This window comes from Oryctolagus cuniculus, chromosome 7 (genome assembly GCF_964237555.1).
Source record: "Oryctolagus cuniculus chromosome 7, mOryCun1.1, whole genome shotgun sequence".
Classification (NCBI taxonomy): Eukaryota; Metazoa; Chordata; class Mammalia; order Lagomorpha; family Leporidae; genus Oryctolagus; species Oryctolagus cuniculus.
In genome coordinates this window covers 29,777,491-29,838,833 of record NC_091438.1, presented here as the reverse complement: position 1 = coordinate 29,838,833, position 61,343 = coordinate 29,777,491, and the positions used below count along the sequence as shown (strand labels likewise).

The following is a 61,343-nucleotide window of genomic DNA, read 5'->3' as shown; positions in this document are numbered from 1 at the left end:
AAATGATGAACCTGACCCTGTTGCTAAAAACTTTGTTAGCATTTAATTCCTATATATTCATTTATAAATATGCCACACTCGATTAATAGTTCCCTTATTTTTTTCTTGTTTTTTAATTTTTATTTATTTATTTTTATTTTTTGACAGGCAGAGTGGACAGTGAGAGAGAGAGACAGAGAAAAAGGTCTTCCTTTGCCGTTGGTTCACCCTCCAGTGACCGCCGCGGGCTGCGCGCTGCGGCCAGCGCACCGTGCTGATCCCTTGGCAGGAGCCAAGTACTTCTGGTCTCCCATGGGGTGCAGGGCCCAAGCACTTGGGCCATCCTCCGCTGCACTCCCTGGCCACAGCAGAGAGCTGGCCTGGAAGAGGGGAAACCAGGACAGAATCCGGCGCCCCGACCGGGACTAGAACCTGGTGTGCCAGTGCCGCAAGGCGGAGGATTAGCTTAGTGAGCCACGGCGCAGGCCAGTAGTTCCCTTATTGATAGAAACCTGTATTGTTTTCATTTTTTCTCTATATTAATACTCAGATGCACTTTGTCCACATATGTTTTTGTATTTTCCCCTTACATTAGGTTTTGCAAAAAAAAAAAAAAAAAATTGCAAGAGTAGGCCAAAGAATAAGAATGCTTTAATGATCATACAATGTATTGCTAAATTTTTCCAGGAAAATTATACCGATTTAACTTTCACTAGCGATATAAGAAAGGACCAGTTATATTGCACTCCTGGCAAGACTGAATGTTATTGTTAATTATTATTTTAGATATTTGCTAAAACCCTGTTCTAGAACCTTACACTTCAGTTCTGCACTGGATTATAACTATTCTGTAACCTCCTGTGCATAAAGAATCAGTCTATGTTACTCACCCTCCCGTGAACAGGGTCCGTTTTATCCATTCATGGGGATCCCTGCACATCTGCAGATCCTCTGGGTCTTGTGATCCTCTACAATGACATCATCTTTCCAATAGTCGGCAGCCTGTGTCTGGCTGTCTCCATTTGTTACTTCTGCCTGGCTAGTTATCTCTTAATATGTTTGTGAATGCCCAGTGTTCATATAATCTCTGTGGCTTAAAGCTTTAACATAGTACAGCACATCCAAGCTGTTACACACACAGCACCTTTGATCCCATGATGTCATTTAACATCACAGCAGACCTTCTCAGCCATATAGCACAGCTGTGATTTGTTCTTCATTGACATTCACCTCCCAATCCCTACCTTTCCTTTTAGCTCTCTTCTTGTCTCCCCAAACCAGCACCTTTTGCAGTTACAAGCAAGGATCAAATAGAAAGTCGAAGGTAATACCAAGGAGATCTGAGCCCTCTCTCCCTGGCACCAGCTGATCAGCCTTCAGCCCATGTTCCCCAGCCGCTTCTGTGCAGGACTCAATGTGTCCTTCCGCTTGCCTGCTTAATCCTCTCCACGCCCTGAGTCGGAAGCTCCAGCTGGTTTTGAGTCAGTCTAGTGTAGGATCACCACTTGTTTTGATTCTACCTGTGAGACCCACGTTCGGTGCCGACTCTGTCTCAGAGCTCTCAGGGTGACTTGAGGCCCTCTTGTGTGCTCCAGTGGCATCATCTGCTCATCCCTGTTACTATTCATATTCCACTTGATTACCTGATCCAGGGCAGCCATCCCCACTGGAGACGTGAGCTCTAGGAGGCCAGGCGCTGCTCTTTCATCTACACATCGCTGGCAGTGTGTAGTCCACCTACTCCGCACACAGAGGCCACAGTGATCTTTAAAAAAAAAAAAAACATAAATCACTCTTTCCCTTTAATCTACTAATTTTTAAGCAGTTGGTGTTCTGCTTTGCTGCAGTGGCTACCAATGTATTTGCTTTTGTTTTTATTTAGTGATTTTCTACCTGTTTTCATATTATATCTGTATCATTGTGAACGCATAAGACTTTTTAAATATTTTCAATGAGTCAATCAATTGTAGCCACTATTTTTTTTTTTTATGCTCAAATTACCTTGCATCAGTAGAAGTTCCTTCAAATCAGCTCCTGGGGAACCATTCTGACACAGCCCTATCAGCTTGCATAGATTCTTTGGTTACTGGAACCACAAGGTTTACCAGGCTCACCTGGCTTATTCCAGCTTCACACTTCGAATCAGCCCATTCTCAAGTCTTGGTCCCTCCCAGTGTTCATGTTGCCTGTATGTCATGGATCTTCCTTGACACTGGTCTGGTACTGTTTCTAGGACTTTAGACTGGACAAAAGCAAGGGATGTACATCTGTTTTTACTGTTTTGTATGATTACATTTCAGAAAACAAAACTCCAAGTTGACAACGTACCGCTTTTCTTCAGAGGAGAATTTTAGTAGATAAGAATTAATACAATTAATAAATAAAATTATTAAAATTAGAAGCATTAATGAAATAATTAATTCAGGCAATGAATGTCAACAGAAGCTAAAATCATTCAGAAAAAGGATGATGGGGACATTTACCATAGTTTACGCCATCAGATCCCACTGATCAATTTTAATGTCTCAAAATGAGACAATCAGACATCATGTGCTTCATGATGTAATGTAACAAGACACCTCACTTATGAAATATTCTTGCCAAAAAACATTGAACTTGTATTTAGTCAAGATTTATATCTAACTTAGTTTGCACAGAAGTAGGAAAACAAACAGATAAATCCAGAATTTGGGACAATTTATAAGACAAAAAGTCAAGGACCAGGAAAAAAGAGGAGAGAGATATCTGTCCTAAATTAAAAGAAGCTTAAAGTGTGTCACAATCAAATGTAATGATTATACCTCATCTGAATCCTAATTCAAATAAATCAATTGTAAAATCCTTTTCTTTCTTTCTTTTTTTTTTTTTTGATAATGGTAGAAATGTTAAGAAAGACCGAGCTTAGATGTCACCAATGAGCTTTTGCTCATTTTTGTTAAAAATAATATATATGAACCTTTTAATACTTATACAGACATTGTATGTGTGTGCATCTGTGTCCATGTGTGTGTGTGTGTGTATAAACAATTGTGGTTAAGACGACATGACGGTAGGGATTTGTTTTAAAATAAGCAGGGAGTGATAAAGAAAGAAAAAACACACAAGGAAAGCAGGAGCAGGCATAAACTATCAGTTTGCTCCCCAAATGTGCACATGCCAGGGTCTGGGGCTGAGGCAGGGAGCTGGAACTCAATCCAGGTCTCCCACATGGGTGGTAAGGACCCAATTACTTGAGCCATCACCTGTTACCTCCCAAGGTCTGCACCAGCAGGAAGCTGAAGTCAGGATCCTGGGTTGGAGTCAGATCCCTAGGTATACTGATATGGGATGCAGACATATTAACTGCTAGACTAAACTCCTGATCCCAATATTTTTACTTCTAAAAGTTTTTAAAAAAATACACACCAAGTCATTAGATTTGATCATTTCCCTTTTTGTTTTCTGAATTTGACATGTGTTTATTATGAGAGGGTGTCTATTGGTAGAGATGAGGGAATAGGAGGGTACAGAAAAGTACAAGAAGCAAACAAAAATCATCCAGGGTCACACTGCCCAATGATAATTATCATTGCCTTTGAGGTCTATTGTAGTCTAGGCAAAAATGGTCACTATTTTGTACTACCAATGTCAAATCAGTTCAAATGGCTTATGCTTGCTATTTAAAGTGGCACTGCAACTAGAGAGACAGAATATTCTCTCATAAGTTCACTGGCCATTTATATTTTTATACTATTTATTTATTTAGTATGTAAAAATTATTAATATGGTTCAGAAGAAACTAAGTTAGCCATTATGCTCACATTAAACAGAGAATGAAGATTTTAATTTACTAATAATAAACTTAAAGATTTCCTCAGGGAATGTTGTAATAGTTTACCAATATATAGTTCAGAGTCTTTTTTGTAAAAGAGTTTATTTATTTATTTGAGAGGTAGAGTTACAGACAGACAGTGGGAGAGAAGAGAGAAGGGTCTTCCATGCTCTGGTTCATCCCCAAATGGCTGCAGCAGCCAGAGCTGAGCCAATCAGAGGTCAAGAGCCAGGAAGTTCTTCCGGGTCTCCCACGTGGGTGCAGGGGCCCAAGCAGTTGGGCCCTTTTTACTGCTTTCCCAGGCCATCAGCAGGGAGCTGGATCGGAAGTGGAGCAGCTGGGACTCAAAATGGGGCTCATATGGGATGCTGGCGCCGCAGACAGATGCTTAACCTACTACGTCACAGCGCAGGCCCCAGTTCCAAGAGTCTTATGTTAAATAGTTCTAAAAGAACACCTCCCCTCCCCGCTACAGGAATGTAGGTTTCTTTATGTAGTTCTTTCTGTGAGTTACTAGATTTGAAGGTCTTGTCGTCTGTATTGCAAACTTCTCTTTCTGTTGTTGCTGCGTTGCTGCACTGGACTTTGCGTAGATGATGTGGTATAACCACTAACAAGGGAACATGAAGCAGCTGCTGATGCGGGCAATTCTGCAGATGCCAATCTCCCTGATTCTCGGGGCGACTGTGCTGCACCACTCACCTAGAGGGAGTGTACTGCTCTGCTCCGCAGTGTCAATAAGGAGCAGGTTGAGAGTTTCAGTTTATCTTGGCTGCAGGCTCCTGTAGAACAAAATGGAAAACAAGTCTGGTAAGTAGGGAAATGCGAAAATGTGAGTTACACTTTGATGAAAAAAAATACAGCAAATCGTTCACAACACATCTTATTAAAGGATTTGCTCCTCCTAGTCAAAACATTTAGCTTCAGAAAGGAGATGGGAGTCCAACGAAACTATAAGCAAATATCATCAAGCTTCAGCAAAGCACAAGAGGACTGCTACTCTTGGTTTGATTGTCAAGGCGTCTCCCCTCGTTCTTGCAGTTTCTCCTTTCTGTTTCCTGCCCCCTTGTTCACTGTCTGCCCTTGTCTCCAGGACGCCATTCTTAAAACCATCCAGTATAAAAGAGCTTCCTCTTCCTCCTCTTATTTTTCTTGGATCTTCCTGAGCTAGACTTCTAGAGGTCGTGATTCTGGGAAAACAGAGCACTTTCTGGGAAGTGTGAAGTATTTATGTGAGGTTGTGGCAGGTAGGAGACAGACAATACGGGCAGAAGCAAAGGTCAGCAGCTCAGTGCTTGAAAGAAATGAGCACAGGAGGAGAGTTAGGGGCAAGGACGGAGAAAGCCAGGAAGAATTGTGTGAAGCATCTATTCTGTGTCTCCTCATTGATAGGATGTCACTTCATCCTCATAACTCTGGGAGGTGAGCATACTTTTCACAGAACAGGGAATGGAAAGTCAGGAAGAAAAATATGTTGCTAAAGGTCATACAGCTAGAATGTGTTGTTATCAAGATTCAATACTGGCTCTGTTCAGCCGCAAAGGCCATGATCTTTCTAAAATCACAATAGCTCCAAAGCATAGAAGAAGGAACTGGATCATAGAGAAATGATAGACTCCAGGATGTCAATTTTTGTGAAGTCATAAAAATGGCATTTCTTCAAAGATATATAAGAACTCTTATATATTGCATCTCTGACCGTTTTCTCATGAAAACGACAGGGAACAAAGTTCGGACTGTGAAACTGGTACACTCCTGCAAGACTTAAAAAAAAAAAACTTGCTCAGGTATTCAAGAGATGGAGTTATTTTTCTTAATTTATTTATTTTAAAGGCAGAATGATGGGGCCAGTGCTATGGCACAGAGGGTTAACACCTTGGCCTGAGGTGCTTGTATCCCATATGGATGCCGGTTCTAGTCCCAGCTGCTTCTCTTCAGATCCAGCTCTCTGCTATGGCCTGGGATAGCAGTAGAAGATGGCCCAAGTCCTTGGGCCCCTGCACCCATATAGGACACCTGGAAGAAGCTCTTGGCTCCTGGTTGCAATTGGTGTAGCTCCAGCTGTTGCAGCCATCTGGGGATTGAACCACTGGATGGAAGACCTCTCTCTCAGTCTCTACCTCTCTCTGTGCCTCTGTATTTCAAGTAAATAAAATAAATCTTTTTTTTTAAACTTTTATTTAATGAATATAAATTTCTGAAGTACAGCTTATAGATTACAATGGCTTCCCTCCCCCCATAACTTCCCTCCCATCTCCCGCTCCCTCTCCCATCCCATTCACATCAAGATTCATTTTCAATTCTCTTTATATACAGAAGATCTTTTTAGCATATATTAAGTAAAGATTTCAACAGTTTGCACCCAAATAGAAACACAAAGTGTAAAGTACTGTTTGAGTACTAGTTATAACATTAAATCACAATGTATAGAACATTTAGGACAGAGATCCTACATGAGGAGTAAGTACACAGTGACTCCTGTTGTTGACTTAACAAATTGACACTCTTGTTTATGGCATCAGTAATCTCCTTAGGCTCTTGTCATGACTTGCCAAGGCTATGGAGGCCTTTTGAGTTCGCCGACTCTGATCTTATTTAGACAAGGTCATAGTCAAAGTGGAAGTTCTCTCCTCCCTTCAGAGAAAGGTACCTCCTTTGATGACCTGTTCTTTCCACTGAGATCTCACTCACAGAGATCTTTCATTTAGGTTTGTTGTTGTTGTTGTTGTTTTCCAGAGTGTCTTGGCTTTCCATGCCTAAAATACTCTCATGGGCTCTTCAGGCAGAACCGAATGCCTTAAGGGCTGATTCTGAGGCCAGAGTGCTTTTTAGGACATCTGCCATTCTATGAGTCTGCTGTGTGCATGGGAAGCGGGATACACAGCAGACTCATAAGAATAAACCTTAAAAAAAAATAAAATAAAATCAGAATGATGGAAGTGAGGGGGAGAGACAAAGACAGACAGAGAAAGATCTTCCATCCACTGGTTCATTTCTCAAATGCCAACAACAGCCAGGGCTGGACCAAAGTGAAGCCAGGGAGTAGGAATTTCACGTGGGTCTACCATGTGGATGGTAGGTACCCAGGATCTAGGATCATCTGCTCTCTACCAGGATATGCATTAGCAGGAAGCTGGATTTGAAATGAAGGTAGGATTTAGCTGCAGGCTCTCTGGTATGGAGTATATGCATCCTAAGAGGCAGCCTAATTTGCTATGCCAAACACACCTCCCCCCTTTCTAAGTTTATTTGAAGATAGGGTTATTTTAATTCTACTGGAATATTTAATTTCCAGAATGGCCTCGACCTGGAGAAAAGAGGCAAAACAGGAAGTAGGGCATGTATTTATGAATTACATCTCCTGGGGGATATTGCACTGAAAAAGAAGGTAAGTGTCTCCAAAGCTTGGCAGGTATTATGATTTTATCAGAAATGCCCTCGCCATCAGCTTCCTCAACTGCCTAGAGAACTCTGAACTCTGATCAGTCCTTCAAAGTCCAGCTCTGATAACATGTGCTCCACTACTCAGAGTCAATCACCTCCTCTGTAACCCTTCTTTTCCTCCAGACTCACGTGGGATCCTGTAGCAAATCTCCACCACCCTCTGCCCTCGATACCAATGAAGTCCACTGGCCTCCCTGGCCAAGAGTGTCATCACAGTCATTGATATCTCAGAATCTTGTCTCTAGAAAGTTTACATCTCTTTCAAGTCCATAGAGAAAGTCTATCCCATTCCCAAACACGTGCAACACCCCTTTCTCACTACAGGCTCTGATATTTCCAGCTGTCTCAGTTTAATATTCAGGTTTTCTTTCACTTCAATGTCCCCACAACCTCTTGCTTAAGGGACCTTGTGGCCCGTTATTTTCACCACTCTGAAAAACCAACTGCCATCCAATTTTTCCTCTACTATGTTAGCCAGAAAAAATAATAAGCCTGGATCAACCCACTCATTCACCTTCTCACTGCCATAACTGAGTTTCTAAATGCTAGAAAAACAGATAACATCCTGTGCAGATTAGTGACAATAGAAATTCATTCCTTTAAACCTTAACTGAGCTCTGAGAGCCATATAGCAGCCCTACCTGGGAGCCCAGCCAGTGTTCATTCTATCTCATGGCTTCAGACCCTCTCTATATAATGATAATCTCCAAACCAAACCTTCAAATCTGCTTCCTCACCTAACTTCTAAACTATATATGTGCTTTCTAATTTACATTTCCATGCCAATGTCCAATATATACTGCAAATCCAATATTTTTGAAACTGTTCACCATTATTCTTTTCCCACACCTCAGAAAATGGTATCTTCATCTACTCATTCTCCCAAGCTAGAAACCGGGAATTTATCCTTGGATTTCTCCCTCGTCTTGTCTTACCACATGAACCACTCAGATTCTACCTGCTTTACATCTTGAACTCATCTTCTTTTGGCCAATCTCACAACGGATTTCTCGCCTAAATTACTGGAATAGTTCCCAAATAGCCTTTCTAGAAATATTCCTGCCTTCTCATTCGGAGCTGGCTGAAAAGCTCATGAGAGTATTTCAGGCATGGAAAGCCAAGACACTCTGGCAAAAGATCTCTGTGAGTGAGATCCCAGTGGAAAGAACAGGTCTTCAAAGAAGGAGGTACCTTTCTCTGAAGGGAGGAGAGAACCTCCACTTTGACTATGACCTTGTCTAAACAAGATAAGAGTCGGAGAACTCAGAGGGCTTCCATAGCCTTGGAAACTCATGACTGGAGCATAGGGAGATTACTGATGCCATAGACAGGAGTGTCAATTGGTAAAGTCAACAACAGGAGTCACTGTGCACTTACTCCTCATGTAGGATCTCTATCCTTAATGTGCCGTACATTGAGATTTAATGCTATAACGAGTACTCAAACAATATATTTCACTTTGTGTTTCTATGGGGGTGCAAACTGTTGAAATCCTTAGTTAATGCATACTAAACTGATCCTCTGTAAAAAAAAAAAAAAAAAAAAAAGAAATTATCAATTCCCAACTTGACTCTCACTGGGATTAAACATGACAATAGGTCTGCTCTGATTTCATCATCATTTAAAAAAAATCATCTATTATTTTTCACTTTATGTTTCTGTGTGGGAGCAAACTGTTGAAATCCATACTTAATGTATACTAAGCTGATCTTCTGTATATTAAGATAATCGAAAATGAATCTTGATGTGAATGGAAGGGGAGAGGGAGTGGGAAAGGGGAGGATTGTGGGAGGGAAGGACGGTATGGGGGGGAAGCCATTGTAATCCATAAGTCGTACTTTGGAAATTTATATTCATTAAATAAAAGTTAAAAAAAAAAGAAATATTCCTGCCTTCTTCCGCCACACCTTCAATCTATTTTCTTATTTTTAAAAAATATTTTATTTATTTAAAAGGTTGGAGGGAGGAGAGGGGAGAGAGAGAGAGAGAGAGAGAGAAAACGAACGAGCTCTCCCATCAACTAATTCACTTCGTAAATGCCTGCAAAGCTGGGGCTAGGCGAGGGTGGAGCTGGGAAGTGAGAGCTCCATCTGGGTTCCTCACAGGGGTGGCAGGGACCCGGTCACTTGAACCATCAACTGTTCCCTTTCAGGATGTGCATTAGAAGGAAACTGGAATCAGAAATGGAGCTGGAACTCAAACCAGGCACTATGCTATTGGATATGGGCATCCCACGTGGCATCTTAACCTCTTTGCCAAACTCCCTTCCCTAGTCTATATTTATAGCATCATCACGAATCACAAATCAGATAATATAACTCTCTTCCTACCCTCAAAATCTTTTGAGGTAGCCATGGAAGATTATGATTATTATTTAACTACTGAAGGACAAGATAAAAAGTTTTTGAAATGTAAGGACATATATGGAATTTAACACTGGGGCCAGCATTGTGAAGTAGCCAGTAAAGCTGCTATCTGTATTGCCAGCATTCCATATGGGCACCAATTCATGCCCTAGCTGCTCTGCTTCCTAGGCAGCTTCTTGCTAATGTCCTTAGAAAACAACAGAAGATGGCCCACATATTTGTTTGGTCCCCTACTACCCTCATGAGAGACCAAGAAGAAGCTCGTGGCTCCTGGCTTCAGCCTGGCCCAGCCCTGGCTGTTATGACCATTTGGGGTGTGAACCAGCGCATGGAAGATATCTCTCTCTCTCTCTCTATCTCTATTTCTCTCTATATCTCCCTCTCTCTCTGTAACTCTGACTTTCAAATAAATAAATAAATCTTTACCAAAAAAAAAAAAAAGAAAAGAATTTAACACTGAACGATAAAACCCAAACTCCTTTGACAGAACACAAGGATCTTTCTGAATTTTCTGCTAACTTTTACAATAATGTCTTGGCCATCATATTCTACTCACCAGCCATACTGAATTATTTCTGTTTCCAGGAAACTGCCACATTCATGTTTTCTCCACATTAGTATTCAAGCGATTCACTCTATCTTATTCTAAGTCTTCAAATTTCATTTTGTTCATCATCTCCTCAAAAAATCAGTTAGCTTTCCAAAAGTTAGGCAACTCCTATAGAAGCATTTTTGTAATATCACTTATCATATGGCATAATATTCTTCTGTTCATTTGTCTCTCCACCAGCATGCTTTTAAAGTAAATATATTTGGCTTTACATCTTACATATCATTCATCTTTGAACCCATTTTCAGTACCTGGCTTAGAAGTATGTCCAAAAAGAATATAGAAAGAGCCTGAAGCAAAGCATAAAAAATAATTTAAAAAATTTTTATTTCTATTTATTTATTATTCTATCATGACCTATCCCTAAACTTAGTGGTTTAAAACTACAATTTATTTCTCTAATATTTCTGTGTCTTTAGCTGGGCGGTTCTTTTCAGGATTTCTCATATAGGTGCTGCCAGGCTACTGGAACTGAAATGATCTGAAGACTGAAATGGGCTTGATAGTCAAGACGGCTAACTCAAACGGCCACCTGTTGGTTTTGCAATCAACTGCACTATCTTGTGGAGCACCTATACGTGTTCTGCAACGTGACTGGACTTCTCACACCATGGTAGATGGTTTCCAAGAGCATCCATGAGAAATTTTCATTAAGTTCAGGTGCAAGTTGCAGGGATTCTTAAGATCTACATCCTTGGAAGCACGGTAGTGTCATTTCTACCTCAACTGTTTTGATCAGGCAAGAATCTAAGTCCAACCCAGATTCAAGGTTAGAGAAATTAGAATTCATCTCGTCATATGAGATTGGCACACAGCTGTAAAGGAGGAAGGAATTAATAGCAGCCATCTTTAGGGAAAAAAAAAAACATAACTTGGAATGACAAAATTTAAGTAATTCATTAAAATATATTCCTATTCAAAACTTTTACTTTTCATCAGTTTGGCTATTTTACTCTTAAGAAGTATTTCCACTAATGAAGCGAGCAGGATTATATGAAAAGGTAATTGTCAGTGAAGTACCTAGTACTTCCACTATCCTATAAAAATTTTAACCTGATCACTAAAACAAGATGACTTTTGTGTTTCCATTATCTGTTTATTCTTAAGTGGCATTAAAATAAAAATATTTGAGAAACTAGTCAATCCTCAATTTTTCTCTTCATTTGACTTTGCAATTTTATCATTTTTATATGAGAAGGTTAACTTCAGAAAACAAATTTTTCTTTGGATGTTAATTCCTATAAAATAATGATTAATGATTATATCTTATTTTAAAATTTAAAATTATCTTTCCTATTCATAAATGTGAATAAGTACCCCATAGAATTATGTATTCAACATCATTTATTTTTCATTTAGGAGTAAATTCTTAGTAGCCACTGAAACCTACACTGGTATGGAGCATGGCTATTACTTAATTTTTGGAGTCATAGTTTTGCATGGAAAGAAAAGTATACATTGTCCATTGGATGAAAGCATATTGATACCAGATGTGGAGTTGGAATAGGTTTTACTCTGTCACAATCACAAAAGAGGTAAATATAATATTTATAAGAGTCATCCCTGTCTTCTAAAAGAAATAGCATAGTTTAATATCAATGAATCCTTATAGTGCTCCCCTTCATTGATATTAGAGGAATGAAGAAACGAAAATGAGAAAACCTCAGTCTCTAGGTCTTTAGGACCACTGATGCCTGAGACAGGAGCGAGTGGCTCTGGCTGGGCTGATAATTGTTGAGTCTGTGGACAGGGGAGCAGGCAGGAGGGAGATGGCAGACTCTGCCTTCTTCCAGGAGAAGGCTCCCTCAGGGCTGCAAAGTGTCCACAGTTAGTGCATCACCTAAGTCATCCCTCATGCTTCACCTCATTCCTCACTTTCTGTGATCCTCTTGAGCCTTTCTTAAGAGGGAATAACATGGAGACCTGAAAAAATGTAGAAGTGAGCCGATGCTGCGGCTCACTAGGCTAATCCTCCGCCTTGCGGCGCCGGCACACCGGGTTCTAGTCCCGGTCTGGGTGCTGGATTCTGTCCCGGTTGCCCCTCTTCCAGGCCAGCTCTCTGCTGTGGCCCGGGAGTGCAGTGGAGGATGGCCCAAGTACTTGGGCCCTGCACCCCATGGGAGACCAGGAGAAGTACCTGGCTCCTGCCATCGGATCAGCGCAGTGCGCCGGCCACGGCGGCCATTGGAGGGTGAACTAACAGCAAAAGGAAGACCTTTCTCTCTCTCTCTCTCTCTCACTGTCCACTCTGCCTGTCAAAAAAAAAAAAAAAAAAAAAGTAGAAGTGGAGTGTGTGCTGAGGGAGGGAAGAAAGCTATGGGCACTGCATGGAACCCTTCACCAAACTTTCAGCAAGTGCTCTGCAAACAAAGGTCTTTGTGAGTTGAGTGTTCAGGGGTGAAGGGATTGCATTCCACAGCTTGGGCATTACAGTACAGGAGCACCATGGGTGGAGGAGTCAGATGCGACCAAGGGGGAAGGTGGGCAGCAGATTCATCACTCCTCCTTTCCTTCTCCTCCTTCTCCTTTCCCCTCTGGGAAAGACTGAGAGGTTTTCACTACTAATCTCATTTCAATCTCAATGGGCAGGGTAACTCAGCCCACAAAGGGCCTACAGTTATTTATTTTGCTCTAATTCTCTTAGGCTTTGCATTCCTTGACTGTAGAAATTTAGGGGTGATTTGTCTATGAGTCTTCATGCTTTTTTGCTAAAATGTATACATATTCTAAATGTTGTTGAGATTGTTGTAAAAAAGAAGAATGGAAAAAAGAAAGAATGAAGAAAGGGAGGGAGGGAGAGAAGGAAGAAGGGAAGGAGAGAGAGAGAAGAGGATTCTATGAGCCTTTGAATTACAAAAGAGTGTAGAATCCAAAAATCCAATTTTTTAAAATTTTTATTTATTTATTTTTTTGACAGGCAGAGTGGACAGTGAGAGAGAGAGACAGAGAGAAAGGTCTTCCTTTTGCTGTTGGTTCACCCTCCAATGGCTCCCGCGGCCAGCACACTGCGGCCGGCGCACTGCGCTGATCCGATGGCAGGAGCCAGGTGCTTCTCCTGGTCTCCCATGGGGTGCAGGGCCCGAGGACTTGGGCCATCCTCCACTGCACTCCCTGGCCACAGCAGAGAGCTGGCCTGGAAGAGGGGCAACCGGGACAGAATACGGCGCCCTGACCGGGACTAGAACCTGGTGTGCCGGCGCTGCAAGGCGGAGGATTAGCCTAGTGAGCCACGGCGCCGGCCCAAAAACCGATTTTTGAGCCCTAAGATACTACTTTATAAAGGATAAGAGTAAATATGAAAAAAGTGTCCCATGAGAAAAATCTTGAGTTTTAGATACACAAGAGGAAAGAAAAATATCAGAAATTCCTTTTAGCTACATAAGTTAGGAAAGACATAGGTTATGTATGAATATGAATCAGTCTGGAGTTAAAAGAAGGTTATGGCGATGCTAACAATGTGAACATTAACAAAGACTCCAAACTAAAATTCATGGTGCTTACTAATACATATACATATACCTACAGGTAGGTAGATCTCTCTTGGGACATTACAGAAATTTGCAAAGCAATATTTGACATGCAAATTATTTCAGTCTTTATGTACCAACAGGCAGAGGTGTTAATGCAGTATTTGGACGTGTGTGGAGGCAACTATAGAGCAAGATCTGCCATTGTCATCATGCAAGAACATTTCCTCAGTTGGTGAATGGCAGGACCCCAGTAGGATGCTGTATACTCAGGAGCAATGAAAAGCACTTTGAGACCTGAAAATGATCCCACACAATTCACTCAGTAGTACAGGCTGCACTTCAAATGCAGAGTTCAAAAAAGAGGACATGGCTTCTTTCTGTGGAATCCACGGAGCCTGGAGATGCCAAAAGAAACCCAAGAACCAATCTCCACAGGAAACCATTAAAGCATTACTTTGAATACAGACAATAATGCTGGATAGAGAACTAGTCAAAAACAAGTACATTTTTATGAAAATATCAAAATTACCCTCTCCAGGTAGTCTATGTGAAGTCACACAAAAGCAAGTTTATAGCAACTTTGGTGAATATCCCTATTGCTAGTAAGCAAATTCACTTTAAATAAAAAATTCAACTGAATTGAAGTTTTGATCTGTCTGAGTCAATATGACTCATCTACATGACTCCACATTTCTTTAGAGCCTAAAAATTCTGGTTTTGATTCAGAAGACTTCTATATCAGAGTTGCTAAACCAGTCCAATCCTTTTTCCTCAGCTTTCCAATATACCCTGTTGCACTCTGCCCTCCCAGCCCCCAGCTCTTCTCTATTTATCTGGGTCCTACACAACTTTCAAGGAAGATTTAGTCTTCCAGTCACATCCTTTTGAATATCACCTTCTCAAATATCACCACCAGTGAGTGGTTATCCCCTTCTCTGCCTCTGAGGAGTCATAACCATAAGGACCACTCACTAGGCAAGAAGCACCTTGTAGAATAGTGATCTGAGCTTAAACCTAGATGTTGATCATTGCCGAAAATTCCCTGCTTCACTCTAAGGCCATGCCTACTGGGACTATGAGATTCAGATTATGGTAGAAAAGCAAGAATTCCAAATTGGCTGCACCTTCTGTGCTACCAGCCCCAGCCTGTTTTTATCCTAGCACGATGATAGAAGATAAATACTGTCTGGCAAACCACGGATCCTCCTGTGTATGGAGAGGATAACTGAGAGATTCAACCAACCATCTTTCATCATTTCTACTTTTTAAAAAACCTATTATTATATATAATCACAGTTGAACCAAGTATACTTAACATAACTATCCTTAAGCCTGATTTTTTTTACTGTAACTGAAATGCATAGTCTTAGGGTCACTTTAGACCATAATATTCTAAGACTGGATGGGAACTTGGAGATCTATTATTCCAAATGTTGGCTTTAATATAAGAGAGAATTGAGGCCTAGAAAGAGTTCAGGATTTTCCCAGAGTCCCATAGGCATGCAGTGAAGGAGCCAAAACTCAGACTCATGTATTCTGATTTGTTTGCCATCTCCTCCTCTTACTGCCTTCTCCACTCAAGTGTTTATTGGGAAATTCCCATTCTGTTCCTCTAACACAGCATTGCCTCAGTCAACAAGTCTGAATTCTTGGACAAACCATCCCCATTTTCTTTGCTCCACCAGAGGTCTTGACAAAGAGCAAAATGGAGGTGGTGAGTGGAAATGGGGAACAGATCCTGGTCAGACAACACTCTGCAGGTATGCAGTGTTCAGTGGATTAAATGTGTTTTGAAAAATAGATTCTTGGGGCCAGCATTGTAGCATAATGGGTAGAGCAGCTACCTACAATACTGGCATCCCATATAGGTGCCGTTCCAGTCCCAGCTGCTACACATCAGATCCAGCTCCCTTTAACGTGACTGGGAAAGCAGTAGAAGATGGTCCAAGTCCTTGGGCCTGTGAACTCATGTGGGAGACCCTGAAGAAGCTCCTGGCTCCTGTCTTCAGCCTGGCCCAGGGCCAGTTATTGTGTGTGTGTGTGCGTGAGCATGTGTGTGTGTCTGTAGTTGTGCCTTTCAAGTTAATAAAACAAAGCTTCTGAAAAATAGATCCCAATACATATAGTAGGTCAATAATGACAATATGTCTTCCCTTCCCCCAGTGCAGAAACCAATTTTGATAACCAGGTATAAAAACCAGCAGAGCACCCAAATTCTCAGGAAAATGACAAGTAGTGATGGTGACTGAAATAGTTTTTTGTTTTGTTTTGTTTTTAAATAAGTGTGCATGGCTTAAAATATGAAAAATTGAAAACCTTCCTTCAGAGAATTGTTTATTCCATCAGGGTACCGGGCCCAGTGTTTCACCATGTTTGCAGTTGTATATGCTGAATATAGATTTTCCAGTGCTTGGATTTCTATAGCTCTGCACTGAAGCCCTACAGGAGTAGCCTAACAGCACAAATTATATAATCTGTGCATTCACTTCTTAAAGCTGAGTTTAAAATATGGAAAATGAAATTCTAGAAGTTAAGAGAATAGAGATTAGCAAGCCTTAACTCTGGTACCAGATTATTCCTGATATGTTAAAAAGATAACTTTCCAATTTCTAATTCATTCTCTTCTTTACTCTCTAAGAAAATTATTTCCATGGGAGACCTTTAAAATAATTGTTCTCAGGCCATCAAGGAGGGAGGCGCCTTTCTCTGAAGGGAGGAAGGAACCTCCACTGTGATACGGCCTTGACTAAACAAGTTCAGAGTTGGTGAACTCAAGGGGCTTCCATAGCCTAGACAGCTCATAGCAAGAGTCTCGGGTGATTGCTGACATCATAAATAAGAGTGCCAATTGTTAAATCAACAACGGGAGTCACTGAGTACAGGCTCCCCATGTAGGATCTCTGTCCTTAATGTGTTCTACTAGGAAACTTAAAAATAGCACTACTAGTCGAACAATGCCCTATACCTGGTTCGGTTGTGTGAGTGCAGCCTGTTGAAATCCTTGCTTAGTGTATACTAAGTTGATCTTCTGTATATGAAGGTGATTGAAAATGAAACTCGATGAAGGGCGGGATGGGAGAGGTAGTGGGACAGGGGAGGGCCGCGGGAGGGAGGGAGGTTGGGGGGGGCACAACAATACAAAAGTTGTACTTTGTAAATTCACATTCATTAAATAAATAAATAAAGAACTTATGCGGGGAAAAGCCATTGTAATTCATAAACTGTACTTTGAAAATTTATATTTATTAAATAAAAGTTAAAAATAAAATAATTGTTCTCATTTGCATACTAATTAGATTACAACAGATAATATGTAAAATCCTTAAAAGTAAAAAGAAAATGCAGTTTCTCAAATATAGAGATGTAAAAATAATGAATTTGAGTACATATTCTGTTCCAGATACTTGGCAAGATAATTTTTTATTTCATTTAAATTTTTTAATAATTTTTAAAAATTATTATTTTACTTAATTTAAAGGCAGAGAGGTAAAGAGAAGGACAGAGACAGATAGAGAGCTTCCATCCACTTGTTCATTCCCCAAATACTTGTAACAGCCAGAACTGGTCCAGGCTGAAGTCAGGAACCCTGAACTCCATCGAGGTCTCCCACAGGTGTAACAGAGACCCAACAACTTGAACCATCACCTGCTGCTTCCTAGGCTCTGCAGTAGCACAAAGTTGGAATTAGAAGCAGAACTGGGACTCAAACCCAGGCACTCCCATATTGACGCAGGCATTCCAAGTAGTATCTTAACCACTGCACCAAATGTCTGCCCCTACTTTCAGGTATATTATTTCTGAACCTCGGAATGATATTGCAAAGTAAATATTATCAAACCATTTCACAGAAGAGAATCATAGAATTTTGTTGGCTCAAATTCTGGATGGTAAAGAATGGAGGAATGAATCAAACCTACCACTGCAGGGCTCTGCCTTTTATTTATCTTATGCAGCCTTCCTCACAAGAGGCAATGAAAATCGATTTAACTTTAGATTTATATACAGAAGATGTAGGCTGGGACTCAGGTCTTAGTTGTAAATGCCTAGCATTTAGATAAAATGTATGGTTTCTTGCACTTTAATTTCTTCATCTATGAAATGAGAATGCTAGCCACTTCCTCAAAGGATGTTGTGAGTATATTTAACACTCCTTTAGAACCCCTCTGATTGGTGAAGGTTGCAGAAAGCGATTAGAGGAAAGGTGTTTGAGTGGGTGAAGACACTCAGTGTTGGCTTATATGAACCACAGCCTCCAACCTACCTCTCAAAGTTGCGGTTGGTAACTGGGACACCGCATGTCTAGGACAACATGAGCGATGCATGAGAATACTAGGTATTAACGTTCTTAGGAACTCTGCAAAGCTCAATGCCTAAATAAAATCATTCTTGGACATCAAGTTTTCCTAGAACAGCCTTGCAAAATGTCAGAAGCCCAAAAATGTCTTCAGACCTCAATTTAGAAAATGAGGAACCTTGAAGACTAATAGGACAAAGTCTAGGCAGTATGCTCCACCTGATTTTTGAAGAACCATGGCAGTTATATAGGATAAAATCTTAGTTCTGCAGATGAGGAAAGCATGATCTGGGGTCCCAGCTAGTCAGTAGCAGAGCTGAGACAACAACCCAGAAATGGGGCCTGACCTCTTCCCTCTCCTGTTCCCTGCCTTGCTTTTTACTAAGATCTATTTTCATTTAACTTTATATACAGAGTATTAACTCTTTTCTAGGTAAAGAGTTCAACACTTTGTATGAGAAAGAAAAAGAGAAGGAGGAAAAAAATAAAACTGTTCCTCAACAGTCCAGACAAGGGCTATTCAAAATCATTGTTTCTCGAAGGTCAATTCATTTCTTTTTTTTAAAAAAAAAAAAAAAGATTTATTTATTTATTTGAAAGGCAGGGTGCTGGTTTGGAAATGGAGCATCTGAGACTAAACCAGCATTCATACGAGATGCTGGAGTCACAGGCGGCAACTTAACTTGCTGCACCACAGCACCAGTCCCAATTCAATTCATTTCTGACACTGCCGACACGGGGACAGGTCCCCCAGGTAGAGGGCTGTTTCTCCAGGGTTTTTCCCTTTCCCACTTCAGACATCAATCATGAGTCCCAAGTTGTTTTGCCTGTGCTTCTGAATGACCAGTGATAAACTGCATCTCCTTGGGGCTGGTGAAGCAGATAAAGATACCACCTGCAGCGCCAGCACCCCATATGGGCACCAGTCCCAGTCCCCGCTGCTCTACTTCCAAGGCAGCTCTCTGCTATGGCCTGGGAAAGCAATAGAAGATGGCCGAAGTGCTTGGGCCCCTGCACCCGTGAAGGAGACCTAGAAAAAGCTACTGGCTCCTGACTTTGGATTGGCACAGCTCCAGCCATTGTGGCCATTTGGGGAGTGAACCAGAGGATGGAAGATTCTCTCTCTCTCTCTCTCTCTCTCTCTCTCTCTCTCTCCCCTCCCCTCTCCCTCTGCCTCTGTCTCTCTGTAACTCTGCCTCTCAAATAAATAAATAAATCTTTAAAAAAATTTGCATCTCCTCCTTAGGTTTGATTAATGTCCTTGAATGGCCCACAGACATTAGGGAAACAAGGGCCAATATTGTGGCACAGACAGTTAAATTGCTGCCAACAATGCCAATATCCAATATCAGAGTGATGGTTGGATTCCCTGTTCCTCTGCTTTCCGTCCAGCTCCCTGCTAATATCCCTGGGAAAGCAGCTAATGATGGCCCAAGTTCTTAGGCCCCTGGATGGAGCTGCTAGCTTTGGCCTGACCCAGCCCTAGCCATTGCAGCCATCTGGGGAGTGAACCAGCAGATGGAAGACCTCGTTCTCTTTCTCTTTCTGTCACTCCCTCTCTCTGTGTTCTCTGCCTTTCAAGAAAATAAAACATCACCTAAAAAATTAAAAAAAAAGAAATCAGGGAAGCATACTTCCTGGTTAATTATAAGGGATGTTACAATGGACAGACATGAAGAGATGCATAAGGTGAAATTTCACTGCATCGACATGATTGAAGCAATGGCAATTGTGTCAAAATGTGATCGAACCAAAAGGCTATAACCTTATGCTAACACACTGAGTGGGGAAACCCAGCAAGTCCTATCTGTTCAAATTCTTCCTAGCCTCTCTGGGAAGCAATCTTTCCTCTAGGGTATGATACAGAACCCCTTCTAAAATGGGGGTCTTATAGACTACTGTCAGATAGGTCATATAATTCCTTTATGGCCAACTCCAAGACCAAAAGGCTGGAAAAGATTAGAGTATGGCCCACCTTAGAGAAGAGAAATTCTAGTTTCTATGACCTGTCTTGGGGAAGGAGTTATGAGCCAGGAATCAAGGATGAAAACTTAAACATACATCAAAATATCACAGTGACCTTGGGATAGCTGCTTCTTATCTGCGCCTCTGTGCCTTCATCCATAATATGGGGATTATAATAATAACCATTTCTTAGATATCGTGAGGATAATAAGTGAAAAGTTTTTATCCCAGCACCAGAGATTGCTCACTAGTTTTTGGCTTTTGCGTAACCACTCTCAAGCCTCTACATGCCATAAAGCCCAGTATTGTGGTTACTGTACCCCTCCGCCTGTGGCCAACCCCAAAAAGCAAGGGACTCTACCAGAGACAATGTGGGCATAGCTTGTGAAGATCCTGTTAGTGGTCAGTCTTCTGACTCCTGCGGTATCCAGAGTTTGTAGCAATTGTAACATAATGGGATGAGCTTAAATTTAGGCAGAGAGAAGAAGGTGAAGCACTCCTGAGCTTTTGAGTTCCAGATCCACTTTCTGCACACACAAATTGGACCATGAACTCCCATTCTTTTTAACTTTGTGTTAATCATGTGTCAACTTTATTATTCAAATTTCAAGCAAAGAGCAGAAATAATGGTGATTTTCTCCTTGTGTCGGTAAGTCACAGCTTTTCATTTGAGTGGCTTTTTACTTCCTTCTCACACTCAGCACCTGGGAGACTTAGTGTCAGGAATAATGAGCTAGGGACCGGCGCTGTGGCATAGTGGGTAAAGACGCCACCTGCAGTGCTGGCATCCCTTATGTGGGCCGTTTTGAGTCCGAGCTGCTCCACTTCCAATCCAGCTCTCTGCTATGGCCTGGGAAGGCAGTAGAAGATGGTCAAATCCTTGGGCCCCTGCACCTGTGTGGGAGATCCAGAAAAAGTTCCTGGCTCCCAGTTCCTGGCTTCAGATAGGCGTGGCTCCGGCTGGCTGTTGTGGCCAAATGAGGAGTAAACCAGCAGATGGAAGACCTCTCTCTATCCCTGCCTCTCCTTCTCTCTCTGTGTAACTCTGACTTTCAAATAAATAAATAAATCTTTTTTTTAAAAAAAAAAAAGGAATAATGAGCTTTCTATTAATTACATCCAATCTCATGGTCATGAACTTGGATATTTGCTCATGTCTAACAAGGAAAACATGGTCCGTGCTAGAACACAAGATCTTTTATAAATAAATTACAAAAGTCTTTTCAATAGCCAGCTTGTTCTTTCTCTGTGGGAACTTAGAATGGGATTATGTTAAAGCTATGCTAGCCAGCTACCTGCTTTGTGTACTGTCTTGAGAACTTACCCTTTGATTCCATGCTTCTTTCAAAAGTGTCAAAGCACTAGGCAAATATTACTCATCAAGCTGGTTTGATGATGTCTTGAAATCAGCTTTTATTTTCTTTTGTGGCACAGTCACATCTATTATCAGAGCCATGATTTATATGAGACGTGAGAACTCTTGGCAGAAGTCCCACATGAGACTTTTCGGTAGGTAAGTCAAGGGCTGCAAAACTTCCTTCTGGAGCCTACAGAAAAGATATTGAGGACTTTATCTGTTATTTTCCTTAGCTGTGGTTTCCTTAGAGTCATCATACAAAAGGTGCACATCTACTTACCTGCTTAGAGCTTTAAGATATAAAGGCCCTCCGGCCGGCGCCGTGGCTCACTAGGCTAATCCTCCGCCTTGCGGCGCCAGCACACCGGGTTCTAGTCCCGGTCGGGGCGCCGGATTCTGTCCCGGTTGCCCCTCTTCCAGGCCAGCTCTCTGCTGTGGCCAGGGAGTGCAGTGGAGGATGGCCCAGGTGCTTGGGCCCTGCACCCCATGGGAGACCAGGATAAGTACCTGGCTCCTGGCTCCTGCCATCGGATCAGCGCGGTGCGCCAGCCGCAGCGCGCCGGCCACGGCGGCCATTGGAGGGTGAACCAATGGCAAAGGAAGACCTTTCTCTCTGTCTCTCTCTCTCACTGTCCACTCTGCCTGTCAAAAAAAAAAAAAAAAAAAAAAAAAGATATAAAGGCCCTCATGGCAGGAGCCATTGAGGCTGTACCATAGACATGCCAGCATCTAACTCACAGCTATTTAAGTTCAATTTGTGAACCTTATGGGCAGGATTAGCCCTGCACTCCTGTGCAGGCTCCACCAAGCCCACATTTCTACCCAAGCTTGGTCATGAAATCTGTACTGCCTGATGTGGAAGCAAGAGTTATGAGCATCTGTACCACAAGATACTCTTACCACCACATTTTAATTCCCCTGTCCTCTCCTCCTCTCCTCCCCATTCAATTCCCCATTTCACATGCCCAGAAGTCCCACTAGCTTCTTCTCAACAATCCCACTGGGAGAAGCTGGCCAAACTGTGGGAGAAGACAGGTGGCAGGGAGGTGTCACCTCCCAAAAGGTTGAGAACAACGACAACAAAAACCAGTTAGAGACTGATTAGCTATTTACACAATCCACACAATGGTAAATGTTCCCTGCTGGTAGCTCTTGCTTCCTCCAAGTAAGTAAGAATTGGAAGATCTAGGGGTAGAGCGATTACCTGAATCCAACAGCAATTCATTCTATATGGTTGAGTCATCAGAATGCACATACAGACGCTCAGACACCAAACCACCTAACTTATGTAGTCGCGGCTGCCTCTACTTAATCATTCATTCAGAAATACTCACTGAAGGGCGGTGTGTGGCACAGTGGTTAAGTTGCAGCTTGGGATTCCTGCATGCCATATCAAAGTGCCTGGCTTGCATCCTGACTATCGTGCTCCCAATGCAGCTTCCTGATAATGTGCATCCCAGGAAGCAGCACACAATAGCTCAAGTACTTGGGTTCCTGCCATCCTTCTGAGAGACTTGAATGGAGTTCAGGGATCTTGGCTTTGGCCTGACCCAGCCCCTGCTGTTGTGAGCATTTGGAGAGTGAACCAGAGGTTGAAAGACTTCTGTGTGTCTCTCTGCCTTTCAACTAGAAGATGACAATAAATAAAAAATTTTTATTAAGATTTTTTACTAAGATCCTGCTCTGTGCTAGGCTCTGCAAGTTCTGCAGAATTTAGAGATGACTGACACAAAATCTTGCCCTTGAGAGCACTCCAATTTGAGGCAGAGGAATAGAAGTATTAAAAACAATTACATGTGGCTGCCTGTTACCCAGGGCTGTGTTGTCAACTAAAAAGAAGACTTCCCAGGGCTTCCTAAATCAGCTAATCATTCTCAAGTGACAATTACTGCACATGTAGAGTCACTCTCAGCAATTAGCTATCCAAGCACTAGCACTTCACTTCCCTTCATTTAGCTGCAGCTATTCCCAAAGACAAGTCTTGTCATGAACAGCATTCTCCTAACAAGAATCCAACATGTTCTACAGTTTCTTCCATTTTCAATCTGTCATGAAGTCTGACTCTGCTGAATAAGAGAAGTAGCTTTGCTTGTAACTGAATCTTTGCTCAAGTTTTAACTGGAAACCCTAGGTGATTTATCTTGTTATTAACCAAGGACTTAAAGATCCTAGGACCTTGCAGGCTATAAAATTGCCCTTAGGAGATTAAATATTAAAAATAAAAACAGTATAGCTTTTTTCATTCTGAAAATTCATATTGAAAATCTAAAGTAAGCCAGATATTTGGGGAGGAAATAAGGACTACAATGGGGATTAACACAATTCAGGGAAGGAGATAGACAGAGGGATTGGCGATAAGTGCTATCAATATCAATGGTATAAAGTAGGCTATAGTCCATGAATTGGTAGGGAAGATGGAGAAAAACTGTCAGGACACAGGAATAGCATGTGCAAAGGCCCAAACATGACAGCATGCAGAGGACACTGCAAAGACTAAAAGAAAATACTGCTTATGGCTGAACATGAAAGCAAACCTTGGATATAGCCACGGATGAAACTGAATATTTAAGTGGGAAATTTGACATTCTTATGGCCTATTTCCCAAAACAGATCTAACTGTAGATATAAAATCCTTTGTACACTTAGCTTGAGTGACATCCCCTACAACCACAAACAAGAACCTTCAAGACCCTCACCCTTACTGCTGATTAGAGGAGCACCTACTTCTCATTAATAAATCTGCAGGAAAAATACCATAAAATTCTGTGTTTTCTTTGCAAGTAGATTCTTTTTTTTCTAACAAACAAAGCACACAACTATATTGAGTTGTGTCTGAAGCATTGCATCTGAAGCACTGGCAACCCATATGGGTTCCAGTTTGAGTCCTGGCTGCTCCACTTCCAATCCAACTCCCTGCCAACAGCCTGAGAAAGCAGCAGAAGATGGTCCAAGTGCTTGAGTCTCTGCACCCATGCAGGAGACCGAAATGAAGCTCCTGGCTCCTTGCTTCATCCTAGCCCAGCCCTGGCTGTTGTGGACATTTGGGCAATGAACCAGCAGATAGAAGCTCTCCCTTCTCTCTTCTCTCTTCTCTCTTCTCTCTTCTCTCTCTCTCTCTCTCTCTCTCTTTCTCTCTCCCCTCCCCCTCTGTCCTTCCCTCCCTCCCACCCTCTCTGTAACTCTGAATTTCAAATAAATAAAAGAAAAGAAATGGATTCTGGTTCCTTAACAAGAAAGGACTCCTTTCCTGAAAAATGACCAAGATACCCAAACAGAGGAACTTTCTCTTCCTCAGCTTGTGGGTTTGCAACCAGCAAGAGCAGAGAGCAGAACAGCTAGCTACACATGCCCTAAATAAGATGTCAGAGCAGGCTCACGTGATCCAATATCAGCTGGCCAGCACTTGATCAATAATGTGGATCTAGGAAGAAGCAAGTTGGGGTTACACCAACTTTCAGCATTAACTTCTTATACTTTTTTCAGGGAATTAAGGGACTCTGCCCTTCACTTTTCAGCCATATAAGAAAATAATGCTACTTTAGTTTTTTTAAGTATTTTGTGGATCAGGAAGTACTTTTAAATGCATTATCCAGCCCAGTCTTCATGAGAACCCAGTGAACTAAGATTTCTTATCTCTTTGCTGCAATGGGAAAACTTGAGTTCAGAACAAGTGACTCACCATGAGCCTCTAGTTGGTCAATGATCCGTTATGAACTAAGAACTCTTTGGATTTGTTCTGTTGCCAGAGAAAATGATAAACACTAGATGGTGTGGTGATTCTTGCCAAAAAGTTTAAAACAAAAGTGAGAAGTTAACATCTGAGTTTCCTTTTCCATTTTTTCCTCATACATTAAGTATTTTATTTAACCAATTATCTCAACTGCCTCTAAACAGTAGAAAGTTATCCTTCACATAGAATTTATTTTAATATTTATCAACCCAAACCTAGAACTAAACAATGATTTTACAAGTTATTTCATCTACTATATATTCATTTTCCCTTCCATTATATGAAATTACCATATTAATTATCATTAACATTTGAGTATTTATTATTTACAAGGCACTGCACTAGTTGCTTTTATATGAATTATTTTATTTTGTGCTAAAAACAACCTTATGAGACCAGGACTGATTCCTTATTATCCACATTTTCTAAATGAAGATTCTGAAGCTTTTTTAAAAAGTTAATAGACTGGCCGGCGCCATAGCTCACTTGGCTAATCCTCTGCCTGTGGCGCTGGCACCTGGGTTCTAGTCCCAGTTGGGGCGCTGGATTCTGTCCTGGTTGCTCCTCTTCCAGGCCAGCTCTCTGCTGTGGCCCGGGAGTGCAGTGGAGGATGGCCCAAGTGCTTGGGCCCTGCACCCACATAGGAGACCAGGAGAAGCACCTGGCTCCTGGCTTCAGATCGGTGCAGCGTGCCGGCCGTAGCGGCCATTTGCGGGGGGGAGTGAACCTAAGGAAGGAAGACCTTTCTCTCTGTCTCTCTCTCTCACTGTCTAACTCTGCCTGTCAAAAAAAAAAAAAAAAAAAAAAGTTAATAGACTTACTCAAGTTTTCTTAGCTAACAAGAAGGTGGGGCCACAATTCAAACCAGGATAGTTCATTGCCAAACAGGTGCCTCTACTTATGAGGTCCAAAGTTCCTCCCAACACCTGCCCCAGCAGGCGGCAGAATTCCTTGAGAAAGAAAGGCAATCTCAGCAATCCCTAAGTCTCAAGGTTGTGTGTGCTATTACTGACAGGGTGGTGTGGGCATGGGACATCGCGTACTTGTCATGCTTCAGCTAGGATGACAATTTCAGTACACTTCACACAGATTGAGAGTAGCACTGAAATTGGTTTTGAATAGACACAGATGCATTGTGAGAAATGGGATGACAAGTACCTCCCAAGAACCTCCCTACTCCCAGCCAGGGGTCAAGACCCTAGATTTATGAGATATGAAAATACAATCAGTCAGCACAGGAAAAGAGAGAAAGGTAAATGGCTCATATAGGTGTCAAAGACACAAATCTGCCCTCATTAATGTGCATCATTACCCCAAAAAATTAAATAGAAATGCAGTGAACTTGAAAGCAATTATCCAGGAACTCTTATAATAGAGAAAGAAAATATTGTTCTCTTTCTCATTTTACCATATTATTTGCCAAACAATGCATTAAGTTGACCTTATATAGAAATAAAAAGTTATCTCTGTGTGCTGGTGGCCCAGGAGGGATCCTTGGGCCCTCCTGATCCTGGTCTCTCCCTTGGCACCCACCGCTGGGGTAGTTGCCAACAGCACTTTAATTACCATAGGTCTTTGAAGCGAAGCAGGAAAGGCAAAAGTTTTGACATGATTTTAAAGAGACTCTTAACCAGTTGGATAGATTTTTCAGTTTAGTTACATATGGGCCCCACTTTTAGAACATCTTACATGTGCTCTTTTAAAACAGTAAAAGTTCAGAATAAACCATATTTTAAAATCCCACCACTCTCTACACAAATAGCCTTTTTCCATTTGGTTATCATTTTTCTCTACCAAAGGACACAAAGCAATTACACAGGGGACAGAGGACTTGAGACATGGTGAAGGCTTCCACCCCCGAATTCATTCTCTGCCAGAAACTCAGGAATCTGCTTGCAGTCAGTGAGCTCAAATACTGCACACCAGAGACCCAAGGTCACGCTGGAGATAAATTCTGAAAACATCAACAACATGAAAAAAGTAAAACCTGATTTGTGTCCACATAATTGTTTTTTAAAGATACTGTAAGCCATTCACTGACATGATTGGTGAGAAAGAAGAAAAGACAAATCCATTACAAAGCAGAGATCAGATGTAATAAAGAGCACCATTCTCAGTGTAAGGTTTGAAACTCAAGTTGGAATCCTGCCTGCTGGCATCCCCGTGCACTGGTCACTGCAACCACAGAGCCCCTGAGTCCCTGTCTATCAAATCCAACCTGAAAGACAGGACTGCTGTGGGGAAGAAATAAGGACCCAGGGAATGTGCCTGGCACATAGGAAGGCTCCAGCATCATCTTTTGGACCCAAATCTGAACAATTGAGATGACAGCTTTCAGAGATGAAACTGAGTCACAGGGTCACATTGTCATGCAGAAAACATCAACGCCCTGATTAGGTAAAACCATGTCGCTCTACTTAAAAACCACAAGGCATTTGTTGGTTTAAAACAGGCAAGTTAGAAATATATTACAATTGTCATTAGGCTCAGATAACCAGTCTAAACTATGGAATGTACAAGGATAATTTATCAGAAGGCCAAATTGATTTAACTGAATTATCACAGAAAAATCCGAAATCTAATTACAGTCAGCAACAATTTCAAGAGAGCTGCTAGGTCTAAACACAAAGAAGCGATGTCGTAGGCTGACACTAAAATTCAGTCATGCTGTGTTTCATTTATTTGATGGAAAGATGTCAGATATGAATCTCTGGACAACTGAGGCTTTGTGCATTACTGAGGAGTTCCTGCAGGTGATGCCATGTTAAAACTGTGCAAATGGTCATCCCTCACTCTACCTTGGGCATTAAAATCTCATCTATGACTGACTACTCACAGCCATGCCCCATTACTCGGGAACCCTGAGAGTGAAGAGGGCCAGCGACATGAGCCCAGCAACGTGGGCCTAGCATGGATACTTGTGAAGAGTCAGGTTCTCCAATTCAGCCCAAGTTTGAGTCCTGCCTCTGACATGCATTTGTTATTCAAACTCAGACAGGTGATATACGTCTCAGCCTCTTTATCTGTAAAATGGAAATAACAATCAGTTAGCTCTAATAGTTCCTAACTTAGTCTTATGAAGCACTGAGAAAAAGAAGTGTCAAATAATCTGAGCTGTTGCCATCTCCTTCATCCAGGCCCACACAGACACCAAGGAGGGGCTGCTCATCTCAGAGCCCTGTCCATTAAATTCTTGTATTTTGCTCTTCACAAAGCACCCAAAGCTTTTAAACCCTCCCAAGCCCACTGAGGACAGCAACTTCCAGACACAGTGATAGAACACTATCTATTCACTTACAGAGAAATTAGAAAAAGACAGGTGCTTCTCTCTTTCTTGCCCTAGGACATCTGAAAGTGCTAAAGAGGGGCTGCCCTTGTGGTGTAGCTGGGAAAGCCGCTGCCTGCACCACCGGCATCCTGTATGGGTGCCAGTTCGATTCCTGGCTGCTCCACTTCCAATCCAGGTCCCTGCTGATGCACCTGGGAAAGCAGCAGAAGATGGCTCAAGTACTTGGGCCCCTGCACCCCATGGGAGACCTAAAAGAAGCTCCTGGCTCCTGGCTTTTGTCTGGCCCACTGACTCATCTCTGAACATTGCCTCCGCTTGGGGAATGAACCAGCAAATAAAAGATTATTTTATCTCTCTCTCTCTCTCTCTTTTCTGTAACTGTACCTTTCAAATAAATAAAATAAATCTTTTAAAAGGGAGAAATAAAGAATACATGTTGATTGGGCCGGCACCGCGGCTCACGAGGCTAATCCTCCGCCTTGCGGCGCCAGCACACCGGGTTCTAGTCCCGGTCGGGGTGCCGGATTCTGTCCCGGTTGCCCCTCTTCCAGGCCAGCTCTCTGCTGTGGCCAGGGAGTGCAGTGGAGGATGGCCCAAGTACTTGGGCCCTGCACCCCATGGGAGACCAGGAAAAGTACCTGGCTCCTGCCATCGGATCAGCGCAGTGCGCCGGCCGCGGCAGCCACTGGAGGGTGAACCAACGGCAAAAGGAAGACCTTTCTCTCTGCCTCTCTCTCTCACTGTCCACTCTGCATGTCAAAAAAAAAAAAAATACATGTTGATTGATAAATTCTTTCCATGCATCCTTGATTCTCACCATCATTATTTTCTATAAATACAGAAATTATTTGCTATATAAGACTCTTCCCATAAAAAAGTGGCAGATACCAGGGAAAAGCAGAGAGCATGGGACTTAATTAATTACCCTCAGTCAGGCACCAATCAAACAGTACTCTTATGTGCTTATCTGATAAGCTGGGACTAAATCACAAGCCATTACTGACCATTAATGTGCATAATATTATTAGGATTTCACAAATCTGACCTTTGATATGAAGAAGGCAGGCTTGATCAAGACTGTGGGATACTAATGACATAAAGTGGAAGAGGATATGAAAAAAAATATTGACAGAAATTCCCCACAAAATATGAAACCAGTACAGAGAATGTTTAAAGGAGGCAAAATAAGGCTGACCTCAGACTGAGCTGGCACCAGAGGTTCTGTCCGCTCTGCTCAGCTCCTTCCAGAAGCTTTACAGACCACTGAAGTTGGACAGAGAAAGGTAAAAATATTTGAAGAACTCTCAAATCCTGTGAGTGTTTAACTTTGCTGAAGGTGGGGAGAAGGTTCATTTGACCCACGGGCTTTGTGGCCTGTTTGCTGTTCTCTTTTAGACTTGAAAATCTACTTCCAGTCTCAAGGACTCCTGGCGAGGACCAGGGCAGAGCTGACAAAGCAAAGAAGGCTCACAGGAGAAAAGAGAAAGAGCCTTTTGGGAGCGATGTCCTCCTAGCAGCCCAATAGCTAGAGTGAGTGGTAAAGTGCCCAGGACATTGTTCATTCTTTCATGCAAACAAGGGGCTTTTACAAATTATTTCTGTGCAAAAACTCCTCTAGGAACTCAAGAAATAAAGACAAAAAACACTGTCTCCCCTTCATTAAGGGGATGTATAGGGGAAATCAATAACACACACACAGAGACACACACACACCACGTTTATACAATGGGATTCCATATGACAGGTGCTAAATGCAAGATGTGAACACTATCTGAGTTCCGGAGGATGAAATGTTGAAAGGGCAATGAGGGTTGACAGGGAGAAGGTCTCAAGGACGATCATGTCTTGGTCCAAAAGAGGGAAAAAGAGTATGCTAAAAAGACAAGCTGAGGTGAAAACCATGGGAGGAGGAAAGGTACTCTAGGTGGAAGTATCAGCATACACCGAGGGCCAGAGATATTGGAGCACCATAAGTGTTGGTTGGATTCGCGGAAGTGGGAAATATGTGAGGAAGGGGGAAGCTGGGGAGAGGGTGTCTGTCGGTCACATCACAGGAGCTGGGTATGCCCTTCCAAGAGTCTGCACTTAAGACAGAATTTCTCTCCAAGAATGAGCAGCATGCATTTGGCTGGAATGTCCCTTGTCCTCTGAGCTCTCTGCAACATGAGACTGTGGACGGATGGAGGGGGAGAGATGCCCAACAGTTATGACTTCAATAAACAACATTAATCATCAGTTATAAACAAAAAATGTGTGGCATTTGTTCTTCCAGTTGATTATGGTCCTAAGGGAATCCTGTGCCCTCTAATTTTCTAAAATTGTAAGGTAAATGCTTAAGGATGACAGATGAAAACAGGAGGTTAGTCTTTTTTAATTTCCCTAATCTTAACCTTACGAGTGAAAAAGAAATCTTCCTCTCTGTCTCCACACCCACGCGGAACCCTGGGTTCATGCTGTTAGCAGGGCTGTGGTGCCTACGGTGGTTTCTTCTTGTCGGTTGCAGCTCTGAATTACAACCTGAGTAACTCCACACCGGAGGCTTGCATTTCAGGTTTGGCTTTTAGGGATTCAAGATAAAAGGGACACATAGTTCTAAGAAGAGTCTACAGTTACTGGGAAGGAGCAAACCTTGTTGGGAAAGAGGAAGGAGGGTGTGAGTGCCAACCTCATGCAACTCTAAGCTCACTGGATTTCTTGGTTCTGTCTTGCACTATCCTTCCTCCACCTGCCCCTGGCCCAGTTTCTGCTTCATGATCTCAAGCCCCTTCCCCGTCACATAGTTAAGAAGCAACTATAAAATAAGGATCAATTCTCAAGGAATTACTTGGGGGGAGGGTTTATATTCATCAGTTCTACTGAAATTTTCCCTAGAAAGCTGAAAAAGATCAACAAGTGAGCTCTCCTTTTCTCTCTCTTTTTCTTTCTCTCTCTCTCCATGACAAATACATGGGATTGTGTGGTATTTCAATGTCTAAAATACATGAAGATTAACCATAGGACTCTAGGCATTGTTCTCAGCACCTTCTAGAGATGTCTTCACTTTACACTGAAAGTATGAGGCTTGCCAAGGGCTCATGACTAATGAAAAATAGAGCCAAGAATTAAATCTCAGGAGTCTATCATTAGAACCCTGCGTATCTACTATACGATAAAGTCTTCTAGTGGAAATGCACCCATGAAATCTCCTGGATATAGAAAATGGACAAATTTTCACCAAAACCTCTTGAATGCAAAGTATTGAAATGGACGAACTCGGATTATAGTATCTTCCAGGACTCTGATTGAAACTCACCTAGTATTCATGTAACGTTCAAGGTTGATGATAAAGAGTGACAGGTCATGCATTTGATGTGGCCACTGCTCCAACACTGGTACTCCAGCCCCAAATGTCTGAACTACTGAACCATTGTCCACTCTGATCGTGAACAATAGGACCTTGAATCTTCTGACCCTAACGTTCCCAGATCACCAAATCTCTAATCATGGACTTACATAACGCATCTGCCCTGCTGACATGCACTCCCTGGTGTACTACGTCACAGCACTAAACATTCCTCCATCCTCACATATTTTTCAGCAAACAGAGTGAGTATCAGCTGCAGCATAATATGCCTGTGGGGTTGTATGAAATTTAGTGGGGTAAGTCTACAGCAAATGCCACAGAATGCTTCAGACAGCGCTGCTTCCAGAGTGCTCAGCAAATCGCACTGTCCCATAGAGCTGCGGATGCAGGAACAAAGGCCTCCAGCTTTGTCTCCACTTGTAAGAAGACTGAATTAAAGTTGCCAGGGAAACAAAACCCAAGTTTCCTATTAAATTTACTTTCAGCTCATGTGTCACACCTCTTGCCACCTGGATGAAACATAATACAGAAAGAACTACAGTTCTTTTATTAAAAGCTCTAAGAGCACATATTTCCCAGGTAAAGAAAATCCACAGGAGGATAGGTTTGGGCAAATCTCATCACAGAAAGGATTCAGCCTCCTCTAGATTTTAGTATAAGCTGGAAGAAAATCATATCAAATGACACACTGTGTGTATTTCTGTAACAGAGCACAGAACCCAAGGTTTGCTCTTGTCTGTTTCTAGTGGTCGCAGAGGTAACCTATAGACTAAGAACTTATGGATATATAAAAAAATAAAAAAGAACTTATGGATAAATTATGATGAAGATAAATCAACAACAGAAAAGAGATTTTTGAACAAATGCTATAATGAGGGAGTCTGAGTGTGTTTGGAGAGCAGGAAAGATGGGAAAGAAGACGGTATATGGTGGAACCAGCTCATCGTTAGGGGAAAAGCACAGACATTCAGGAGTAAGTTGGTCAGTTGCCTCTGACATCATATGCTCAATAGAAGGACTATGAGGATATTTCATATATTTTGTGGAAAAAATACAATTAAAAGATAAGTTCGGGGCCAGTGCTGTGGTGTAGTGGGTAAAGATGCCGCCTGCAGTGCTGGCATCCCATATGGGCACTGGTTCAAATGCCGATTGCTCCACTGCCTATCCAGCTCTCTGCTATGGCCTGGGAAAGCAGTAGTTCATGGCCTCTGTGCCACATGGCATTAATTCCATCTCCTAACTAATCCCTTGAACCAATAGAAAAATAGAAAATCTCCTCTTGGTGTCTGCACACTGCAAAACTGAGCCCCCAACTCCACCACAAACCTGACCAAGTGTGAACCTTGAACTAAACACTGCATGGATTAATGTCAAGGGGATTACATACGAGTGTCAGAGGATACAGACACCTTAGTGAAAAACTGGGCAAAAAAGTCTCATCTGGCTGTAATAGAATTGAAGAATGTTATTTGTCAAGGAGTGAGGGCACCAGAAGTATTCAACAACAAAATGTTTCTAAGTAGATTATCTTTATGATGCCCTCCTTTCGGTGTTATGCCAATATAATGAATAAAATGTGATTTGCTAAAGTTCATTGCACAGGGAAAACAGAACATATTGGGTCAAGAATGTACAGCCAGTCACTGTAGAGACCAACCTGCATGACAGAGAGATGGCAGAATGCAATGTACAAAGCACCAACATTGGGACAATCTTATCAGCAATTGGTAAGTTGATGGTTTGTTACTGCTTATATAGTTCAAGAATAATCACTATTTCAAAGTATTGAATTCCAACATACACACGTACATACAATATACTAAAGCATCTTTCTTCATTGTTTTTCCTTAAACATTAAAAATTTCAAAAACATTAGGAATAATTCAAATCATTAATGTTTCAAATAATTGTATTTTCTCTATGATGGAAACAAATAGGAATTACTGATCAACAAAAGGAAACCACACCACTCAAATAACTGAGTTGGTAACAAAGCACACCAGGATCAGGCTTTGGCCTAGTGGTTAAGACTCCAGCTGGGATGCCTATATCCCATTTCAGAGTGCCTGGGTCTCAGTCCTGACTCCACTCCTGCTTCTAATATGCACTAGTTTTCTAATATGCACGCTGAAAGGCTGCAGGCAATAGACCAAGTGGCTGTGTCTCTGCAGCACATAAGAGACTAAACTGAATTCTGGTCTCTTAGCTTTGGCTTAGCCCAGCCTGAGTTATTGCGGGCATTTTGGGAGTGAATCAGTGGCTGGAAACTGAATCTATTTCTCTCTTGCTTTCTCTCCCACCCACCTCCACCTCTCTCCTCAAATAAAAAATAAATAAAATTTAACAAAAAATAAGCACATCAAGTTTGCATATTAAGGACCTGTATGTTGTACATACACATTGTACCTGGTATCTGTTTCTGAGATGGTTCAATCCAAATGACTTTGGCCGAGTACTCAGCTTGAATGCCCCAGGATTGTATCCTAACCAAAAGCCACCATGACAAATAAAAGGAAAGCCAATTCCTTTGCCTGATTTTATTCCCCCATTGAAAATTTTCAGGTTGGATAATTTATTATCCCACATTCTGTACTTTCTAATTTCTAGGAAAGGATATAAAAGCATTCTGTTTTTTCTGGCAGTCCAAGTCCTGGTCCCTTTGTAATTACAGTATAGTAAGCAAAGATAAGTTATTATCTCCCCTTTATTTGTGAAATACTGTCATGTAATTAACTGAATTTCAGTGCACAAGGGCCATACACTCTGGGAGGGAACATTCAAATGTGAAATGTCCTTTATGACAGCATATGTTTAGCATCACACAGAAGCATCTGAGATTGTCTTAGCCACATGGTGATGGCAACAATTTGTGGTGTTCACGTTTCTTGTTTACGCCTTGGAAGCATGTTGTATCAATTCAAATCTTAAAGAGAAGGATGATGCAAAAAACACTTCAAAGCAGAGATATCTCATCAACACTGGAAACAAGTGACCTGAGCCTCCACTCACCTTTACCCGCATCCTCCCTGAGGGCCTCAGAGGTATTCCAACCCCAGGACTCTGGGGAGCACAGTGTAAAAAAGCAGTGCTTATTGTGGAAGGCAAGATGTGTGCTCTTGGAAGGAACCTGATTGGGAGAAAAATAAAGAGGAAATAATTCAGTGTTAAAGCACATGAAACATATAAGCTTCAAGGAAGTTTATTCTGGAGATAGACTTGATATGATGGAGGCAGGGAACATGAGATGATAAAAACTTCTTTCAAATAAATGAAAATAAATCTTTTTAAAAAAGTAATCGAGTCCAGGGAAAGGGGATTGGTGAGGCTACTCACTCTGCCTTTAATGTATCCTTTCAAAATGGGATAAAAATATTCCAGCTCCAGCTCATCTCTCTAGAAGTACAGTCCCAATTTTGTAGCTTTCCCTTGAGTAACTTTCTGTATATGCCTATATTTTCTGTATATTCCTATATACTCATATGTTGCTTACCTGTGAATATATGAATGTCCAAGATCCCATTGGAGGCCTTCAGAGTGTAGGATGTCATGCTCTCTTTTTTCCATCCTTAAGATATTGACATTATCATGGTTTTCTTAAAGAAACGCCAGCAGTAACGTGAAGTTTAGGTGTTGGGGTTCAACATTTGCACGGGCCTTTTCATGCAGGTTTCCATGGGGTAGTGGTTATCACGTTCACCTGACATGGGCCTTTTCAAAGTTGTAAGAAAGGATTATCACTATGCTCCCAAGGTCACAATTGTCAATTTTGTAAAATAATTTTGGAGCTATCATCCTCCAAAGCACGTTCAAATCTCTGCCCCTTGTTACTGCACATAGAGCTTATCCATCTACATAGAAAATATGTAACAAATGCTCACTATCTAGTCGTTATGTGGAAAAAACATTTAGCTTTCCCATTATTACACCAGAATTTGACTTTTCTTCAAAGAATAGTATTGTACAACAAACTTTACTGTTGAAGTGTCTGCTGACATACTTGTACCAGTTACAACAGCTTCCATATTCCCAAATAAATAGAAATGGAAATTCATCCACTTGACATTGTGTCCCAAAGTAAATGAGTGCAGCACTGCTTGGACTATTTTTTTACTATAAAATGATATTTTAATTTTTTACTAATTTTTTAAACTTTTATTTAAGGTATACACATTTCATGTACTTCATACATACAGATGCAGGAACATAGTGAATCTCCCTCCTGCCCATGCTCCCACCCTTCTTCCTCCTCCCTCTCCTATTCCTATCCTTATTTTTTATAAGGATCGATTTTCACTTAACTTTATACTCATAAGATTAACCCCACACTAAGTAAAGAGTTCAACAAATATCATGAAGAAAAAAAAAAAAACACTGTTCCTCAATAGTCAAGACATGGGCTGTTAAAAATCATCACACCTCAAAGTATAAACTTCACTCTTACAGATAACCTTTTAGGTATTCTATTAGTTACCACACATCAAGGAGAAAATATGGTATTTGTCTTTGGGGGACTGGCTTATTTCACTAAGTATAATGGTTTCAAGTTGCATCCATTTCATTGCAAACAACAGGATTTCAATTTTTTACTGCTGTGTAGTATTCCATAGCATTTATATACTATAATTGCTTTACCCAGTCTTCAGTTGATGGAGATCTGGGTTGATTCCATACCTTAGCTATTCTAAATTGAGCTGCAATACACATGAGGATACAGATCATTCTTTCAAATGATTTCTTTTCATTTGGGTGAATTCCCAGGATTGGGATGACTGGGTCATATGGTGGGTCTATATTCAGATTTCTGAGTGATCTCCATACTGTCTTCCACAGTGGCTACACCTGTTTACATTCATAACAGTGGGTTAGGGTACCTTTATTCCCACATCCTCACCAGCATTTGTTGTTTGTTGGTTTCTGTACGAGAACCATTCTGAGGGGAGGTGAAACCTAATTGTGGTTTGTATTTACATTTTCCTGGTGGTTCGTAACCCTGAGCATTTTTTCATGTGTATGTTGGTCATCTGAACTTCCTCTATTGAAAAATGTTCAATTCCTTTGCCTATTTCTTAATTGGATTATTTGTTCTGTAGTTGAGTTTATTGAGCTCTTTATAGATTCTGGATATTAATATTTTATCAGTTACATAGTTTGCAAATATTTTCTCCCATTATGTTGGTTGCCTCCTCATTTTGCTGAGTGTTTCTTTTGCAGTGCAGAAGTGTCTCAGCTTGATGCAACCAGATCGGTCAATTTTGGCAATTTTGGCTTTGATTGCCAGTGCTTCTGGGGTCTTTTCTAAGGTCTTTGCCTATGCCAATGTCTTGCAGAGTTTCCCCCAATGTTTTCTAGTAATTTGATGATATAAGGTCATAGATTTATGTATTTGATCCACTTTGAGTGGATTAATGTGTAAGGTTTAAGATAAGGATCTTGTTCCATACTTCTGCACATGGAGATCCAGTTTTCCCAGCACCATTTGTTAAAGAGACTGTCCTTGCTCCAGGGATTGATTTTAAACACCTTTCTGGGTTCAGTGTCGTGGCACAGCTGGTTAAGCCACCAACAGTTTGCATCCACACTGAAACACAAAGTGTAAATTACTCTTTGAGTTCTAGTTATAGCATTAATTCACATTGTACAACACATTAAGGGCAGAGATCCTACGTGGGGAGTAAGTGCACAGTGACTCCTGTTGTTGACTTAACAAATTGACACTCTTGTTTATGGTGTCAGTAATCATCCTAGGTTCTTGTCATGAGTTGCCAAGGCTATGGAAGCCTTTTGAGTTCACCAACTCCGATCTTATTTAGACAAGGTCATAGTCAAAGTGGAAGTTCTCTCCTCCCTTCAGAGAAAGGTACCTCCTTCTTTGATGGCCCATTCTTTCCAGTGGGATCTCACTCACAGAGATCTTTCATTTAGGTCTTTTTCTTTCTTTCTTTCTTTCTTTTTTTTTTTTTTTTTTTTTTTTGCCAGAGTGTCTTGGCTTTCCATGCCTAAAATACTCTCATGGGCTCTTCAGCCAGATCTGAATGCCTTAAGGGCTGATTCTGAGGCCAGAGTGCTGTTTAGGACATCTGCCATTCTATGAGTCATATGCATATATTTCAAGAACATTTTTAGCAAAATAAACTCATCTTTTAATTTTGTTTTTCCACAAACTTTTGACATATCTTCATATTATTCTGCGATAATAAGAGTACAATTTACTTTATATATTTATAGAATTCAGTCATGCTCCCTTACATATCCCTTATACAGTTCCCTATCAGTTATAAAATATGTCAGTAGAAATAACAATAATTAAGGTATTGGGCTATAAATACATTTTAAATCGTTTGGGCTTGACACTCGATAAATGACACTGTAAGCTGATTAAGCTGATTAATTTGACATGGATCATCACAAAAGTTACTGAGACACTAAAAAGACCAAGAACAGAGAAAATCTGAAAACCTCTACCTGCAGAGACCTTTGGCAGAGATAATTTGTCACTGTTGCAAACATTAAACCACTTGATTTTATGACATTAAAAGAAACATTTAGGTCTAATAAACTGGAGCTAGACTTAAATAACAAGGAAGATTCAAGATAACCTCAGTCAATTTCTTAAATTAGAAAAACTGTAAGTAGTATTTGAAACTTATGGGATACTATCAAATGACCAAACATACATGTCTTAGGAGTTCCTGAAGACATGGAAAGAGAAAACAGATTAGAAAATCGATTCCAATAAATAATAGCAGAAAACTTTCCTAATTTGGAAAGCACATAGAACTCCTAATAGACATAGACTTTCCTGATCAGGAAGCACATAGAACTCCTAATAGACATGACTGGAAAAGATCTTCAGCATAACACATGATAGTCAAATATTTAAAAGTAAAAAATAAAAAAATTCTAAAATTTGCACTAGAGAAATGATAGCTTACCTTCAAAGGATCGCCAATTAGATTGCTAGCCAATTTCTCATCAGAAAGCTACAGGGTAGGAGAGAATGGCAGCACATAGTCTAGGTCCTAGAAGAAAAAAAACTGGCAATCCAGAATACTGTACCCAGCAAATTTCTCATTTATAAATGAAGGTGAAATAAAGACCTTCCAAAACAAACAGAAATTGAAAGAATTTTTCACCATTTGTCCAGACTTACAAATGAGACTTAAGAATGTGCTACATACAGAAACAAAGATAGCATCATGAAAGAATGTGATGGCAGAAAATCTCCCAGTACAGTAAATCCTAAACAAACAATAGGAATGTTAATGGAAAAATGGCAACAGGAAGCCATTACTTATCAATAATAATCTTGAATGTAAATGGCTTAAATTCTCTAAATAAAAATTAAAAAATACAATATATCTGAATAAATTAATAAGACTTATCTATTTGCTGCTTACAAGTAACACCTCAAAGCAAAACTACACACAGAGCAAAAGCAAAAAGATGGAAAAAGATATTCCATGCTAAGGGAAAGTAAAAATAAGCTGGAGTAGCCATCATAATATGAAGAAAAATAGACTTTAAAAAACTGTTAAAAGATACAAAGAAGGGCACTGTGTAATGATTAAAGAATCAATTCAACAGGAAAATGCAACTATAGGAACAGTATATGCATCCAATGCCAGGGTACCTGGCTATGTAAAACAAATGTTAATGGATCTAAAAGGGAGACATAGACTCCAATACAATAATAATGGAGATCTTAAATGCTCCACTTTCCTCAATGGTCAGATCTATTAGACAAAAAAAAATCAACAAACAGGTTAATCTACACTTTCTACAGAACATTTCAACCCACAGTTTCAAATACAGATTCTTTTCATCAGTGTTTTGGAACTTTCTCTAGGATAGACCATTTTCCAGGCCATAAAGCAAGTCTCAGCAAATTCAAAATATTTGAAATCACACCAGGCATCTTTTCTGACCACAATGGAATGAAGATGGAAATTAACAACTTAAGAATCTATAGAAAATATGCAAGCACATGGAGCCTGAACAACATGTTCCTTAATGAAGAGTGAGCCATAGAAAAAGTCAAAAGGGAAATTAAAAAAAAATCTTAGAAACAAATGAAGACAACACAACATATCAAACTAATGGGATACAGCAAAAGCAGTGTTAAGAGAAAAGTTTATAATTATTAATGCTACATCAAGAAATCGGAATGACATCAAATAAATGATCTAACAATACATCTCTAGGATCTAGATAAACAATAACAAACCAAACACAAATTTAGGAGGAAGAAAGAAATAATAAAAATTAGAGAAGAAATAAACAAAATTAAAATAAAAAAATTATACAAAAGATCAGTGAAATGAAGAGCTGGCTTTTTGAAAAACAATGAACAAAATTGACACACCATTGGCCCAACTAGCCAAAAAGGATGTAGGGTAGGTGAGAAGACTCAAGTTAATAAAATCAGAGATTAAAAAGGAGATGTTACAACAGATAACACAGAAATAAAAAAAGAATCATCATAAATTACTACAAAGAGCTGTATGCCAACAAATTGGAAAATCTAGAAGAAATGGATAGATTCCTGAACACATGCAATCTACCAAAATTGAGTCATGAAGACACAGAAAACCTAAACAGACCAAAAACAAAGATGGATACTGAATCAGTAATAAAGATCTGTCCAAAAAAGAAAAGTTCAAGGCTAGTTGGTTTCTCTGCTGAACTCTACCAAACTTTTAAAGAAGAACTAATCTCAATTCTTCCTAAACAATTCAAAGCAATTGAAAGGAAGGGAATGCTCTCAAACTCCTTTCATTTTTAAAGATTTATTTATTTATTTATTTGAAAAGCAGAGTTAGAGAGAAAGAGAGAAGGAGAGACAGAGAAAGAGAAAGAAGTCTTGCATCTGATGGTTCACTCCCAAACTAATTGCAACAACTGGGGCCTGGCCAGGTCAAAGCCAGGAGCCAGGAGCTTCTTCTGAGTCTCCCACATGGGTAAGGGGCCCAAGCACCTGGGCCATTTTCCACTGCTTTCCCAGGCCATAGCAGGGAGTTGGACAGGAAGTAGAACAGCTAGGACTTGAACTAGTTTCCATATGGGCTGCCAGTGCTGCAGTCTGTGGCCTTAACCTTCTGTACCACAATGCTCTCTCCCCCCACCCAAACTCCTATTAGACAAGAATCACATAATTCCAAAACCAGAAAAAGATAAAACAAAGAAAGAGAACTATAGACCAACATCCCTGATGAATATAGATGCAAAAATCCTCAACAAAATACTAGCTAATCGCATCCAACAACACATCAGAAAGATCATTCATCCAGAACAAGTGGGATTTATCCCTGGTATGTGGAAATGATTCAACATACACAAATCAACATCACATCTACAAACTGAAGAATAAAAGCCATACAGTTATCTCAACAGACACAGAGAAAGCACTTGATAAGCTCCAACATCCTTTTAAGATAAAAACCTTAGGCATATTGGGTGTAGAAGAAACATACCTGAACATAATCAAGGCCATATATGACAAAGCCATACCCAGCATCATAATGAATGGGGAAAAACTTGACGCACTTCCACTGAGATCAAGAACCAAACAAGGATGTCCACTTCACAATTACGATTCAATATAGGTCCGGAAGTTTTAGTCAGAACCATTAGGCAAGCAAAAAAATCCAAGGGATGAAAATGGGAAGGGAGGAAGTCAAATGATTTCTGTTTGCAGATCACATGATGTTATACATAGGCAAAACAAAAGACTCCACTAAGAAATTATTGGAACTCATAAAAGAGTTTGGCAAAGTTGCAGACTATAAAATCAACACTCAAAAATCAATAGCCTCTGTATACAAAACAATGTCATGACTGAGAAAGAACTAAGATCAGTTCCATTCACAATAGTTACACAGAAAATTCAATTAGCTTGGGATAGATAAATTTAACCAAGGATGTAAAAGATCTCCAAAGATTTCTTAAGTGATTAACATGAAAACTTTTGGAAGCAATAATATAAAACATCATAAGTTTAAATATTTAGTTTTTCCTTTAATTTTTGTGATAACATACTTTCTTTTTTTTTTACATACTTTCAATTTACTTAATAGTCACAGGTTTACTACTCCACTAAATAAAGAATTCAACAAGTAGAAAGTAGAAAGACCATTGTTCCACAGAATATAGGCAAAGGCTATAAACAGTAATCGAATGTCAATATGTCAATTTCACTCATACCCCTCAAATTTTTGTATTCCGTGTATTCGCTACAAAGTAAAGAAGATATATGACATTTGTTTTGGGCCTGGCTTATTTCACTAAATGCAGGAGGAGGGATGGTGGGAGAGGGATGTGAAGAATCATTATGGGCTAATATTGATTATAAGAAACACATGAAATCTGTTCTGTATATATATTTATTTTATATATAAGTTATATATGTATAATTCATATGATTATTTTATATAATGTACGTGCATATGTTTATATACAATATAGGTACTCATATATTTATGTATATATTATGTATTGTATATTTTTATGTATAATTATGTAATATGTATATTTATATGTAAATTATCTAAGAAAATGAAAAAATGTACACATAAATGTTCCCAGGATGATATAGGGATTTTCAACAAGTAGATGACTTCCTAAGGTAAAGATAAGGTAGGCAGCTAAAGGTTCACAATAGTAGAACTGGATTTTACTTGGTCTTGGATGACATGCACAGATGATTGCAACAAACCAAAGACAAATGAAAAACAAAAATGAGATCACATGTTGTGATTAAAAATGTAAATATTTTGCCCAAGTTTATGTCCACTTTTTTTCTTAAACTTTCTTGCTTTTGCCACAATTTATCCACAAAGACACTGCTCTGTTAGGGCATCTGTTTCCTATGTTTATAAATAATATTCAGAGAACCTGGAAAACATGGTACAAATATCAAAACATAAATGTTTTGATAGTAACATGGGTTTCAAAGAATACAAGATAAAGTCTACAAACATAGAAAACTCTAGTACAGAACTACAATTTTTGAAGTTGAGAGTACATGCAAATAGGTAAATGTATTCTATCAAAAGGAAAGTACTTAAGCATAGAGTACTTGTTGGAACTTGGGAATTTGGATGTAGTACATACCACAGTAACACATGTATCTGATCCAGTTCTGAGTAAGACTCAAGAATACAGTGAAGAGGACACTCTTTGGTTAGTCTAGGTACTAGACAAGCAGATTTGCCATTTGTTCTTATACAAGAAAGACAGTCTTACATAGTATCAAATTACGTGTGGTAGATTGGACTATTCTATGTTTTTTGAAGGAAATTTTCTAACTGAATCAAACTAAAGAGACCTAGAGTTTTGAAGCAAAATTGAGCCCTCTACCTTAGGTAATTTTACTTTTAAGAAATAATATTTGCTTTTCTTGTAGGAGGAAGGCAGGTGGGAAGTATCATTATGGGCTTAAAATTGTAAATAGATATATAGTATGACTCACCAACCCCACTCCTGGGAATTTACTCAAACAAAATGAAATCAGTATTCGAAAGAGTTATCTGTACCCCCATGTTTATTGCAGTTCAATTCACAATAGCTAAGATGTGGAATAACCCAGATGTCCATCAGCTGATGACTAGATAAAGTGGCATAGATAAATAGATAGAAAGATAGATAGACAGATGATCCAGCTCTCTGCTATGGTCTAGGAAAACACAGGAATATGGCTCAAGTGCTTGGGTTCCTGTACCCATGTGAGAGACCCGGAAGTTGTTCCTGGCTCCTGGCTTCAGATTTGCCCAGCACCAGCCACTGTGGCTATTTAGGGGAGTTAACCAGTGAATGGAAGCCCTTTCTCTCTCTCTCTCTGTCTCTACTTCTCTGTAACTCTACCTTCCAAATGCATAAATAGAATCCCTTTTTTTAAAGATTTATTTATTCATTTGAAAGGCAGAGTTACAGAGAAGCAGAGAGAGAGAGAAAAGTCTTCCATCTGCTGGTTCACTCTCCAAACGGCCTCATTGGCTGGGGATGATCTGAAGACAAAAGACAAGAGCTTCTTCTGGGTCTCCCATAATGGTGCAGGGGCCCAAGAACATAGACCATCTCCTGTTGCTTTCCCAGGCAATAGCAGAAAGCTGGATTAGAAGAGAAACAGCCAGGACATGAACCAGTGCCCATATGAGAAGTAAACACAGCAGGATAGGGCCGGCACTGTGGCACAGTGGGTTAACACCCTGGCCTGAAGCGAATGCATCCCATATGGGTGCCCTAATCCACTGTTGATAGGAATGTAAACTGGTGCAGCCATTGTGGAAGACAGCATGAAGTTAGTTCAGATATCTGAATATAGACCCACCATATGACCCAATCATAGTACTCCTGGGAATTTACCAAATTAAATAAGCATATGAAAGAGTGATCTGTATCCCATGTTTACTACAGCTCAATTTAGGACAGCTAAGGTATGGAATGAACCCAAATGTCCATCAGTTGAAGACTGGATAAAGAAATTATGGTACACATAAACTATTGAATACTACACAGCAGAAAAATACTACACAGCTATAAAAAAGAATGTAATTCTATCTGCATTAAAATTGATGCAACTGAAGGACATTATATTGAGCTGGACACAGAAAATGTAAGCTGGACACAAAATAAGCTGGACACAGAAAGACACTTATCGTATTTTCTTCCTTATATGTGGGAGCTAAAATTCGAAAAAGAAAAAGAAATGTCTGTGTGTTTCAGTGTTGCTGCAAATGTATTTCTGTCAAACTTTGTTGTTAATGTTTAAAAAAAGGCCTAAAATAAAAGCATAGTCACTGATTACATCAGGATATGCCTTAAGTTGCAATGTAGATATAGGAATGAAGAGACTGTATTAACTGGACTATATATCTGAAAAAATTACCTGGAATGTGTTATGGACAGGTAAATAGATGGAATATATGAATGAGAGATAAAGAGACATGGAAGATAAAATGAGAAAGCTTAACATTGTCTTCAAATGTTTTCTGAGGGAGATGTGTATTGACAGAGATAATATCTGAAATTTTCAGCTTTGGTAGAAGACATGAATTCTACAATTTTGGAACTAAAAAAGCTCCAAGAAGGATAAAATAAAAGTAAGCTTACAAAAGTCGACGTAGTGGAGTAGTGGGTGCAGGCATCCCATATGGGTGCTGGGTTCATTCCGTACCTTAGCTGTCCTAAATTGAGCTGTAGTAAACATGGGATACAGATCACTCTTTCATATGCTTATTTAATTTGGTAAATTCCCAGGAGTGCGATGATTGGGTCATATGGTGGGTCTTATTCAGATGTTGCGGAATTCACGTGGGAGACCCAGAAGCTCCTGGTTTCTGGCTTTGGATAGGCCCAGCTCTGGCCATTGCAGCCATTTGAGGAGTGAACCAGCAACTGGAAGATACCTCTCTCTCTCTCTCTTTCTCTCTCTCTCTTCTCTCTCTGTCTCTGTCTCCCTGTCTCTGCCTTTCTGTAACTCTGCCTTTCAAATAAATTTTTTTTAAAAATAAGCTTACACCTAGACAACGTAGTGAAACCATGGAACAATAAAGACCAAGAGAAAATATTGAAGGTATCTAGAGAGAAAGGTCATAATATCTACAAAGTATAAACACATAGTCTGGTCTCAATCCATTCCACAGAAGCAGTAGAAATAAAAAGATAATGAAATCATATATTCAGTGTTGAGATAAAATATTTCTCAATTTAGAATTTCAAGTATAGTTCTATTACCAGTAAAGAATGGTAATTAATTTTACACCCAAGATTGTATGAGTTTATCATTAACACACCTCTACTGAATAAAATAAGTATGCACAATAGTAAAAAAGAATTTCAACCCAGAAATAACAAATATAAAGAAGATATTTGAAAATATCAGTAATTCTAAGCAACTACTGAATTTTGTAACATTGTCATAAAAATCATTAACATTTTAAATTTTAATTATAATTTTTAATTAGTTTTTAAAATATTCAATGTGCTTTGTAGATACAATTCTGAGAATATAATGATATTTTCTTCCTTCTACTCTCCCTTCTTCCCACCTTGTTTCCTTCTCTCTTTCTTTCTTCTTTTCTAGTTTTTGAGATAAGATATGTTAAATTTACATTACAATAAAATTACTTAATATTTCAGGGAATAAGAAGTTTAACAAGTTAAAAGCAAAAAGACTTTAGTGGGAATTTAGACAACAGCTATAAGCAATAATTGAATGAAAAAATGAGCATTTCACTCATATACATTAAATTTTAAAGTAATCACAGATAATAAAACTATAGTAGTATAACATTCTTAACCATTGGTTTCACAAAGAATAGCCATTAGCTTAAAGGAGCAAAAATAAGAACAAACTAAAATATGTATGGTGGATATGCAAGACTGAATTATGGGTGAGTAGAGTTCCAATATTCCAAGGCTCTTATTTTCCAGTGATGGGATAATAATTAATATATTCTTTGTTAAGAAAAGTTTACATGTTATTTTGATAAAAAACACTAAATAAATATATTGAATGTACAATTGCATATTTAGTAGGTAAAAGAGGTTATAAGTCTCTTCATTTACATTTTCCTTTATTTGCTAGATTCAATGTAGTTTATAGATACAATACATTTTCCTTTATTTGCTAGATTCAATGTAGTTCATAGATACAATTCTTAGAACATAATGTATGATCCTAATAGAATAAATGATCATAGAAATCAGTAATACACACATAATGAATTGGATGCTTCTGATCTACCTAATCATAAGTCACAAGCATTCTGTAATGTAGTAGAAGAAGCATATTCAGGGGGCCAGCGCCATGGCTCACTTAGTTAATCCTGTGCCTGCAGCACCTGCATCCCATATGGATGCAGGGTTCTAGTCCCGGCTGCTCCTCTTCCAGTCCAGTTTTCTGCTGTGGCCCAGGAAGGCAGTGGAGAATGGCCCGAGTGCTTGGGTCCCTGCACCCACATGGGAGACAAGGAGGAAGCACCTGGCTCCTGGCTTCGGATCAGTGTAGCTCCAACCATAGCGGCAATTTTGGCGGTGAACCAACGGAAGGAAGACCTTTCTCTCTGTCTCTCTCTCACTGTCTAACTTCATCTTTCAAATAAATAAAAAAGGAAGCATATTCAGAATTTGGCCCTAGTAGTCCCAAGTTTGGACAAGCAAGAGGTTCATACTCTCTGTATGCCTACTCCAACCACAAAGTGCCTACCACAGGCTCAGGAAGAGTTCCCCAGAACCATAATTTGAGTCTCCTTTACAGAAAGCTTAGCATGATACATCAAGAAATGGAATGCTACAGCATGACAATGCCATTTAGGGCTTTGAAGGGTAGTAGAAAACAGAAAATTTTCAGGTAGAACAACCTGTAAATGCTTCAACATCGTTTGTATGAAAGGAGAAATGCCATATGGTACTTGTGTGCATCTAATGGCAAAGTTCTTCAAAAGAGTAAAATAAGAGGATTGATGATAAAGTGTCAGAAAACATTGTATATTTGCACCATTTAGAATGGTCCCAGAGTATAAGAAATATATATTGCTTATGTGATATGAATGCTCAAACAAAACATTCCCGCATAAAAATCAATTATGTGGCCGGAGCCATGGCTCAATAGGCTAATCCTCCACCTAGTGGCGCCGGCACACCGGGTTCTGGTTGGGGTGCCAGATTCTGTCCCGGTTGCCCCTCTTCCAGGCCAGCTCTCTGCTGTGGCCTGGGAGTGCAGTGGAGGATGGCCCAAGTGCTTGGGCCCTGCACCCCATGGGAGACCAGGAGAAGCACCTGGCTCCTGGCTTCGGATCAGCGTGGTGCGCCGGGAGCAGCGCGCCAGCTGGGGCGGCCATTGGAGGGTGAACCAACAGCAAAAGGAAGACCTTTCTCTCTGTCTCTCTCTCTCACTATCCATTCTGCCTGTCAAAAAAAAATCAATTATGTAAGATCACCCATCCTGTAGAAGCCAGTTGGTCTCCTCCAGCCCTCACAGAGTTTGTTTAATGATTTATAAATTAACTACCCAAGGCAGTTAACTCATAAGTGAGGCAAAGTCTCTATATCAGGGACTTATGAAATTTGTTTCAGCTACTATCATGGTTGAATGTCCAATTTTTCAATGACTGTTGAACTCTACTTATTATGTTGTTATACAGTTAGGTGCCAGCCAGCTTAATGAGAGCAATATGGGTTAGGCGGGAGTTAGTGAGCAGGGAGATGAGCAGCTTCTAGTTGTCTGTGTGCCTTAGTCTTGCATTTCTAAAGACCCCACCCCTTTCCATGCTAATTCAGCACATCCACTTTCCCACAGTATCAATGAACCTCCTTCATCAAGCAGAGGACACCATAGTGAAAATATGGAGACACCATAAAACCATACCAGAAATCATCACTCACATTGAACCCCACACAAACGCCATACCATCTGTTCATTCAGTTAGGGTACCACCTGCTATTCCATAAAGGGTGCAGCTGAAGTGGGGTGAGTGATTACCCTCATGAGGTTGCTAGCACTCCTGTCAGAATGTGGACTATATTTTCAATCTCTTTAGATAAATACTGCTCTCATTCTTGCCTCTTATCTATATCTCTGCTTTGAATTCATCTCTTACCTAGAGACAAAAACTTGGAGTAAATCCAGCTAGGACCTGCATATCTCCAAAAACAATAGCAAGTTAATTAGATTGGGTACCATTCTGCATGGCAAGGGAAATGATTTTACTTTGTTCAAATAGAGTTATTATTTATTTGAGTTTGTTTTCCCTGCCTACCACTCTTCTACCAGTATCAATGTGGACATGCTGAATGTGAATAGGAAATTACAAACAAATACCCCACAAGGGAATAAAGGGTAGGTTTATCCCACCAGGTAAAATTCCCACCTGCCATGCAGCTGGCTGTAGGCAAAAGAAATGGAATGGGTGATCAAGAATAGATATCACGAAGTAGCACTATTTCCTATTGTTTATGAAGATCACTGACACATAAATAATACAGTTTTGGGTTGCTGTAGTCTTGCTAGCTAAAAAGATTTTATTGGGCTTTTTCTATAAATAAATTTACATTGGAAAAATAGCAGTTTTTCTATTAAAATTATATTTTAATGGTGACTATGCTTTTTCAAACTATATGTACTCCCCCAAAGATACTTATATGCCTCCCTTGCAAAGGAGAGGACAAGAATTAGTGCAGGTTTGTTCTCTTGTGGGGGCTCAGAAGTAGACCACTTATGAGTGAGCAGAATGCATTTAAATCAGTCAGTCCATTGTGCAGTGCTCAATAGGCATGTGTCTCCTGAGTGCTCTCAAAACCGTTAACGCACGCTTTGAATCATCACCAAGGTATTCTATCCAAAACTCTAGAATTGATTTCCATCTTTAAGAGTGGTCTCTTATAAAAAAGGATATTCAAGATGGGACCGGGTTACCTTAAGAAAATATACACGAAGATCCCTTCAAGGCAAATTAATATTATTTTAAGAAACAAAGCACTTAAGTGCTGTTTGAAATCTAATTTGGAGCTATATTATGTTAAAAATTACATGAATGGGTGGGTTCTTCCAGTAATTTTTCCATTTGATACTCATGGCCATTGGATTTAAAATGACCTTCATGCAAGGACAGAAAATATCACAAGCTAATAAGGATAGGTGATCCTGGGTAGGTTGGGCAGGAATGAGTCACAGGCACCACTCATAAAGTAATTATGCACCTGCTGGGGAGTGTTTTCTGACGCCAGTAAATATTGACGTGCCCTTCCTCTCCATGACAAGAGGAAGATTTATTGAAGTCAGTGTGCTATCAAAGTTTTCACAGAAGTATTGTTTGGGGGCTACTGTAGTTACTAGAATCAAATAAGTAGCAATCAGTCAAGCCTGACCACCATATGGACAATAGAATTAAATATGTTATTGACTATAAAAGACAAGAAGAAATCAGAAACCAAGAAGCCATTGCTTCAGGCACAACAACAGGAAGGAAAATTTATCAGCTAGAATCTGGGGCAAGGGGAAACATCTGTTCTCATAACAGAAGCCAGACACAGAGTGATGGCGGGCTATAACAAAGATTCTAAAATCAGTTGAACAAAGGAAGTACATACTTTATTGTTTGCAGGGTGGCAAAGGGGTGAGGTGTAGAAACAAGCATTATTGAAAACATCCAGGGTGCGTTCTGCTGAAATTCAGTTGACTCACACACTGGAAAAGTCCTTATTGCTTCATCTGCTACTGTCTTCTGAGATCACCAGACTCAACAATCCTTTCAGACTTGGTACTTTAGTCAATGAACTCTTCCTACCATGCAGAAGTACTCCCACTGTATAGAATTTGTGTCCACAAAAGTGTTCAACCTTTCCAAATCACTTTTTGTGTTTCACCATGTCCAGGGACCTTCAGCGCCCACATCAGCTCCCCACTCCTACAGTCACATCCTGAACTGCCATAGACCCTTGTAACCACGCCATTCTGGACACCTTCAGCGCAGACACACTACTTTCCAAGCACAATCTCCCAGCCCTCTGGATCTTCCATTCAATTACTCCTGCTTCATCTGCTCTTGATCTGCACAACTTCTCCAAATCCTTTCGTCCTTTCAAAGACCACTCCCAACATCACAACTTTCTCTATTCAACCCACACTCATGTTGCAATACTTGAATTACCATCTTGCCACAGCTTCTGCTATCATGCCTCACTACCTTTACAATGATCTTGAATGTATCAAAAGACACAATTATAATAAATTGAATTTAATGATCTTAATTGGCTTTATTTGCAATTATAGAATTGGGCAACATTTTATTCCATATAATAGAATAAGTGTTGCATGGGATGAGCCAAAGAAGCTGGTTTTATGCACAGAGAATGGCTGAAAAAAGCACAAACAAAAGCCAAAAAGCTGACTGGTCATTTCAAAGTTACTTTCCTTGATAGGCAGGAAAGGGAGATAGAACAATAGAAAAACGACTGCTCCAATGCAGAAGTTTTGTTTCTCTAGTTTTTGGGAAGTTCTTCATCATTCTTTATACCTTATACCTTTTTAGCTCCCAATTAAATGATTTTTCCTTAGTTAAAATATAATAATAATTTTTATAAGAAAGTAACTTAGTTCATCATACAAGTAATGGCTTCCATCAGTGTCCTTACAGTCAACATCATCACTTTTAAAATCATTGCATTCCTTTTGCCCAGTTTCTCTTAAGCACCACTCAACAACAGCAAGTTTTGGAGCACCTGCCTCATGAAGTAACTATTATTTTGCCCATTCTACAGATTAGGAAACTGGATCTCAGACAAAGTTATGCTAAGTCACTGACAGTCCACAGTGGTTGTGGCAATTTGTACTGCAAGCCTAAACCTGTCTGCACCAAAGACAGTCTTTTTGCCATTTTGCTTTGTTTGCCCTCATCCTGATCTATGATTTGTCTTCTTCCTACTTCTCTCTCACTTTCTATATCTGGAAAAAGTCAAATTAAAGAATCATTGATTACAGTGGGAAGAATCATTTATCAAGTTAAAAGCCTGTTCAAGTACTGGGAACAAAAGGATCAGGACTATGTAGGCTGGGGCTTTAAAGAATCCAAGGTGAATGGACAGTGGTTTGGAGTGGAAAGACCGACTTCCACCTCTCACAGTGCTTTCATTCTAAGATTTAGAGATGGAGTGACAGGGAGCACGAAAGAAAACTAGTACGGCCCTTCTCACAGTTCTCATAGAGATCTCAAAGAAAACAGAGCTCACCCACCCCCAGGAGGCACAAGGCACTCAGCAGCACAGAAGCTGTGCTATTCCCAGCAGGTCTTCCGGCGTGGGTGACACTTGTGAGTCACTCATGGCTGCATCTTGAGGGTCTGCTTAATCCTGTCCTATGAGGAAAAGCATATATCAAGCTTATCATCGACTTTTACAGAACAATGAGGCAGATAATATTATGTGCATAAGAAACTGTAATTCAAGATAGAAAATGGTAATTCCATAAGAAAAGTACAGATAAAGTGCAAATTATGTCCCATGGAAGGAAAGATTACTTCCAGTTCTTGACCAGAAGAGGTTTCTTACAGGGATGGGATTTAAGCTAGAGCAGATAGAATTTGGACCCATGGAGAAAGCTTTAAAGGACAAGTCATGGGATATACCAACAAGGTAAGTAAGGGGGTGTGTGTGTGTGTGTGTGTGTGCTTCATCTCAAGAGAGACCTAAACACAGGACACCTATGACAGAGTTCACAGTTTGAGCCACCTACAACATGGTAAAAGGAGTGGAAGACATCATGAAAAGAAAAAAACCACTCCAACTCCTTCATCTCTTTCTAAAATCACTCTCTCTACCTCTTTCCTTATTCAGCCTGGATTGGGTTCAACTCTTGAATGCTAAGCCAAGAAATGTGGGCCCTGATCACTAAGATATGGGGAGATTGTGAAATGATTTGTTTGTGTTTTTTTTTAACCAGGGGCAAAAAACCCAGAGCTGTCATTTAAGAAGGCCAATCTGACAGTGGTGGTCATGGGTGGCTTAATGATGGGATATGTTCTAAGAAAGGTGCTTTTGGCAGATTCCAGAATTCCATGAACATCATAGAACATTCACACAAGCCTGGAGGATGCTGAGCAGTCGCTCAAGGTGACCTCTAGCATGAAATCAGAAAGCCAGGTGAACACAAGATGTAGGAGGCTGCTGATGGGCTGACATGTCATATTGTTTTATGATAAACTTTTTTAAAAATAAAAATAAGGAGCACACTTAAAGTATAATACAGTAAATATATAAACCAATAACATAAACCAGTTATATACTGTCATCATCAAGTATTATGTACTATAAAATTGTATGTGCTGGGAGCACAGTAAGTTTGTTTATGATAGCATCAGAGCGTAGATGTGGGTAATACATAGGCTATCACATTACTCAGAAACAGGGATTTTTCAACTCTGTTATAATCTTGTGGAACCATTGTCTTATATTCAATCTGCCATTGACCAAAAATCATGTGAGTTGCATGACTATATTTGAAGAAAATGGAACACTTAAAGGGAGGGAATCAAGCTTAAAGTTGTCATGATTGAGAAAGTATCTGGGCTTTTTTTTAAATAAAGTTGTTCAATGAACCATAGTATATATGCTGAAAATCCATGTTATAATTCCAGTTTCTGTATAGTTTATAGAGTAGGCATTTGAAAGAGATATATATATATATAAAATTTACTTTTGTAATTTTCACAGTTTTACTGTATTTAGTAATATGTAAAAGGATAAATAACATTTATGAAATTGAGAAGACTTGCAAACAATAAAATGTAGACTATAGAAGTACACAGGAAAAAAATTTTTTTTTTTAATTTTTTTTTTTTTTTTTTTTTTGACAGGCAGAGTGGACAGTGAGAGAGAGAGACAGAGAGAGAAAGGTCTTCCTTTGCCGTTGGTTCACCCTCCAATGGCCGCCGCTGCAGCCGGCGCACCGTGCTGATCCGATGGCAGGAGCCAGGATCCAGGTGCTTTTCCTGGTCTCCCATGGGGTGCAGGGCCCAAGCACCTGGGCCATCCTCCACTGCACTCCCTGGCCATAGCAGAGAGCTGGCCTGGAAGAGGGGCAACCGGGACAGAATCCGGCGCCCCAACCGGGACTAGAACCCGGTGTGCCAGCGCCGCAAGGTGGAGGATTAGCCTATTGAGCCATGGCGCCGGCTAACACAGGAAAAATTTATACTGTGACAAGCCTTTTAATTATTCAGGTACTTGTTGAAATACTTATTACCAGGCTTGTAAGAGCAAGGATCAGCCAGCTTTTGGGTAAAGGCCCAGGTAGTAAATAATTCAGACTTTGTTGGATATTTGATCTCTGCCACAAATGCTTGACTCTGTTCTTATAGCAAAGAAACAGACACAGAAAATAACTTTTAAAAACAGGCATGGTTGTGCTCTAATAACATTTTATTAGGGGCTAGCATTATGACATAACAGGTTAAGTCAACATCTGCAACACTTGCATCCCATATAGGCGCTGGTTCGAATCCTGAATTCTCCACCTCTGATCCAGCTCCCTGCTAATGCATTTGGAAAAGCAGAAGAAGATGGCCTAAGTGCATGGGCCCCTGCACCCATGTGAGAGACCTGGAAGAAGCTCCTGTCTACCAGAATCATCCTGGCCCAGCCCTGGCTGTTGCAGCCATTTGGGGAGTGAACCAGTGGATGGAAGATCTCTCCCTCAGTTCCACCACCCTCCCTGAACTCTGTATTTCGAACTTTGCCTTTCAAATAGATTTAAAAAATCTTAAAAAAAACTTTTATTAAAAAAAAAAGAGTTCAGGGCTATTCAATGGAAGCTAAAACTAGGAACTGAAGGTTTGATAAGAAATAGGAAGTTTATATAATCTTAAAATGCATCCCATAAAATACATATTAACTGCTTATTAATTACAAAGTACTTAATAAGTATAATTAACTGGTGAGTGTAGAAGCCTGGAAGATACCGTATTAACCAACTGGTAAAATTAACATTGCCAGAAGTCATATGCTACCTGAATAATGTAATGGGAAGAATGAGGCATAATTTCTGTGGTATTCCTGAATATCAAAACCTGAGTCTAATCAAACTGAAACCCAAATGGAAGGACACTCTGTAAATAACATGGGCGGACTCTTCATCCATATCAAGGCCACAGGAGAGCTGGATAAACTGAAGAACTGACCCAGATGGAAAGAAGGCACAGATTATCATTGATAGGATCCTGGACTTTACAAAGGCCATTACTGAGACAATAACAAAGTGTGAATGAGGTCAATGGATTAGGTGATAGCATTGCATCAATGCGAATTTCCTGATTTCATGGTTGTACTGTGATCATTAGGAAGAATGTTCTTATTAGGAAATGCATACTGAAGCATTAAGATGTAATAGAGCACATCTCTAAATTTCTCTTGAATGGTTGAGAAAAATGATACAAGAGTTAAAGCACAATGAGGCAGTGTGGTAAAATACTAATATTTGGGGAATCTAGGTAAAGGCTAGAGAAGAGTTCTTCACTTTCCTATCTAATCACTTTTTTGTAATATAAGATTATTCCAAATAAAAAATTTAAAAATTGTTGGCTATTATAAGTCAACTAAAGGCAGCATAAAACACCCAAAGTCCTGGGAATTTTCGAAAGGAACTTTTAAAGCTAGTGACAGCCTGGTGTTCATGTGTTGGGTAGAGCATCATTGCATCAGAAATTTCCTGCTGACTTTGAACAGAAAGCATATTTTGCAATTTTAAAGTTCTTTCTTTTAATGAATCAGTTTGAAAGGCAGAGTGACAAAGAGAGAGGAAGAGAAGGAGACAGAAATCATCCATCTACTGATTTACTTCCCAAATGTCTGCAACAACCAAGCGGGCCAGATAGAAGCCAGGAGCCAGGACCTCCATGTGGGTCTCAAACACTGGTGGCAAGGACCCAAGTACTAATAGGAAGCTTGATTGGAAGCAGAGGCAGGACTCTGTTTCAGACACTCCGATATGAGACGTGGGAGTGCCAAGCATGGCTTAACCTACTATGCCACAAAGTCTGCCCCTGAAGCTTCTTGATTTCCAACAACATGTGATAATTATGGAAAAGTAAAACTGGTGTGCTACAACATGCCTCAAAATAATTTCATCAATGTTAAAGCAGCAAATGGATCAGGATTACAAATAGGGGTTACAAAACCCAACATGTCACAGTGATGGCACTTATAATACCAATGGCCTAGAGCTGCTGTCATATTTAAATTTAAATTTAAAAATATTTAGTTAAGGTTGAGGTTATCAAGATATTAGTAGGCCCTAAATGTATGTAATTTGCATATTTGTATCCAGGAAAAAGAATGCAAACATATGAATATAAAATTAGGTAAAAAATGAAGATTTATTAAGAAAGAGAAAATCAATCATGACAAATTATAAACTTTAAAAAGCTGATGAGTACCATAATCCAGAACATTAAATATTTTTATGAATTATAAGTTTGGCATCACTTTTTCATAGATTCCTATAGATTTTGTGGCTGCATAACATTTGATTAACATCTATACAACAAAATTCTGTAAAACCATACAGAAAGAAAGAGGCTTGGGGCTGGCATTGTGGTGCAGCAGGTTAAAATCCGCTGAAGTGCTGGCATCCCATATGGGTGCCTGCTCTGGTCCCGGCTGTTCCTCTTGTCCGATCCAGCTCTCTAATATGGCCTGAGAAAACAGTAGAAGATGGCCCAAGTCCTTGGGCCCCTGTACCCACATGGGAGACCCGGAGGAATCTCCTGGCTCCTGGCTTTGGATCGCTGTAGCTCCGGCCATTGCAGCCATCTGCGGAGTGAACCAGCGGATAGAAGGCCTCTCTCTCTGTCTCTCCTCTCTCTGTAACTCTGTCATTCAAATAAATAAAATAAATCTTTAAAAAACATAATGAAAAGGGCTTGTTTCCTGAGAAGCCCCCAAACTGAACTTCATTACCTGTAAGTAAATCCACCCCTGCCCATGAATAAAATATTTCTCAAAGAAATTTATATTCTTGCAAAGAACACTGGAGCATGATCTCTGAGCTGATAGCAGCTAGGCAAGTTAGAAATCCAGGAGTTGGGCCGGCGCCGCGGCTCAATAGGCTAATCCTCTGCCTGTGGCGCCGGCATCCTGTGTTCTAGTCCCGGTCTGGGCGCTGGATTCTGTCCCGGTTGCCCCTCTTCCAGTCCAGCTCTCTGCTGTGGCCAGGGAGTGCAGTGGAGGATGGCCCAAGTGCTTGGGCCCTGCACCCACATGGGAGACCAGGAGAAGCACTGGGCTCCTGGCTTCGGATCAGCGTGATACACCAGCTGCAGCACGCGGGCCATTGGAGGGTGAACCAACGGCAAAAGGAAGGCCTTTCTCTCTGTCTCTCTCTCTCTCTCACTGTCCACTCTGCCTGTCAAAAAAAGAAAAGAAATCCAGGAGTTACACTGAACAAACCAAATATGGGATCCTTGCAGCATTTTATGGTTATATGAACAGTTAAACAATAAGCTTGTGAAATGTGATAAGACTTGGTGGCTGTTCATGTGCAAGTGTGGCATAAAGTCTAAAAGGTTTCCTTTGATATGAGGAATGTCACCTAAATTCACACAACAGAGCTAGGATTTAATCTGAGGGAATCTGGTTCTACTACTACATTACACCATCTGGCACGGAAGGGCTAAAACGGAGTCTCATACTGAATGAGAGTTGAATTAAGTGTCCTTTTGTGACATCCTGTGAGTCTCAGATCACAATAGTAGTTTTTGTTGATGATGCAAGACACCACATATATGAGCCTATAAATCCTTTTGACCACAAAAATATTAAATAAAAACATTTATTTTAAGATTTTATTTATTATTTTATCTCTTAGGTCTTCCTCTAGATTTCCAGCTTTGTCAAAATGTGACATTTCCTGCTTCCTTCAGTTTTTAAGAAACTGGAGAGTTCAGCCACCGTAGCTCAGCCCCCACTAGAAATGCTCACTCAGCCATGGCCAGATGCCAAGTAACCTTCTGTTTATTCCACTTCAGGCAGCTCAAAGTCACGAGTGTGGCAGATGATTAAGTGTGGGAGCTGGTAGTGTGTGCAGTGGTGCAATCTGAGTGCACAATCAAGGAAGAAAAATCACTCTAAAGGGATCGGGGTCAATGATTACACTGGTAAGCAGTGCACAGAGGCAGATGGCTTGCATAAAAGAAAGTATTTCTTAGCCAGGAAGTTGTATTCAAAACACATTGTTTAGAGGTTGCTAAGCAATCACAGGAAATATAATGTAGAGTTGGTTCCTATGAAAAGAAGGATGGATTGTTACAATTATATGCAACCACCAGGTTTCATAGATAGTACCAGACATCTTATCTAATGTCTATTATCTATCTTAATATTCCCACAACCTAAGGTCACCCAGATAGTGTCAGAGTTATAATTTGATCCTTTATTATTCCAAATCCACACTCTCCTCATTATATCAAGCTGCTTAATATATTGCAAAACTCTTGACAGCTTTGCCTCAGAAAAGGCATCCTGATTTTTCTTCCTAGTGTCTGAGACTTAGATATCTGATGTGCTTGTCATATGAGGTCACACAGCCACGTTAGTCTGACAAAGTGTACATAACAGGCTTTTAATGGAATTGGCAGCAATTGCATGGTGGTTCCAGAGATGCAAGTGTCCATGAACTTTTCAAGAAGAAAGCTGTAGACAACCAATATTTTCAAACTGGAAATGATGGAGAGAGCACTTAGCTTTCGTCAGCTTTACTTCAGTAGCTTTCTTGCAGACTGAGGTGTGGGCCTTCACAGGCTGAAGACTACATATGTCTTGGCACAGGATTTCCTTACTATGTGATTAAAAAAAAAAAAAAGTCCAGCAAGAAAATACCACAACCACAGAGAACCTTGGGCAAACAGGGCAATGCAGACAGAACTAATGAGACTTTGGACTGCCACAAAAGGCTAGCTTAAGGTCGTGGAACCTCAGCTGAAAGGACAGTGAAGGATTTGGGTATTATATCACTAAAAGGAAACAAATAAGATTATAAAGGTACACGTTGGGTATCTTCAAAGTCAAAGAACCTCAGAATTTATCTTCTGTAGCTCTGGAAATAAAGCAATGTCAAATGATTCAATGGTAGAGAGATCCATGTTTCAACTCACAGAAAAAAATTGCTTTCCAATAATCAAAACCAATTGAAAATGGAAAGAGCTGTGAGGAGGAAGATTCCACCTAAAGGAAATGGCATTCCTGGATCAAGCATCTAAATCAATGACCTGATACCATCAAATTACTAGGGGAAAACACAGGGGAAATACTGCTAGACTTTGGCATAGGCAAAGACTTCTTGGACAAAACCTGAGAAGCACAGTCAATAAGGGCAAAAATAGACAAATTGGATTACATCAAGCTAAGACGCTTCTGTGCTAGGGAAAAAACTCAACAAAGTGAAGAAACAACCAACAGGATGGGAGAAAAGATTTGCAAACTATGCATCTGATAAAGGATTAACCATATCCAGAATATACAAGGAGCTCAAGAAACTCAACCACAACAAAACAAGCAATCCAGTTAAGAAGGGGGCAAAGGATATAAACAGACATTAATGAAAGGATGAAATACAAATGGCCAGCAGATGTATGAAAAAATGTTTAGGATCACTAGCCAGCAGTAAAATACAAATAAAAGCCACAATGAGGTTTCACCTCACCCCAATTGGAATGGTTATTATCCAAAAATACAAAAATAACAATGCTAGCAAGGATGTGGAGAAAAAGATTCCATAACAAACTATTGGCGGGAATAAAATCTAGTACAGCCATTATGGAAGTCATTATGGAGATTCCTTAGAAATATGAAAATAGATCTACCACATGACCCAGCCATCCCACTCCTAGGAATATACCCCAAAATATGAAATCAGCATATACCTGTACCCCCATGTTTATAGCAGCTCAATTCACAACAACTAAGATATGGAATCAAGCAAAATATCCATCAACTGATGACTGGATAAAGAAAATATGGTATATGCACATGATGGATTACTACTCAGACATAAAAAGAATGAAATTGTGTCTTCTGCAGCAAAATGGAAACCATTATTCTTAGTGAAATAAGTCAGAACTGAAAGACAAATACCATACATTTTCTCTTTTTTATAGTAGCTAATATATAAAGTACAAAAAAACACTTAAGTATATAAGCGAAATTGTTACAGATGAAATAGTGGGGAAAATATTACTCTGGTTCTTTGTCTCACATGGAAGAAGAATTTCCAAATCAGATAAGGCAAAGATTTAAAAGCAAGATTTATTAGGGTCAGAGACCTCTAGCCATAGTGGCATTGAGGGGGGCTCTAAGAGGGGCAAAACCCAAAGGGGCTGGTGGTAGTGGGTTTTTTTTTTTAAAGATTTATTTGAATGGTAAAATTATAGAGAGGCAAAGGCAGAGAGAGAGAGAGGTCTTCCACTGGATGGTTCACTCCCCAAGTGGCTGCAATGGCTGGAGTTGGGACCATTGGTAAGGAGGATATTTATTATAAAGTATTATAAAGGATACTTATTATAAAGTAAATTAAAATATGATATCACAAAAAAATTAAGGAAAACAGAAAGGAATGAAGGGAGAGGAGGAGGGAGTGAGTGAGGGAGGAAAGTACTGTTATATTCTTAGAATCACATCTGTGAGATACATGAAATCGGTTCTCTCTATATTAATGAATTTAAAATGTAATAAAAATCATGTAATTCATATATGTATGATACCCCTAGTGACATGTTCTGCAATAAGAGTTAAACATTTTGAAAATTATTTTTCTAACATTTCTTTGCTTGGTGGAATGCCTCCTTACTGTTCATAGTACCTTTCTCAGCTGGGATCAGATCTTGCTTCATTCCAAGTACCCTCTGTAAGGCATCATTGCTCCCACGAATGTCAATCCGTGGTACTCTTGCTAAACTAGCATGTCTTTGGTTCATCCTTAAATACAACCCAGAGAATGCTGGGGTTCTGTACAACAGTGGGAAAGTGGAGTACAGAAAATAAAACTCTGAGGAGAGACTATGATGAAATATCCTCCTTACCAATTCAACATTATCCTGTTGGAATAAATCCCTCCCTGCCCCATCCCTAAGTTACCCACTCATGGGTTCCAGAGAATACGTTTCTTTGCTTTTCCATGGTCGTTCCTGGCAATTGACTCTCATTGCATTGTCACATTTTATTTTATGAATCATGGAATTGCAGAGCTGGAACAGATTCTGGAGGTCATTTACACCAAGCGTCTAGAGGTGATATAACTTGCCCAAAGTCATGGACTTAACAGAACTGGAACGACTCTTTCAATTGTATCAGCCTGATTTCCCTGTTATAGAAACTTTTTCCATTTTCAGGGATGGATCACTTCCTGACACCTGACAATTCCTCTTTCTGATGCTGGCTGGCTTACCTCTTAAAATTTAGTAGTAAAAATTATGTGGACTTCTCTTCCTCAAAAACAGTCACTCCTTTTGAGTTAGACATCATTGTGTAGAGGCACTGGTTCAATAAGAAAGCCACTTTTACTTTTCTCTACTAAGATTAATGTGTGTGTGTGTGTGTGAGAGAGAGAGAGAGAGAGAGAGCCATATGAACCAAAAATTGAGTGAAATAAATCATTCATCCTAAAAAAAAATGTGTTTTCCTTCTCACTGCCACCTAAATTATTATCTAGTTTTTAATTTATTTTTAAAAGGTAGTATAGGTTGTAATGAAAGCTATTTATCTTGTAAATTCTGAAGCAAATATAAAAAATCCCAAACCAAATCTGTGCCATACATTTTTGTCTTGTGTTTTGAGTACCTAATCAGCACTAAATTACTACAGATGGCATAGATATTATCATCCCCAAAACATCAGTTTTTTTCTAGAGACTAACCAGCCCACTCCCCATCTGGACACAGGAAAGAAACAAGCATCTACTGAGTGCCAACTATGTGTTAGTCTCTTCATGTGCCTTGTCTTGTGGTAGTGCTCTCAACAATTCTGGGGCTGATATTGTTATTCCATTTGTTTGAGGAAACAGAGATCACATACCTCACAAATGGTAGAGCCAGCATTTGAATGTAGATCTGGTTGATCTCTTTTTTTTCCCTCTATATCATGTTGCCATCCAAGTAACTTCTCAGTCCACAGCATGGAGGACAGAGGTCAGGTAGCTTGTCC

At 40.0% G+C, this 61,343-nt stretch overlaps 1 long non-coding RNA gene across 1 annotated transcript; it reads right to left on the bottom strand.

Moving 5' to 3' along the window:
• Positions 1-1,520: 1,520 nt before the first annotated feature.
• Positions 1,521-29,557, bottom strand: LOC103350018 (uncharacterized). The gene is made up of 3 exons (XR_518089.4): positions 29,511-29,557; positions 4,493-4,572; positions 1,521-1,744 (listed from the first exon to the last, which is right to left on the bottom strand). It is a non-coding gene; the product is annotated as an uncharacterized lncRNA (long non-coding RNA).
• Between the last annotated feature and the right edge of the window lie 31,786 nt (positions 29,558-61,343).